The following is a 63,619-nucleotide window of genomic DNA, read 5'->3' as shown; positions in this document are numbered from 1 at the left end:
TTTGCCAACAATGCCCTGCGCGTTTTCGTAAAGCTTTCTCTGCATGCGTATTATGGGAATTAATATATTGTATCTACTTATTTATTTAAAAAAAGCCTGCATAAATAAGTTCTAACGTACCTGTTAATCCAATTTTTAAAAATATGTATAATAATAAATAAGATGTTAATTGGTATGATGATTATTTCATATTTTGATTAAGAGGTTTTGGAATTGAAAGGTGCAAACGAAAATTGTACCTTTTTATAAGTTATATATAATTAAGGTTATTTTAGAAAAAAGAAACTTTATTTTGGAATAGTAAAAATATTTGGGACAAATCATAGACTAATTTAAAATATAAATAGTATTTTGATACTAAATTTTAAAAGTTTTCAATAAATATTTGAAATCTGTTTGAAAATTGATGAATTTTCAAACTGATTTTACAAATGATGCTATTTTCGTCCCAAATTTGTGAGAAAAAATTTTGTCCACTTTGAAGGGTTAGTTATAGTAAAAGCACTTAAGACTAATTATAGACAAATTTGGGATAGAATTAATATTTTTCAAAATGCGTCCCAAATCCGTCTGAAGTTATTGAGCATATTCAGATGGAATACGGACGAATTATAGTTTTTGTCCCAAATGTGTTACTAATCTGTATGAAAATTTTGGTGCCATCTAAAAAAAATTTGGCGCCAAAATTTGGGACAAAATTTAGACAAATTTAGGACAGAATATATTATTCCAATATCTCCACTATAAATTGTTCAACATTTGTCTCAAATTTGTCCGAAATGAAAAAGTCATTCAGACGGAATAAATTTCGTTTGAAATTTTCGTCCGAAAAAACCCTATTTCTAGTTGTTCGATAGGTCGGGTACCGGACTGATCGGGTTAATATCCTGATCAACAAAAGGGGAGGTCGTCTGGTCGTACGTCTCCAGGTTGGAGTAGGCGAGGTCCCGAGCTCTTCAGATGTGAAAGGGGGGTGTCACCTGCAAAGACACTCCGACGCGCAAGTCAATGAAGTGTGCAGGCGAAAAAGGGGGTAGAGTCATGTAACGTACTTTGGGGGAAGGGTAAAAACCTTCCCCTTATATACTGTATCAGAGGTGGGCTCTGCAAGGACAGGCCCACTTTCTCTGAGGCGTTCTCCTCACAGCTGTAGGTGAGCTGTCGGGGACACGCGTTCGGGTCAGCTGTGGATCGCCTTACCCTCGACCGTTAGGGTCGAGTGGCGCTTGGGTCGGGCCAACCCGTAGAGGGTTTGGGCCAGGCCGCAACAGTGCCCCCCACGCGCCAGTAATAGTCGTGAGAGCTATCAGTGGCGTGTTATTTCCTGTTCCATGCGTCGTCGTCAGGTCGGCCACCCGTGGGAAAGACGTGCCCCCTACGCGCGTGTCTCTTGGTTGTTGGGGCAATCGTTCATCGCTTCGTTCATCGTGCTGAGCATTAAATGCTCATAATGGGTTGCAAAACCCTGTACGCAAAGACTATTTTGCCCCCAAGTCTTTCGCGCCTCCTGAGTGGCAATTTTAAACAGTTTGTTTCAATTTTTCCTTTTTCCACTCTCGCTCCTGCCATCTCATTCTTCCTCACCCAGAAAATCCCAGAGCATCCCAGAGCTTCATCCTAGCATCTCCGTGCATTTTTCCTTCTTCCCTCTCCATTTTCACAACCGTTTCAGGTAACCTTTGGTCCTCTCTCTTTTCTGCTTCGTTGTTGTACGCTTATTGTTTGTATTTGCTTTGCGTTCTTGCTGTCTTGTTTGATTTTTGTTGCTAGATGACTTTTTAGTGCTAAGTAGATGTGTTAGGGGAGGGGTACCATTCCATGGTAGGTTTTTAGATGGCTTGCGTGATAGGTATAGCTTTAGCCATGCTTGATCTTAACTGTTGAATAGGATGGACATAGTTTCTGGGTTTTTCCCGGACTCCCGACCTCATAGACTAATGGAGTGGTACCCCACTGTAGGTATGCCTCGCGTCGTCTCCCGGGCTTCTGTTTCCGCCGCGAACTATGACCCCTATGCTTGGGTGACCTCAGATGTGAAGGACTCGCCGAATCAGATGGATCTGGAGGAGTTGATGGAGTTTCGGCAAGCCAGGTATCTGTGCGGGGGGACAGACGAGGAGGCCAATTACGAGACCTTCATTCCTGCCCCTAATGAGCGGTTGTATGAGATTAATTTTCGCTCTCCCCGGGTTGCCGACTGGATTTGGTTTTACAAAGTCATGTTTACCCAGGTTGGCGTTCGCATACCGTTTTCCGATTTTCAGATGTCGCTTCTTAATCGAATATCCGTGTCGCCGTCGCAGCTCCATCCGAACAGTTGGGCTTCTATCCGCTGTTTCGAGATGGTTTGTGAATATCTCGAGCTGCCGGTGTCGGTGGATGCCTTCCTCTTCTTCTTCAACCTTACCAACCCCTCCAGACAAGGGAAGGCAAGGAAATGGTTCTTGTCCTTCCGGTCTGCCCAAGGTAGGAGGGTATTCGGCCTGTTCGAGGACTCCTATCATGGGTTCAAAGACAAATTCTTCAAAGTTCGCCCCGTTAAAGGTCGCCATCCCTTTTGGTTGTCGTTAGAGGGGGAACGCCTCATCCCGACGTATTGGAGCTTCGGAGCGGGGTCTAATTCTTTCATTAAGGTGACCTACAAGGGAATGTCCCCTGTAAATAAGAGGATTGCCGATGTGTTATTTGCTCTTTTTGGAAAGAACCCCGTGAAACCCCACCTCCTTATGGGTGAACGGGAGTCCGCCAGGAGTTATATTTGTGAGCTTTTTTGTCTTGTACTTTTGCATTGTTTGTTATTTAGTTTGCTCTTCCCGACTTCACGGCTAACGTATTTGTTTCTCTTGTAATGGAGATGTCTGCTTCGGTAACCGGGCTCGAAAATTTAGTCAAGACCTTCTTGGAGGATAGTGATGAGGAGAAGGCTGACGAGAAGGATACCGGGAAGCCGGAAGGCCCTTCCAGGGAGAAGGAGAATCAAGCTGTACCTTCCCCCCGGGACGTTGAGATGTCTAACAAGAATTCTGCCGGGAAGCAGGCTTCTCCCGTTCCCGATGAGACGGCCGGTATTGGGCAGTTGTCCTCTACTCATCGGGAGTATGACGATTTTAAGCTTGTCCCTACTCCCAAGAGACAAAGGGCATCCTCCAGCCCGGAAGGAGCTCTCACCGTGATGGAGAGGAACTTCGATGCTGGGGCCTTTATTGATAGTCAGCTGATTCCCGGTACGGAGGATCACTTCCTTAGTACCAAGCTCGCGGGGCAGGCAAGGTGGATGTACCGCACCCTTCTCCGCGGAGCGGTGATAGCCCGGAAGGCTGAGTTTGAGTTGTCGGGCATGCAGGCGTTGTGAAGGAAGCTCGATACTGCTGCCCAGGCCAATAACGAATTCAAGGTCCAGGTTGAAAAGCTTCAGGAACAACTGGCCATGGCGGAGAGGGGGCGCAAGGATGCCGAGGAGAAGGCTGCGTCCTTTGAGGAAAAAATGAATGCCTCCGACGCCACCGTCTCCCGTCTAACCGAGCGGGAGATGACTCTAGAGAGCTAGCTTAACGCCGCGCAAGGTCGGGTGGTCGCTGTGGAGAAGGAGCGTGACGCGGCCGTCTCGTCGGCTGAGGCTGCGCGAGCCGAGGCGGAAGAGTTGAAAAGGAAATATAAGGCGGTCATGGAGCAGAGAAAGAACGCGATCTTTATGACCGAAGAGGCTCTCAAGGCCCAGGTGAAGATCGTGGTCCCAGAATTCGATACGTCGGCTATTGGAGTCTTCAAAACAATCCAGGATGGCAAAATTGTCGACATGCCTCGGAAGTGAACTCTTGTAACTTGCGCTTTTTATGTTTCCTTGTAGAATACTTGTTGAAACGTTAACTTTTGTACTTTAGTGGTCGCCTGGTCAGCTTTATGATTATCGCCTTTATCTTGTTTGGTAGCATTTTATTTCGTTACCATTTTTTCGGCGTGGACTTATCGCTTGTGTCCGTTTTGCCGTTTGTGTTGGTAACTTGGTTGAAACCGTCTTGGTCTTATTATCGCGGCCGTTTGTTATGGCTATGATTCGGTTGGCTCCCGGGGTGATCAGTCCCGGGTTGCTGTTGAAGAACGCGATGGTGTGGGATACATATTGGAGAATAATAGATAGGAGAATTTAGACAAGTAAAAAGTAGTCATTAGCTAGACAGTTCTATGAACACGGTAGGCATTTAATGAAAGTAAATCATTGAAAATTAACATTTGGTAAAATTAAACACCTATTTATCTCGCTGGGCCGTTTTGGCTAGTGTGCCCAAGCTACGAGTAGAATCTTCTTAGGTTACCTGCATTCCATGTTCTCGGGATTTCTTTGCCGTCGAGTCTTTCCAGCTTGTAGGTGCCTTTGCCAAGCACTTCTTTGACTCTGTAGGGGCCTTCTCAGTTTGCTGCCAGCTTTCCTTCTCCCGGGGACGGTGGTCCGATGTCGTTTTGTCGCAGGACGAGGTCTATTTCCTCAAATTCCCTTCTGAGGACATTGGTGTTGTATCGTAGGGCTATCCTCTGTTTCAGCGCTACCTCTGACAAGTGGGCCATCTCTCTGATCTCGTCTACCAGGTCTTTGTCCACTGCTTCTTCTACTCCTGCAAGGAGTAGCCGCGGACTTGGCTCTCTGATCTCCACGGGTATCATTGCTTCGACCCCGTATGTTAAGCGGAAGGGGGTTTCCCCAGTGGAGCTTTGCTCGGTTGTTCGATAGGACCAGAGAACCGAGGCAAGCTCGTCGGCCCACGCGCTTTTTTTGCTATCTAAACGCTTTTTAAGACCCAGTAAGATGATCTTATTTGCAGATTCTACTTGCCCGTTTGTTTGGGGGTGTTCAACTGAGGAGAACTTCTGTTTTATCCCCAAGCCGGTGAGAAACTCTGCAAACTTCTTGTCAGTGAATTGCGTCCCGTTATCCGAGATGACGATCTCCGGGATGCCGAAATGGGTTATCACCTGCCTCCACATGTACTTCCTACAATTGGATGAGGATATGCTGGCGAGCGATTCAGCCTCTATCCATTTGGTGTAGTAGTCGATGGCTACTATGAGATATTTGACCTGCCCCAGGCCAACTGGGAAGGGTCCCAAGAGGTCAACTCCCCACTGTGCGAAAGGTCGAGTGGGCGTTAGTAAACTCAGCTCGGAGGCTGGCAGTCTGTGGAAGTTGGCGTTTTGTTGACACTTTGCACATTTCCTTACAAACTCCTTGGAGTCATTCATCATTGTCGGCCAGTAGTATCCAGCTCGGATGAGTTTCCTTGCTAGGGCCTTACCCCCGATATAGTGGCCGCAGCACCCCTCATGGACTTCTCTGAGAACGTAGTCTGTCTGGTCGGGGTGTAGACACTTCAGCAAAGGTTGGCTGAGTCCCTTTTTGAATAGCTGATCCTGTATGATCGTATATTTGGCGGCCTCCCTTCTTACCGCTTTGGCTTCCTTTTCGTCCTGGGGGGGTTTGCCGTTTCGCAAGAAGTCAGCGATGGAGTCCATCCAAGAAGGGGCTAATTTGGTCAGGTGGAGGGCAACTGCTGGCTCTTTCGTGATGCCTTGGATGAGGGAGCGATTGCCGGTTCCGGGTTTTGTGCTCGCCAGCTTGGATAGGAGGTCTGCCCGTGTGTTCCTCTCCCTTGGAACGTGTTGGACCGTGACCTCTTCAAATTGTTTGATTGTTTGCTCAACTCTTTGACCCTCTCTAAGTATTTCTGTAGTAATGAGTCTCTGGCTTGGTAGCTTCCATTCACTTGCGAAGTACGACTTGCGAGTCACTGCATACTTCCAATCTCTTGGCCCTGACTTCCTGAGCTAGAACCAAACCCCCTAGGAGGGCTTCGTATTCTGCTTGGTTGTTCGATACGGGAATCTCAAACTTAACTGATTGTTCATAGATGACTCCGGCCGGACTTTCTAAAATGATCCCGGCGCCCCCCAGACGTCTGGTTGGAGGCTCCGTCTACATGGAGCTTCCACCGTGTGTCCGTGTCCTCGGTTGGATTCCCAGTTACTTCCACCAGGAAGTCTGCCATTGCTTGCGCCTTAATCGCGTGTCGGGGCTTGTAGCCTAGGTCGTATTGGGATAGTTCGATGGCCCAGGTCATCATTCTTCCCGCTAGATCGGGCTTTTGGAGCACCTGACAAATCCCCTGGTCCATTCTCACGCCACCTGGTGACTCTGGAAGTATTGTCGCAATCGGCGGGAGGAGACCAGAAGTGCCAGTGCCAGCTTCTCCAACTTGCTGTATCTGAGTTCTGCCCCTTGCAGTGCTCTACTCACAAAGTAGATCGGTTGCTGGGCCTTCCCTTATTCCCGTACCAACACCCCTGCGAGCGCCCTCTCTGTGATGGCTAGGTATAGATAGAGTGGCTCTCCGGCTTTCGGCTTCCCGAGCACTGGGGGTGCTGCTAGAATCTCTTTGAAGTGGTTGAAGGCTTCTTCGCACGCGGAGGTCCACTCAAATGCTACTCCCTTCTTCATCAAAGCGAAAAAGGGTAGGGCCTTTGCTGCCGACCACCGAGGAATCGGGACAACGCTGTGAGCCTTCCCGTCAGTCACTGAACGTCTTTGATGCAGCCCGGACTCCTCATCTGGAGTATTGCTTGGCACTTTTCAGGGTTGGCCTCCACTCCCCTCTGGGTTATCATGAATCCCAGGAACTTTTCGGCCTCCATGGCAAAGGCGCACTTAAGCGGGTTGAGCCTCATGCCATGTTGTCGGAGGGACGCGAACACGTTCTCCAGGTCGCTTATGAGATCATCAGGGTGGGTGGTTTTTGCGAGGATATCATCCACGTAAACTTCCACCGTCTTACCGATGAGGTTGCTGAATATTTTGTTCATCAGTCTCTGGTACGTTGCCCCCGTGTTCTTTAGGCCAAACGGCATCACTCTGTAGCAGTAGGTCCCCCTGGCGTTATGAACGCCGTTTTATCCTCGTCTGGCCGGTGCATTGGTATCTGATTGTAGCCGGAGTAGGCATCCATGAAACTTAGATACCGGTATCCCGCAGCCGCGTCGACGAGTGCGTCGATATTGGGAAGGGGGTAGCAGTCCTTAGGGCATGCTTTATTGAGATCGGAGTAGTCCACACACATTCTCCATTTCCCATTGTGCTTTTTTACCAGGACCACGTTTGATAGCCAGGTCGAATAGTCCAGCTCCCGGATGAATCCCACTTCGAGGAGGCCGGCCGTCTGTCTGGCCACTTCCTCTGCTCTTTCCTGAGACATTTTTCTCCTTCTTTGGGCCACTGGTTTGGCTTCCGGTCTGACGGCTAGGTGGTGCGACATGAGACTGGAGTTTATGCCCGGCATGTCGGCGGGTGTCCAGGCAAACAAATTGCCATTAGCTCTGATGATTTCCATCAAAGGTTCTTCTTTTAACTCATGGGGGAGGTTCCTATTCACGAACGTGAATTTTTCCTCAGAGTTCCCGACCCTAAACTTCTCCAGGTCCCCTTCGGGTTCGGGTCTCGGTTTGTCGTCGACTCTGGCGTCCAGGTCGGCGAGAAATATTCCCGATGCTTCTTTAGACTTTTTCCTTAACGAGAGACTGGCGTTGTCGCAAGCGACTGCCGTTTCCAGGTCTCCTCTCACAGATCCTACTGACCCTTCTTCAGTTATGAACTTCATTACTAACATCCTCGTGTTGATGACTCCTCCTAGGTCGTTGATTGTCTTTCTCCCCAGGATGATGTTGTAGGCCGTGGAGTCCCGTAGGATCACAAATTCGGCCATTACCGTTCTCCTCCATTGTCCTTGTTCCAGTGAGATCGGCAGGGTGATTATGCCATCTGGCTTGATGAAATGGTCGCCAAGCCCTACGACACCGTGCTGGTGCGTCTGTAGGTCGGCGTCCCTTAGGCCCAATGCATTGAACACATTGTGGAACATGATGTTCGAATCCGCCCCCGTATCTACAAGGATTCGCTTGACGAGACCGGTTCCTACTCTGGCCGTTATGACCATGGGAGGACTCTCTCCGATCTCGTCGAACCACTGATCTTCCGAGCCAAACGAAATTGGTGGGAGCTTCCTAGTGCTTCGCGTAGAGGGTGTGGAGACCGCCAGGACTTTGGCGTCTTTCTTGTGTGCCGACTTTGACCTAGGTGCTACATTCCTAGCTGTTACCACATTCACTATGGTAAGGCCCTGGTCGTCGTCCTCCGGTTCTTGGCGTCGCTTCGGTGCCCGAGTCCTATCCTCACCGTCGTGGTCGCGATTCCGTCGCCTCGGCTCCCTTATGAGGTGGGAAAATGCGGCTAGCTTTCCATCCCTGATGGCCTGCTCCAGTACGTCCTTTAGATCGAAACAGTCTTGGGTTTTATGCCCATAGCCCTTGTGATAGTCACAGTAGAGGCTTCGGTTTCCCCCTGTTCGTTCCTTCAGTGGTCGGGGCTTCGACAAGATCCCCTTTTCGGCAATTTGTTGATAAACTTCCATGATCGGCGCGGTGAGGGGGGTGTAGTTGGTGAACTTCCCGACACGAGGAAAAGGTCTGGGAGCCTTGCTCGGGCCGCCGTCTCTGGCGTGTTCCTTTTGTCCTTCTCCGCTTCCGCGGTGCCGGTCTTGGTTGTGAGAGGGCTGCCGTTTGTTGGCAGCCACGACTCGGCTCACTTCTTCGTCGTTGATGTACTCCTTGGCCACACATTGGATTTCCTGCATACTCCACAGTCCACACTGGTTTCGTGGTAAGGTGCTTTCTGAAGTCCTCGTTCAAGAGTCCGTTCGTCAGGCACAAACTCGCGACTGAGTCCGTCAGCCCGTCGATTTCCAGGCACTCATCGTTGAATCTGTCTAAGTATTTCCTAGTCGACTCGTCGGGTCGCTGGGTCACCCCGAGCAGGTTGATTGGGTGCTTCGCCTTTGCAATCCTGGTCGTGAATTGGGCTAAGAAGGCGTGGCTGATGTCTGTGAAGCCGATCACCGAGCCCTGCGGGAGGTTATTGAACCACCGTATTGCAGGCCCCGCCAGGGTGACCGGGAAGGCGCGGCACCTTACCTCGTCTCCCACTCCCTCAAGGTTCATTCTGGCCTCAAAGGCCGTGAGGTGTTCCAGCGGGTCTTGCGTTCCGTCGTACCTCATGTCCGTTGGCTTGTCAAAGTGTTTTGGCAGCTGGACCTCGAGTATGGAACGATGAAATGGGGTCGCCCCCATTATCACGGGTCCCCGTGTTCTCCTCGTTCTTCCTTCGTCGTCCTCCTGGCGAGCGTCTTCGGTTCCCCGACCTGTAGTGTGCCGCCCTTCTTGTCTGGCATAGATGACAGGGTCATGGCGTCTTCTAGCGCGTCCTCTTTCCCCAGCGCTCTCTGATTCGGCCTGGGGGCTGGGAGTGCGTCTGGAGTGGCTCCTAGAGTGAGAACGGGAGTGGCTTTGCTCTGGGTTGTGCTGGTCGTGTTCCCTGTCTGCCAGCCGGCGTTCTAGGTCTTGCATCCTGTGGCGCAGTTCTTGCATTATTCTGGCGTGGTTGTCGCCAGTTCCCCCGAAGGGGCGTCCTTCGCGAGATTGTGTTAGGTGTCTTGGAGGAGATCTTGTGCGCTGCTGGGAAGTAGTCGCGGTAGCGTCCCCTCCGGGCTCGGCCTCGCGGCCTGTTCCACTTTGGACCAGTACGAAGTCCATGGACCGTCCCCACAGACGGCGCCAATGTTCGATAGGTCGGGTACCGGATTGATCGGGTTAATATTCTGATCAACAAAAGGGGAGGTCATCTGGTCGTATGTCTCCGGGTTGGAGTAGGCAAGGTCCCAAGCTCTTCAGATGTGAAAGGGGGGGTGTCACCTGCAAAGACACTCCGACGCGCAAGTCAATGAAGTGTGCAGGCGAAAAAGGGGGTAGAGTCATGTAACGTACCTTGGGGGAAGGGTAAAAACCTTCCCCTTATATACTGTGTCAGAGGTGGTCCCTGCAAGGACAGTCCCACTTTCTCTGAGGCGTTCTCCTCACAGCTGTAGGTGAGCTGTCGGGGACACGCGTCCGGGTCGGCTGTGGAGCGCCTTACCCTCGACCGTTAGGGTCGGGTGGCGCTTGGGTCGGGCCAACCCGTAGAGGGTTTGGGCCAGGCCGCAACACTAGTAGTATATAATTATCGTTAACAAATATTAGGGTTATTATTGTCAGTGTTTTACAAATTTGGGGGCATAATTGGTAATTTACTCGTAAGTATACATGAATATTGTCATTTGTCATGTATATTTTACTCTCTTTTTTTTTATCTTCAAATATTTAAATTGCATTTTTACCTAAATGTGTGTAGGTGAGTTAAAACTCATTTTGACTTCTGAAATTTTAACTCAACCTCAATTATTGAATTACTCACATTTGTCTCGAAGTGATCTCTGTTAACAGAATGGCATATTAAGTTGACAAAGTATATTTCTACGTGGGTTTTAAATTGTTATAGAAGATACATGATGTGGCCAAATTTCAGATAATCCAAATGAACCTCCGAAAAAGAGAGTTAAAATCCTAAATTACAGTATCATTTTCGACCTTGTTAAAAAGATGATGGATTCACGCAGCCAAGTTTCAGGAACCTCTGCGAGCGTATTCCCTGTAAAAAAAACTGATGAACTTGATAAAATTACAACAACTCGCTGTACAAAAAAAATAACATATAAGAATTATTTGTGCAGAGAACTAACCAAGAAAGAAATAGAAACTGATTTTTCTTATGTAAACATAGAAGGAAGAAAGTGTAAGACACAAGTTTATGAGAGACAAGAGTATTTTTTGCTATATAAACAGAGACATTTATACTGCAATGATGCAGCTGTTCAACTAATACATAACTAACACATTAATAGAAATTTTAACTTTGACGGGTCATAATTTGACTTCCAAACTCCTAAATCTTGTGAAACTTGTTTTGAACAAAAATTGGATCCGTCGAGTTTGCAACGTTCAAAAAACAATTTTTAACGAAAGCGTTATGCGCATTTGAAGTTTGGGTTTAAAAATAGAATTTTGCAGAAAACCATAAATTCTGGTATGTGAGCCCACGCACACTATCGTATGCACGCACAGGCCAGAGTATGTGGTCAAACTCGTAAATACGCATGAGGGTGTGTGTACGCACTCTCTGGAAGTTTTGCAAGTTGTGTGTACGCACACTAATGTGCGTACTAGGTGCGTACGCACACGCTGAGAAAGTTGTCTGGTGCGTGTGTATGCACAGTATGATGCGTATGCACGATACCCTCTTTTGCACTAAAACTCTATTTTTAATTGTTTGACTTTTCCAACAAGTTTGTAAACCTTCGTAACCACTGTTTTATTGAAAAATCACAATTTTTGAATTATTGACTATTCCTCTGGCTTTCCAAACCCCTATAACACCTGTTTAAGGAACGATAGCTAGTGTTTAGACTTTGGGACAAGTGAGAGTGTACTAGTAAAATAAAAAAGGTAGTTTTGTTTTGTATTTAGAGACGGTGACTTAGGATTATAGAGTACTGTGGGTAGATTAACTAGAGTGATTCTGTGGAGTGTACTGAGTAAATTAAAGAAAACATGTTGGAGTATAGTGGAGATAAGTTTGAAGAACTATATTCTATTATAAATACAATGTTGGGTGCGATTTCATTATAAATGTGATTATTTTATCTCTAGAACTATTTTTCGAAAGTGTAACCCCAGAGAGATGGCGGAAGGTGAGGATCCCCTTCCTTGTTCCTCCTGCTATTGTAAAATTGCTTCTAGCGAGATGGTGGGAGGTTAGGATCCCCTCATTTGTTCCTCCTGGACATATGAGAACGTACCTCCTAGGTACACGCAAGGGTGTGGTTCACCCCACTTGCTCCAACTTGGTTAGTTAAGGCTCTCCGAGTAGATGCAAGAGTGTGGTTCGCCCCACTTGCTCCAGGTTGAGATGGTTTGAGCTTCTTGAGCAAATGCAAGGGTATGGTTTGTCCCACTTGCTCCAAGTTAAGATGATTTTAAGCTTCTTGGATAGATACAGTGGTTGCCCCATTTGCTCCAAGTTAGTATTTATGATTGATCTTAGTCTCTCTAAACAAACACGGTGACTCACCCCACTAGTTTCAGGTTGAGATTTGAGATTCCCTTTGACCCAGATGTGCGATGGATGATTGAATATTTATATACATGCATATGCTTTGAGCTTCACGCCGCTAGGACTGTCCAAGGTTTGCTACTGGACATGTCGGATTTGGCTAGATAACCGGCAGATGATATCATCGGCCATAGGACAGACATGCATCATGTGCATTTGTATGATTTGTTTGAGTATGCATACTTTGTTTTGCCTAATTGTTTATATATGTCTATATGTTACATGACTTAAATGTTGTTTTTGTTTCTTTAATTGTGTATTCTTTGTATGTGTTTGACCTTGAGAGATCCCTCAAATAGTGGAGGTGTGATGAGGGTTGTTCCACATGATGATTTGGAGGCTTGAAGGAGACAGAAGGTGAAGCCTTAGATTAGAATTAGAATTCTCTTAGATAGATTACCGATATTTCTGGATTAGAATAATTTTTAAGATTAATCTGAGTGTCGGAGTTCTAAGAATGTCTCTTACTTTTTCGGGACCTTATATATTATCTATGTGGGCACCTTTACCATGCTGAGAACCTCTGATTCTCATTCTATACATATTCTACTATTTTTCAGATGTAGGTCAAGAGCACCTCACTGAGCATTCTGTAGACCTTCTGGAAGCGAAGAACTATACTCTTAGTGCTTAGTATTTTGTTTCTAGTTGTATATATGTATATTTAGTCTCCGCCCTGTATAATTGTGTAAGTCCCTCCTAGAGATTGACAATGGAAAAACAAGTATTTATATTGTAGTTTGGGTTATACTTTTGGTGTGTGTGTGTGTGTGTTTATACTTTGGCCAGCCTTAGCTTCGCAAGTCGAGTCTGGAATTTGATATTTGTATATTTTGGAAGTCTGATATTTATATATAGTTTATCCTTCTTTTCGGTCCTGTTTATCTGTTTTATGTTTACCCGGACGAGTGTGATGCGATTTTCTATTACACTTTTGTTTAGTTTCTTCTTCAAGGCTCCTAGTCATAATTTTATTCAACTATATTTATATACGTCTTTTTCTTTAGAGGTCGTAATACCTCTCTACCTCTGTTATACAACTTAAACATAAAGCTCTGTGTGGTACACTACAAAAAAAAAGAGTTTAAAATGGAATTTATATTATGACAGCTTTAAAGAACTGCCATAATATTCAGATATTATGGCATTTTATGATGTTGTCATAATTAATTTTTCTAAAATGGTATTTTTTGGTGATTTTGGCGGTTTTCAACCGCCATTATCAAAGCTAGTATTTAAAAAAAAAAGGCCAAAAGCCCAAAACCAAGAAAAACCCTAACACTTATCTTATCTGGTGTGGTGAAAGTGAAACTCGAAAAAGTGAAGCTGCTCCAGCCATCTTCTCAACGGCACTCTCCAGCGACTGCTCCAACGACTGCTTCGATGACGATCTTCTTAGCGGCATTCTCCGACGATCTTCTCAGCAACATTCTCCAAAACGAAGGTATGACTTCTTGTGTTCTTCGATGATCTCCTCCGATGACATCTCCTCCAGCGGCGATCTCTTTCTGCATTCGCCTCCTGTGACGATCTTCTCCGCGACATCTCCTCCAGCGACGATCTTCTCCGGCAACACCTCCTCCAGCGGCAATCTCCTTCGGCAACATCTCTTCCAGTCGCGATCTTTTCCGGCGATGCCTCCTCCAGCTTCCTCCTTGCCATCTTCTATGTCTTCTCCACTAAAATCCTCAGTGCCTCCCTTTCGTCCTAGATCGGCAGGTCAATTTTCTATCTTTTTATATTCTAGGGTTCAAAAGTGCGATTCTCTGCTTTTTGATACTATGATGAGTCTCTTCTTTAATACGAATATAGTTAAATTGAACAAGAAGTACATTATTTAGATTTTCTTTATTTAAGAAAAATAAATGTATTCTCGTTGCGTGTGAATGAATACTTATGTTGTGTTTGATAAATGTGATGTAAATTTTGATAATGACAGTGTTTGATGATGGAAACCAAGCGCAGAAGAATAGCTTCATATATGTGAGTGCTATTTCTTCTTTTTCCAGCTTCAGTTTGTAAATTATAGCTTAAATCTTTCAAATTACTGCATGATTAGTTATACTCTGCTTTTGCTTTTGCTCGATAGGTAGGAATTTTGTTTTTCTTTTATTTCAAAATTAATTCAGTATCATTTTAAAAATTGATTACGTATTTTAAACAATAATTCAAAAGATAAGGTAAAATCACATGAGTATTGAGTGTTTGATCCTAATATATCGAATTTGACTTGCTTTTCTATGGTTGATTCTGATTTTGGGTGATTTTTTTCTTTTTGGTTATTATTATTATTATTATTATTATTATTATTATTATTATTATTATTATTATTATTATTATTATTAGAAGCTTGATTGCCACACTGTTAATCTGCTCCCATTGAAGCTGCAGTTTTAAATTTTTGTAGATATTGTTAAAATTAGACATTAAATTTCATGTTTTAAAAGTTTGATAAATAGGAGTAGTTTTGTTGGAGATAAAAATGAGAGGGATAGTTACTATACTGAATGTATTTATGGACTTGAGAAAAGATTTAATACAATTAATAGATACCAAAAGATAGTTATTGAACCCAATTCTCTTTCTTATATGTAATATCTTTAGAGAACTTAATTCCAAATATTGTAATTATAAGTTATTGTATGTAACACCAGAAAAGATTGCCAAGTGAGTGCCATTATGCTCTCCCACCCTCTTAAATTTATTTATTTTTTCTTGATAAGCAAATATTGCTTTTTAATTGAAAGTATGAATCCTTACTCATTTTGAATGTTGCAGGTATTCTGTCCTTCCCAAGACCAAAAAGTGTTTGGAAGATGTTGACAAATTCATTAGGGAAAACCATTTTGATGAGTGTGGCATTATATATTACCTTTCTCGAATGGACTGTGAAAAGGTTGCTGAAAAGTTGCAGGTTGGTCATCTGACTGCACCTGTATTGTTGCTTCTCTTCCATTTTTCTTCTGTCATGCTTATTGTTTGTTTATTATTCTTTCTGGATGATGATGGTATGGCTACATGATAAACCATAATTGGACTCTTGTTTTATATTTTCTATAAACAAAGTAAAACTAGAAGTCAACATCTAGTTGAATTGTTTGCAAATACACTATCTAGTTATGTTCATTGTCCAGGAGTTTGGACATAAGTCTGCATTTTATCATGGTAACATGGATCCTGCTCAACGTGCCTTTGTTCAAAAGCAGTGGAGTAAAGATGAGATCAATATAATTTGTGCTACTGTGGCATTTGGAATGGGTAAATGTATGCTTTTCAGATACTATTTATTGCATTGATTTGCTTGAGTAGAATCATAATTTAAATTTAAAATTCCAGGTATTAACAAGCCTGATGTTCGCTTCTTAATCCATCATTCCCTTCCAAAATCTATTGAAGGTTATCATCAGGTATAGCAGATAGCGCAGACAACTAAAATATTATTTTGGCATAGTTTCTGAACTTCTGTTTCTGTTTACTAACATGTTCAATTAAAATATTATTTTGGCATAGTTTCTGAACATTTGTTTCTGTTTGCTAACATGTCTTCTTACTTTTCATTATCTTTCAAGGAATGTGGACGAGCTGGTAGAGATGGTCTACGTTCTTCCTGTATATTATATTACAGCTACAGTGATTATGTTAGTATCAGATAATTGAATAGTAAATTGTATGGAATTGGAAGATCATTCAAAATTTATATTAGTGGCAAGTTATTTGAAATAAGTAATAATTGATATCCAGATCTCCCCATTTTGTTGGTGTTTTCACTGCTGATATCTAGCTGTATATAATTTTTTATAGATTCAAGTTAAGCATATGATAAGTCAAGGAGCAATAGAGCAAAGTTCAATGACATATGGATACAGTCACTCAAATATGACAAATTCAGGATGGATATTGGAAACAAACACTGAAAACCTTTTGCGAATGGTAATTCTTTCTTAAATGGGATAACAAAGGGCTGGTTGAAGTTTCTATATTGGCTGTTGCTATATTGTCACCCTTTTTATTGTTGATTTTACAATATGTTTTCCTTCAACTGTCTCAGGTCAGTTATTGTGAAAATGACGTTGATTGTAGGCGTCTTCTGCAGCTTGCTCATTTTGGGGAGAAGTTTGATTCTTCAACATGTCAGAAAACATGTGATAATTGTTTGAAGAACACAAGTTTTATTGAGAAAGATGTCACTGAGATTGCAAAGCAATTGGTTTGAAAGCATCTTCTTTCTATAAAATTTACTGTTTTCATCCTTCCAGTTTAAGGAATTATGTTAGTTTCAAACTTCCAATATTTGAGATAGAGACTTTAGTTCACTATTTCTCAGTTCGTTTGATTGCCTCTTTTTAGGTTGAACTGGTTAAGCTAACTGGGTAGAAGGTCTCATCATCACATATATTAGAAGTCTATCGTGGATCCTTAAGACAGTTGGTATGCCACTGAGATAACTTGTTTTATTTCTCCTCTCTTCACTGTTACAAATATTTTCTTGCCCTATTTAGCCATTAAATATGTCCTCTAGTTATGTACTTTTAATGTTAAAATCAGGTCAAGAAACACCGTCATGATACTTTGAGCCTTCATGGTGCTGGGAAGCATCTAGCTAAGGGTGAGGCTTCTTCCCGAGTATTGTATCATCTTGTTGTAGAGGATTTTCTTGTGGAGGAGGTTAAAAAAAGTGATTTTATGGATCAGTATCATCAATATTGAAGGTATTGAAAGAAATAGTCTATGTTTGAATCCTGCAATTTATTTTCAAAAGTTTCTTATGTGCTTGTTGTGCTTCTATAGCTGTTGTTGCAACCTTCATAGTTAGACTTTAAATAATAGTAAGCTGTCTAACGGGTTGAATTGTTTTGCAGGTAAATGACCCCAAGGTCCGCAACCTGTTGCTGGGGGGCCAGAGGATTAAACTGAGGTTTGTCGATCTCATGAAGCTATTTCTTGATTGAATCTGTCAGTCAGAATTTTAGGGGTCCAATTCTGTTAGCGCTCAGATATTGTTAGATTGATACGTCAAAGTTACTTTGAATTCTTGTCTCAACCTTCTCTAGCCTCATTTTTAACATCTACAACACACTCTTTCTCAGTATTATATTCCTACTTAATAGCAGCCTGAAATGTTGTAGGTTCCCATCGTCCATAAAAGCATCAAAATTAGCGAAGTACGAGTTCATTCCAGCTAAAGGATCTTTGACATCTGAAAAACAAAATAGTCATCAAATTGATACTCCTGCTCAGCCCCAAACTCAAGTTGACATGGTATATAATGGGTTTCTTTACGGTTCTTTTTGTTCAATTTTCTAATATGTCTTGAATTGTCTTTGATAGAACTTTATTTCAGAATCTTTCAGCAAAGTTATACTCAGCACTGCGGTTGCTGCGGGCAACTATTCTTGGTGAATCTGGAGACAATGTCTTGGCTCACCACGTATTCTGGTTAGTTACACAAGTTCTCTGTATAGAGCTCATTTAATCTTGTGCAGTAATGGATTATGAATAGTTTAATTCAATTGAAATTGTCTTTGAATGCTAAGCATCTGATGAGCTGCTGTTTCTGTTATATAGTAATTCTCTGTTGCAGCTGATGAGCAAGAAAGTACCAAGAACAAAGGAAGAACTCATTGAACTCAATGGTGTGAGCAAATAAGTTCATTCTACGAATTAATCAAATGTACTGGAAACCATTGAAAATACTATTAACACAGATGTTTCTGTTTAGCACAGGGCCAAGGTAAGCAATTATAGTGATCAGATACTGGAAACTATTGAAAATACTATTAATGAGTATTACAAGTTGAATAAAAACAACAATGGCAGTGTTGATTCTGCAAAAAAGGAGACGAGATGCAAATGGAGGCCTAGATAGAAATCTTGAGGATGATGATGAGTTGACTAAAAAAATCAAAATGTGCATACAAGAATAATTTTCTTACCTTTAGAATATATATATATATAATGAATAAATTTTTTAATATCTAGTCCCTCTTGTGAGACTGTTGGTTTAGTTTTTAATTCTTTAAAATGCTGGTAGTTTGCTATTTATTTGAGCAACTATTTATTTCAACGTTCAATTTTCTTTTGCAGGTAATATTTATTTACACGGACATGAACAATGAAAATGTTGGAATGATCTGTAGCAAATTTGTTGAGCATCTCTAGGAAAACTCCCAATGTAATAGAACTAACAATATTTCTTAGTTTGATACTTTGTATAGGAGTTATTATTTTTTATTTGTAATACTAAAAAATCATATATTATGTTTAATACTTTGAGTTATATAATATTTTGTCTATGGATTATGATTTTGTTATTGTGAAATTTTAATAAAAAAAATCATTTATTTAGCAAGATAAAAATAATAGTAAAAACTGTATTTTTAAAAGATAAAAAAATCATTTTTATCCGGTAAAAACGGCAGTTAAAAAATGCCATTTTAAACGAAAAGGATGCCATTAAACCCTGGTAAAAATGGCGTTTAGAAATGGCATTTTAAACGAAAAGGATGCCATTAAATACAGGTAAAAACGGCGGTTATAAACGCCATTTTTAACGAGAAGGATGCCATTAAACCCAGGTAAAAACGACAGTTACAAACCGCCATTTTAAACAAGGAGGATGCCATTAAACCCAGGTAAAAATGGCGGTTACAAACCGCCATTTTAAACAACAACAAAATCGCCGTTTTATTTGGTTAAAATAGCGGTTAAAAATCGCAATTTTAACCGCCAAAAAACCGCCGTAATAACCAGAATGGCACCCAGAATTCCGGCGTTTCTTGGAAGCGCCATTTTCGACAATAATGGCAGTTATAACCGCTGTAATTACCTTAAAAAACTGCCATTTTAACCTTTTTTTTTGTAGTGGTAGAGTGTTACAGATTGAACGAAAATGAGTTTTATTGAAATGATATGAATTAAAGAGTTACGATTTAAGGATTTTAATGAATTTTAAAGAAATGAGAATTGGTTGTCGCTCCCTTAAATTTTAGAGACTCTGCCGTAGAATTTAATTTAATAAATCTTGATTTAAGGTAATTTAATCTAATTTAATAACTTATTTTGGCTTGGATTGATTTTAAGAAAAGAATTATGTTTTCGGACCTTGGGGAAAGGCTTTGAAAGTTTTTAGTAATTTTCAAAAGCAATTGAATTCAAATGTTTAAGCTTGAGATAGATTATTGAAGTTAATTTGAGACTTTTGATTTGGCGAAAAATATGAATTTTTGAAAGAGATATACAGGGTACTCAACCCTGTGAGGTGTATATGGCACTCACCCGCGAGTATACAGGCAATTTTGCCTGCGAGGTGCACAGGGCACTCAACCCTGCGAGATGCACAGGGCGCTCAATCCTGCGAAGGTCTCTCTGATGACGAGGTGTACAAGGCACTCACCCTGCGAGTATACGGGAAGTTCTGCCTGCGAGGCATACAAGACACTCACCCGCGAGACATATAGTGTATATATATGTGAGAAACCTCAGAGGAAAAATGTCCGGGTTAGTTACCGAATGTGTCTGGTTCTGGCAATGTAACTAACGCGTGAGCTCACGACCAATAGGACAGGCATGCATCATACTGCATTTGTTTGCTATTGTTTGGGTGTGTTTAAATATTTTAGTTTGCTTATCTGATGAATCCTATTTAACTGTTAATTATGGTACTTGTTGTAACTATTTTCTGATTGTGTTTGTCTTGTATTGTTTGTTCCTATGACTGATTCTGTTTTGAGATCGAGTGGAGATTTATTTGTATGTTGGGCCAAAGGTCGAAATTTATCCATATGTTGGGTCGGAGGTTGAGAGTCGTTTATAAGTTGGGCCGGAGGCCGTAACTTGATTATGTATTGGGATATTATTTGAGCTTTGAAATCCTTATATTAAAGAAGAGAACTTTGAATTTTGGATAATTAATTGTTGTGGTTTTGAAAAGGTTCATAAGATGAATGATGATATTTGCTTTTGAAATTCATTCTTCTTTTATACGTATCCTCTTATGACAATTCTTAAACCCTCTACTGAGAACCTACGAGAACGATGTTCTCACCCCTTTACAGACTTCTCTTTTCAGGACGGACGAGGAAATTGATGACGTTTTTGCTAAGTCCTTAGCCGTGTTGTTTTTATTTGTATATATATTAGTCAAAATTTTTCTCTCACATTTGTCATTATAATTGTGTAAGAGGGATATGAGTTGTATGTTTTGTATGTATATAATATTTATATGTTATTTGTATAAGAATTTTTACAAGAATTTTTGTATATATATATGTTTGTTTTCAAGTAAAAAGAATTTTCGGTTTCTCAAAGAAAACAACGATCCGGTATTCAAGTTAAAAACTCTTATTAAGTATATAAAAGTCGTCGTCCTTACTATTAGAGTGGTGCATGCAAAAGTGTGACATTCTAATAGTAAAGATGTTACGTAGTGCAATGATAATATTAACTTAAGGCCACATGATTTATTGAATTTGATAGGTTAGGGCAAATTTGAAAAATTTTAGTTAACAGTATATTTAAAAAATATTATATTTTAAACATTCCAACAATCATAGAATATTCATCGACACGTATATCCGACAACATTTTGCAATAAAACATAGAAGAAAAAATAAAAAGAAAGAGTAAAGTAATATTTTTTTGTGGATTTTTTATTTTGATATTGAAGAATGAATAAAATTTTACGTTAATGTTACAAAAATGGGATTTTACAATGTTCTGAGGACGCTATTCTGTGTAAGCACAATACGCAGAATACGTATTGCATTGACAATACGCAGTCTGTGTATTATAATTTAATATTAAAATAATACAATATGCCGTTTATATATTATAATTTAATATTAAAATAATACAATACACAGTTTGTGTATTGTCTTTATAAATTAAAAAAAAATTCATTTGACAATCCGCATTTTACGAATTCTACAGCTCTTAGAATTTTTGTAAAACACTGTAGCTTCTAATATTAAAAGATTACACCAATTTTTATCCAATATCTAAAAAGATAAACTTTTTTTTGTCTCTCTATCTCTTTTTTCTTTATGTTAAAGTTTAGAGTAAAAGATAGTAATCGAGAAAAGATAATAAGTTTGGTAAGAGTCTTCAAGTAGTTTTATTATTCTTTTTAATTAGCAGATAAACAAAATTAAAAGCTAAAATAATTATATTTTTAAATCATTTAGTTGTTCATCTCTTTATACATTAAGTACGCTCTCATACATCCTTGTTAAATTAGTGTTAAGACACTGCAAGAAAATCAACAAAATGCTTGTGCACCTTCAAGAAATACTTTTAATCATAATTGTTGTTTTATTTCCATTTTTATGTTTTGGGAGAACATAGATAAAATAATTATTTTTTAAAAAAAAATATTCAAACTATTATATTTTAGTGATGAATTAAATTTTAATATTTCTTTTATTAAAAATAATAGAATAGATGTGTTGTTTAATTTTTTTTAGTTATGAGTATTACAAGGATTTTTTAAGCAAATAACAATATATTATTTCATAAGTTTTAAAATAAAATAGGAATTTCAGCAACAAATATCCTTTTAGGAAAAATTATTCTAAAGGACTGTTAGAAAGATTTAATTATTAAAAAGGACCTTAAATACCAAAATTATTAAGAAGGACTAAATTTTTTTATAATATTTAAGAAGAAGAACTAAATCTTTTTATAAAGAGATAAATATATCTTTAACTATTTTTTATAATCTTTAATATATATTGTTTGATTCTCAAAGTTATATAGATGTGTATGAATATTCACTTGGAATTAATTAGTTAATTAATTTAAAAAAATTACTCTAAAAGATCGTTAGGGAGATTTAATTATTAAAATATTAATTTTTAACTATTTATTTATTTATTTTTTATAATTTTTATATTAATAATTTTTATTTTTTCTAAAATTTTAGTAATTTTTATTATTTATTTATTTTTTATTTTTATGATCTTTTGTCTTTTTTTTCGTTAGCTAAAGATCACAAAAATAAAAATAAATTAATAATTAATAAAATTACTAAAATTTTAAGAAAAATAAAATTTATCAACATAAAAATTATAAAAAATAAATTAAAAAATTAAAAATATATTTATCTCTTTATAAAAAGATTTAGTTCGTTTTTTTAAATATTATAAAAAAACTTGGTCATTCTTAATAATTTTAGTATTAAAAGTCATTTTTAATAATTAAATCTTCCTAACGATCTTTTAGAATAATTTTTCCTATCTTTTATTTGATCGTTGTACATATCTTTTGTTAATATAGTATAAATTAGAGAATAACAATATTTATTCTTTAACATTAAACTTTTAAGAAATTTATTCATTTTACATTAAAGATAATAAATTTAAATCATCTAAAACAAAAAATTAATAAAATAATAAAATAAAAAATTAATTATAACTAAATTTATAATTTTTTAAATATATATCCTACTATTTTAATTTAAAAATAATTAATTTATCATTTTACTACTTTATCCTTTTTTTTCCCGTTAAAGAATAGAGAATCACCTAATCACGTTGAAAAAAGTTAGTATCTTATTTTAATTTTTAAATTAAAGAATCAACGTTTTTTTTAAAAAAAAATAAAAGATAGATTGCCTTATCTTTTTTATCTTGGTGCCCAGGAATAAAAGAAACCGACCTCACCTATGGAGTTAGCCGCCTTGAAGGAGTTATATAAAGGGCAGCAGCTGCATCACAGTTCCTCCAACGCAAACTCAATTACCGAGCAAGAGAGAAAAGAGGGAAAAGCTACCAATCCTAGGGTTTTAAATTACCGCAGAATTTTTTAGCAAGCTTCAAATAGACAAAGAACCCGATTGATTGAAACCTAATCTGCAACTGTAAGAGAGGGAAAGAAAGAAGAAGAAGAAGAAGATGCCGAAGAACAAGGGAAAGGGAGGGAAGAACAGGAAGAGGGGGAAGAACGAAGCGGACGACGATAAGAGAGAGCTGGTTTTCAAGGAGGACGGACAGGAATACGCGCAGGTCCTCCGTATGCTCGGTAACGGCCGCTGTGAAGCAATGTGCATCGACGGCATCAAGAGGCTCTGTCATATCAGAGGCAAGATGCACAAAAAGGTGTGGATCGCCACCGGTGACATCATCCTCGTCGGCCTCCGCGACTTCCAGAACGACAAGGCTGACGTTATCCTCAAGTACATGGCTGACGAGGCCAGACTTCTCAAGGCCTATGGCGAGCTCCCTGACACCACACGCCTCAACGAGACCGTCGGTGGTGGCCTCGAGGACGACGATGACCAGATTGGCGACGACTACGTCGAGTTCGAGGATGAGGATATCGATAAAATCTAATTCCTAGTTATCTTTTTGTCAGTCTTGTATTTTCGGTTTCATTGTTTTTCCAAGAGAGTTATTAACATTTTTCTGATGACGAGTTTACGGTGCTTACTGGATTGAGATGTTTATTTTTTTCGTCTTTCTATGGTTTCATCTTTTAAAGGATTTTAAGATATGGTCATCTATCCTTGTTATCTAGCTTGTGTATTTGTTAAATATAGATGCTAAACATAGGTTAACATAATTTGGTGATATAATTTCATAAATGACAATAAGCTAAGTAAAACTAGAGCACCTTTGAAAGAATGATGGTTTTACATTGAAAAAGAAGGCACTATGGAATGGTAATTACCCTTGAGGCATTGGAGGTTATGTATTTGGCATGTTTTCAATGGCATCTTGTGTGTCGCTTCCTTTTGAAATTGTCATCCAAAAGTAGTCATCATGTCGTCGTCTTTTAAGACATCAATTGGCACCGAAACTTGATTAGTGAAACCTGTTGCTTGCTGTCTGTTACAAACTAGACAAAGAAACCTAGTTGTTATGACGTTAATTAAATCAATTAGTTCGCCTAAGTAGATTATGGTTAGCTGATAAATCAACGTACCTAATGCATAGATACACGAAGCTAATGGTTCGGTGGCGCTCCCTTCACTCCAATACCAAAAAGATTAAAGGCAATTGACCTTATCACCAAATTCATGCAAACCTCTGACTTCTCTTGTGCATGGCACCCCAACAGAAGGAGGCAGAGGTATCCATGAAGTAGCCGCTAAGGTCTGTTATCACCTCCTTTCGGACTTGGAGCGAAGAGAGCTCCAACACAAACACCACAACTACCCAGTGGCTATTCTCAATGGAACTGCGGTTATGGGCTTCTCACTTGGAGCTTGACTTTATATAATAAATTAAGAATTGTCAAACGTTGAATCCATTTTCAACATTATTGCCGGCTTTGATCCTTTCCTTTTAACATATCCGATGCAGATAGACTCAATTGCGAATATTATATTTTATTTAGTGACGTGTGCTTGTGCGTACGGTGCAAGCATCTCCGTTTAATTGGCAGATTTAATTAATAATTAACAATTAAATCCACACAATGTTGACAAATTTGGAGTCAACTTTGCACCGGAAAGCAAAGTTGGCATTGCTGATCAATTGCTCAAATGAGTATATCATATTGTCGAATTGTTTTAATTCTAGAAAGAAGGTTATGATTTATAACAAATACTCTGTACATTCCTAAAAGCTTTAAAATCTATTGTTTTCTGAAAAAGCATTGTATGTAAAGTTCACATTGAAGGTTTGTGGGGCTGTAATCTTGCTTCAAGCAGTTTTGCCATCAGCGAGTTCTCATTAACTCCCTTTGGCAATTTGGAAGAAGAACAAGACTCAGACATGTCACTCAGCTTAGGCCTACAATTCCCTGTAACCACTGAACCCTCCCCGAAAATGTTCTCTGTCTCTGGATAAACCTTATCACCTTCTGATGATATAGAACTGCTCCCAACATGCTTTTCAATCGTTTCCTTTTGAGCTTGTGTTGCCAATTCACATTCTTCTGACTGAACCTGTTTCCTCATTGCTGCATTATCCAGTGAATGCAGGCATGGGTGAATCTCTTTTGGGGTGTGGCTACTGCATCTGCCTGAATCAACCGACCTTTTCGCTTGAAGAAATGTTTCAATATCAACACCTAACTTGTCAACAACAGAATCTCTTCCTCCTGATTGGACTTGCTTCGTTTGCCTGCGCTCATCAAGCCAAGCCTCTGAAATATGAAGCATTAGCCTATCAAGGTTATTTTCACCTTTAACCTGACCCGTCTCAGCGCCATTATTCTGTGTTAGAGAACGTGCTTCTCGTTCATAGTCTCTTATTCCTTTGGCAAAGTCGTCACACAGATTCTCCAATAGGATCCGACCTTTTTGCTCTCTTTCAAGATCTCTGAGACAACTTGACAGTGAAGACTTCATCTCCGAAAGCTCCCTTGTGAGCTTTCGACAAACGCTTTCCGAATGCTGTCTCAACCTCCTTTCTTCTTCTATCTCTTCATTCATTGATTGAACTGTAGCTTTAACTTTTTCATGTTCATTGTTCTTCCTCACAAGCTTGTCCTCTTCTATTTGCCTCATTAGGATCTCCATTTCCTGCTTACTCATTCGCTTTTCTTGTAGTAACTCTCTGACCTGTACCTGAGAAAGATCTAGCTCCATTTTCAAGGCTTTTATCACTGACATACTCGATGCATTCTGTTCTTCAAGGCTCGAGATGCGGCTCAGTACTTTGAGTAACTCTCTTGATGTTTTAGGGTCGCCACATTTACCCCTTAACTCCGCAGAACTTGTTGGATTTACTGAAAGATTGTACGGTGCCACCTATTTTAAGCAAACAAAAAAAATTCAAACTTAATATATACCATAATGATAATGGCTTATAAATTGAGGATTGAAGTTAGCTCAAATCAACAAAGTCAGTTATAAATCTATTTCTCTTTTTAACATATAATGTTCCCTATAACTCAAGTAAACCACTAATGAGATACCACTGATATAAAAGAGAACAGAACATGTAGAATATAAAGGAAAAATTAAACACAGATATATAATACTTACTTCCAATGTAAAATTAAACATAGATAATAATACTTACTTTCACGGAGTTACAGTAACTTGCAGGGGACACTGGCTGAGGAGCACAACCCTTACTTTCAACTGATCTACGGTGCTTGAGAGGTGATGCTTGGACATGTCTTTTCGAATTACGTTCTAATTTGGGCTTCATTGAGGAACATAAGAATAATACAATTACTTGTCTAAAAATGCATCAACAAATTCCACTAAAGCTGATTGAATTATAAATTTACGAATTCAGTTCACCCAGTCAATTGTTATAAATAACCAAAACTAAGTTTCCAATTTCAAAAGTGAAACTAAAATTTCCAATTATAGTTATAAGAAAAGAATGACACAAAAGGATGCGAAGAAACTAGCATACTCACTAAGCAGCAAATCATGCACCAAGAGTAGAAAAAGAAACTAGCAAACTCCCTAAGAATCAAAACATGCACAAGACTAGAAAAAGAAACTCGCGTAGTCGGGATTATACCTGGTGATAGGGGCTATCAGGAGGGTCAGCAAAGTGTTTAGGAAGCTTAAGAAGTGTGTTGCCCTTGCGGCGGCAGCGGGGAAGTAGTGCCATGTGGTAGGGCTGAGTCTCCCAGAGTTGTGCACAGAGCTCTCTGGCAGAGAGTGACGATGATGTGGGGCAGTTGAGGAATTCTTGAATGTTGATTCTGGAGTGGTGAGATGGAAGCTGAAGCCTCCATAAGGGTGGAGGAGTAGAAGAACCACCCCTTTTGTCCACAAACACCATTATTCCTTCTTCCCTTTTCTCCTCTCTACCTCTTTCCATCTCTCTCTTTCTCTCTCTCTCTCTCTCTCAACTAATTTTGTTTTGGCTTTTGGTGTGTACTTGTTTTGAAATACTTCACAGTGCACCAAGAAAGCAGCATGAACAAGTTAAGTAAGCTTGAGTGAGGGAGTAAGTTACAAAGGCAGCTTCTATTGTTTGAGTGCAGGCAGCCACCTCAGCACGTGCCCTCAATGTTGGGGCCGGCCCCCCATCCCAACACCTTAATTTTGTCTCCCTTTTGTCTTGTTTCCTCCTGCCTAAAATAATTGTTTCTCACTTTCATTTGTAATTGACAATTTGTAGACTAAATTCCCACGGTGGATTTTTAGATTCACTAATTTTTCAGATTTAAAATTTACTGTACAGCTCCTCGAAATCTAATTCTATGCATTATATTGATTTCTAAATGTTTTTCAACTTTAAATCAACCAATAAAATAGTAAATTAGTTCTGACTTATCACGTTAAACACATAATTAAATAACATCTTTTTATTTTAGTCCTTAAATAAGATAAAAGAAGGTAGTTTTAGAGAATAAAAAAAAATATAATGATTTGTATATCATATAATTTTTTTTTTTGTTTTTGTCTTATTTAAATGTCAAAACGAAACGACGCTGTTTAGCCATATGTCCAGCATGATAAGTTAGAGTGAATTCAACACTTAGTTCGCTAATTTTGTATTAGAAAGGGTCTAGAGACTAATATGGTGTCCAAAAAAAATCTCAAAGACCAGTATAAATAATTTTAAATTTGAGGGACTAAAATGATAAAAATTATGAATATGAGAAACTACTTTAAAAATTTAGTCACAACTTATAATTCTCTGCTATTATATATATAATGGTATATAATGGTGGGTTCTGTTATGATTATGGATGTAATACCTATGGTGGCCACATAATCAAAAGTTAGCCTGTAGTCTAGATTTGTTTGTAGTTAGCGAATATTGAATTTAGTTTTAAAATAATCTAAGGTAAATGATTCATGAATAGTGTAGGATTATGTTAATAATTTTTATTGTAATTCATGACTAAAAAAGATGAATTTTAAAATTGGGAATGACAGACATAGACAGTGTCATGGTTGATTTTTTTATGTGTTTAGCTACAGTGATGGCAGAAATAAATGTGATTCGATATGTAGTTCTTTACGTTGGTTTTTTATGAGGAGGTATATTTCGGTTCTATTTTTTTCGTTGTGGAACCTAAAGTAATTTGCGTGGTACTATCTTAAAGTGGTATCATTTTGTTTGTCAATTTCAATCCTAACAGATATAATGTAAAGTCGGTCTAATTATGATTCGTAACATTTTGTATTGAATATTTAGATGCAACAATAATAGCGTACCAACTAAATACAGTTTTGGCCCACCGCAGACCACACATAGTTTAGGACGACACAACTTCTTCAACTCCAAAATAAAACCCTCTCCCTTCCTCAACAAGCTTTTTTCAATAGGAGTTTTCGTGAAAAAAAAAATTAAAAGATTCTGTCTTTATTGAATATAATTTCTATCAATCACATACATATGTAATGCTATCCCTGATAATTAGCTATAAGACATTCTATTATTAGACTTGGTAATACAAGATATTTACATAAAGTTCATCAAATCACTTAATAATTTCAAGGAATTTATTTTCTAATATGCAGCCATGACAAATAGAATTTGATCTCCAATAGATTTGATTTATATTAGATATCATTAATGGATAAGCACACAATTTTATTTTTTTTTTAGAAAGGGTAAAATATTATTCTGGTCCCAACGTTTGGACCATATTTTAATTTGATTCCTAATGTTTTAAATGTTTTATTTTAGTTCCGAAAAGTTTCAAATGGGTTCAATGTTGTCTCGCAGTTAAATTTGACATGAACAATTAGCATATTTAAGAGCTAATATAACGTTCGATTTCGTATTTAAATAAAATCCACCTACCAATGATCACTAATGTAAAAAAATTTTCGTCAATTATTCGAGTCAAATTTAACGATAGGACAATATTGAATCTATTTAAAACTTTTTAGGACTAAAAGAAGACGTTTGAAACATTATGGACTAAATTATGATTTAGCTTAAATGTTAAGGATCAAAATAATACTTTACTATTTCAGAAATAATTTCAATGTACAATTATAATAATAATCTTGAATTAATTAAAAGGACTTAAACTATTAAACCCTTTGCGTCTTAAAAGTAGCTCATTAATAAAACTAAACATGTCTTTTACACGACCAAACTTTGATAGAAAGCATCATGTGTCAGCTCTCTCTCTCTCTCTCTCTCTCTCTCTCTCTATTAGGACATAAAAGTATATTTTTTCTAAGACTAAAATTGTAAAAAAAATAAGACAAATCATTTTCAAATCTCAAATCATTTTCCAAACTTAAATTATTTCCAATGTCAACTTAGTTTTAATATCCAATCATTTTCAATATTAAACCATTTTCGAATATCAATTCACTTCCAATATCAAATTAACTCCAAAAATCAAGAAAACTAATTCAACAAAGTCAACGAACAAATCAGAATACCTAACCTTCTCAAATAGTCAATAAATCAACCAGGCAAATAATTACATTCATCTAAAGCAACTCAATTCAATTTATAAAACTTGCACAAATCACAAAAATATATTTTTCGTATCCAGTTATAATAATTATTGTAAATAAACTGAGTTTAAGAAAAAATTCTACCTCGAATAATCGAAATTTGAAAACTATAAAACGCGTCAAAAACTCTTTTTCTACCGGCCCACCATAGCTACAATTTTCCGCTATTACATCTATAATAATTTGCAGAACCAAATGTTATAGTGTAACATTTCATATATATATATATATAGCAAAGGTTCTGCTATGGTTATGGATGTGATGCCTATGGTGGCCACATGGTTAAAAGTTAGACTGTGGTCTAAATTTGCTTATAGTTAAGGTTCTGCTATGGTTATGGATGTGATGCCTTTGGTGGCCACATGGTCAAAAGTTAGATTGTGGTCTAAATTTGCTTATAGTTAATGAATATTAAGCTTAGTTTTAAAATAATCTAAGGTAAATGATTTATGAATAGTACAGGGTTATATTGATAATTTTCATTATAATTCATGACTAGAAGAGATGAATATTAAAATTAGAGATGACAAACATAGGCGGTGTCATGGATAATTTTTTTGATGTGTTTGACTATGATGATGGTTAGGGGTGTGCAAAAAAACTGGTTTCACTAAACTGAATTGAAACTGAACTGAAACTGTTTTAAATAAACCAATTTTTTTAAATAAAAAACTAAACTGAAACCATAGTTTTTATGAAAAATCAGTTTATTAAAAACCAGTTTTTATGGTTCAGTTTAGTTTTAAACCAAATTAAAACTGGTTTTATTTAAACTCTAAAATTAATTTTACATACTCTTTCTTTCTCTTTCTTCCTTCTCTCTCTCTCCCCTTTCTCTCTCTCTCTCTCTCTCTCTCTCTCTCTCCTCTCCCTCTCTCTCTCTCACCCCCTTCCTTTTTCTCCCTCTCCCTCTTTTTCCTCTCTCTCTCCCCCCTCTACCTCTCCTTCCCCCTTCCTTCTTCTCTCTCCTCCCCCTCTCCCCCCTTTTTTTCTCTCTCTCCCTCCCCTCTTTCTTCCTCTCTCTCTTCTTCTCCTCTTTCTCCCCCTCATCTCTCCCTTCTCTCTCTCTCTCTCTCTCTCTCTCTTCCCCTTTCTTCCTTCTCTCCCTTCTCTATCTCTCTCTCTCTTTCTCTCTCTCCCCCTCCTCTTTGTCTCCCTCTTTTTCTCTCTCCTCTTCTCCTTCTCTCTCTCTCTCTCTCTCTCCTTTTTCTCCTCTCCCTCTCCCTTCCTTTCCCTCTCTCTTCCTCTCTTCTCTTCCTCCTCTCTCCCCTCCCCTCTTTCTTCTCTCTCTCTCTTTCCCCCTCCTCTTTCTCCCTCTCCCTCCATTCCCCCTCTCTCTCCCCCTCTTATCTCTTTCTCTCTCTCCCCCTCTCCCTCCCCCTTCCTTCTTCTCTCTCTTCCTCTCTCTCTCTCTCTCCCTTTTTTTCTCTCCCTCCTCTCCCTCCTCTCTCTTTCTCTCTCCTCCTCCCCTCTTTCTTCCTCTCTCTCTCTCTCCTTCTCCTCTTTCTCCCCCTCCTCTCTCTCTCTCTCTCTCTCTCTCTCTCCCTCCCTTCCCCTTCTCTCTCTCTCTTTCTCTTTTCCCTCTTTCCCTTTTGTTTCTCTCCTCTCCGCCCTCTCTCCACCTCCCCTCTCTCTTCCTCTTTCTCTCTCTCTCTCATTTTTTCTCTTTTTTCTTTCTCTCTCCTATTCTTCTCTCTCTCCTTTCCTTCTTTCTTTCTCCTTTTCTCTCTCTTTTTTCTCATTTATCTCTCTCTTTATTCTCTTTCTCTCCTTCCTTTTTCTCTTTTCTATTTCTCTCTCATCCTTTTTTCACTCTATATCCCTCTTCTCTTTCTCTTCCTCTTTTCTCCAAAATAAGAGAGAGAAGGAGGAGAGAGAGAGAGAAGAGGAGAGAGAGGAGGAGGAGGAGAGAGAGGAAGAGAGGGGAAAAAAGAGCGCAAGAAAAGAGAGAAGGAGGAAGAGAGAGAGGGAGAAAAATTGAGAGAGACAGAGAGAAAGAGAGAGGGAGAAAGAGAGAGAGAGAGAGAGAGAAATGGGAGAGAGAGGGAGTGAGAGACAGAGAGAGAGGGATATGGGAGAGAGAGAAATGAGAGAAAGGGATAGAGAGGGAGAAAAGGAGAGAGAAAGAAAGGGAAGGGGAAGAAAGAAGGGCAGGGGAGAGAGAGAGAGAGAGAGAGAGAGAGAGAGAGAGAGAAGGGAGAGAGAGATGGAGATGGAGATAGGGAGAGAGAGGGGAAGAGAGAGAAAAGAAAAGGTGGAGAGAGAGGGGAAGACAAAGAAAGGGAGGGGGAGAAAGAAGGGGAGTTAGAGAGAAGAGGAAGAGAGTGGAGGGAGAGAGAGAGAGAGAGAGAGGAGGGAGAGAAGGAGAGAGGGAGAAAAGGGAGAGAGAAAGAGAGAGGGAGAGAGAAGAGGGAGAGATGGAGAGAGAGAGAGAGAGGAAGACAAAGAGAGGGGAGGGGAGAAAGAGGGGAAGGAGGAGAGAGAGGGAAAAGGAAAATAGAGAGGAGGGAGAGAGAGAAAGGAGGAGAGAGAGGGAGAGAAAGAAAGAGAGAAAGGAGAGAGAAGGAGAGAAGAAGAGAGAGAAAAAAGAGAGAAAGGAGAGAGAGGGAGGGAAGAAGAGAGAGAGAGAGAGAGCGAAAGAGGGAAATGAGAGAGAGAGAGAGAGAAAGAGAGAGGAAGAGAGAGGGGGAGGGAGGGAGAGAGAGGAAGAGAGAGAGAGAGGGGGAGGAGGGAGGGGGAGAGAGAGGGAGAGAGAGAGGGAGAGGAGAGAGAGTGAGAGGGGAGAGAGAGAGTGGGGAGAGAGAGAGAAAGAAAGATGGAGAGTGTGAAAACTAGTTTTAGCCTATAAACCAGTTTAAACTGGTTTTTTTAATTAAAACCAGTTTTATTTTTATGAACTGGTTTAAACTGGTGCACTGTATTATAAACTGGTTTAGAACTAGTTTCATATGTGACAAAGCAGTTTGGTTTAGTTTCTAAACCATTTAAAATGGTTTAGTGCAGTTTCAGTTCAGTTTATAGAAAAACTGAACCATGCACACCCCTAATGATGGTGGAGGTAAATGTGATTCGATATGTAGTTCTTCACATTGGCTTTTGATGGGGAGGTATATTTCGGCCCTATTTTTTTCGATGTAAAATCCTAAGTAATTTGCGTGGCACTATCTCAAAATGGTATCGTCTTTCTTGTCAATTTCAATCTCAACAAATACAATGTAAGGTTAGTCTTATTATGATTCGTGGCATTTTGTGTTGGATATTTAAGTGCAGTAATAATAGCATACCAATTAAATAAAGGTTTGGCCCATCGCAGACCACACATAGCTTACGACGACACAACTTCTTCAACTTTGAAATAAAACCTGCCCTCTTCCTCAACAAGCTTTTTCCAATGGAAACTTTCGTGAAAAAAGATTTTAAAATGTTCCATCTTTATTGAATATAATTTCTATCAATCACATACATGATGCTATCCCTGATAATTAGCTATAGAATTTTTTATTATTGGACTTGATAATACAAGATATTGACATAAAGTTCATCAAATCACTTAATAATTTCGAGGAATTTATTTCTTAATATGTAGCCATGACAGATAGAATTTGATCTGCAATAGATTTGATTTATATCAGATCTCATTAATGGATAAGCACACAATTTTATTTTTTAAAAATAATTTTGATGTACAATTACAATAATAACCTCGAATTAATTATAAGGACTTAAGCTATTAAACTCTTTGCGTCTTAAAAGTTGCTCATTAATAAAACTAAACATGTCTTTCACACAGTCAAACTTTGATAAAAAATATCACGCCTTTTCTACATACTTCAATAATATAGACATCCATAGCCATGACTCTCAAAATCACGGCAGACGTCACCTCTCTCTCTCTTCTCTCTTCTCTCTTCTCTCTCTTAATTAGGACATAAAAGTATATCTTTTCTAAGATTAACATTATAAAAAAATAATAAGACAAAAAAAACCCTAAATTTAAGAAATAAAAATTTAAATTTGTCGTTTTACTTCACATCATTGCGGGCTGTTTTTTATTTAAATAAATATCAAAAAACGATTTATTTCCATAATACGACACAGCTAATTTTTTTTTATTTGCACAACTCTATTTCACAATCCCATCAACAAAATAAATTTGCGCTACATCTCAAGACAGATGCCTACAAAATGGTCATTTCAGGTCTAGCACACGCGAAGGGGGCATATCTAAGAAGCCAAACGCAAAATGGCACGCTTTTTATTTTTAATATGGAGGAGAGGTTGGTGTGTTGAAACGTTATGGAGAGCACAGGAGCTTTACCTGCATGTGGTGTTAGGGGAGCACAACTCGGACCGAGGGAGTTGGAGACAAGAACACGGACAGTCCGATTAGAGGGAGCAACTCGGACCGTCTGATTTGTGATAGGCCAGACACGTGGCGCGCATTCGTTGCTCCCCAGGACGGTGCCCCTTATACCAACATGCTTCCTCACACCTAACTCACTCCATCCGATCTCTTTCATACAACCCCACCAGCAATCCCTTTTCTCTCTTCTTCTTCTTCTTCAGCTTCCATAACTCCATTTTTCTTCATGCAAGCTTGAAGCAAAAATTTACAATGCCTAAGAAACAAAAATATAAAGATGTTGATCGTTCTAAACTTCATATTATATATTATCTCAGCCATCCTGATTATGTAAGTTTAGTTTTTAATTTTTTTTTTATATTTCAGATTTATTATTATTGTTAAAAATTTAGGAATATATATTTAAATGAAATAAATATTATATGTTATAGAGTTAATATTATTTTTGTTAGGAAGTGAATTTAGGAACATATAGGTTAAAATTGTGATTATCATTAGAACTTAGGAATTTATAGTTGAGTCTATATATGTGTATATGAATAGTTGTAGTTGATTAGTGAACTTTTTAATTAATAATAATATTTAAATTGATGTAATCTCATAAATTAGTAAAAATAATATATGTTTAAAATTTTTTGTAATAATTTTAGAAATTATAATTAATTATTATGTTTAAGTTGGATAACTTTTGAAAATGGTTTGAGAAATTTTGAGTAAATTAGGCAGAATTTTTTTAATAAATTTTTATTTGTTGTTATATTTTTAATTGAAATAAATATGTTAGTGTAGTTGAGGGCATTGTTATTAAAACCGGATCGGATCGGACCGGCCGGTTCAAGAAAAGAACCGGTGAATCATACCAAAAATTGATCCGATCCGATGATGTCACTGCATTAGTCAATGAAGCGGTCAAAGTCGATAAGACCGGTTCGACCGAACCGTCTGAGTTTCAAAATTTTTTCAAAATGTGGAAGATGGGGTTCGAACCCCCCTTTTCAAGGAGAAAAATGATATATATATATATATATATATATATATATATATATATATATATATATATATATATATCAGCAAATAACTTACTTTTTAAGAAAAAACTACCATTTGTACCCATGAATTTTGCGAACGTTGACAAAAGTACCCATCAAACAAGAAAGTTAACGTTGTACCCATGAAAGATGGGTTTCGTGTGACAATAGTACCCAAACCGTGATTTTTTGTTGACTTTTTAATAAAATTATCAAATTACCCCTTCTATCTTCTTCCCCAAATTCCAAATTTCACAACCTTCATCATTCGTCTTCCTCCTCTGCTGCTGCCAGCCACCTTGTGGAACAACTACTATCCAACCTGAAAGGGGCAACCTGCAACAACGGCCGCATCTTGAGGCCCTCCCGCAACAACCTCTCTCTCAGAGGAACCATCTCTCCCTTCCTCTCCAACTGCACCTACCTCCAATCACTCGACCTCTCCTCCAACGCCCTCACCGGACCCATCCCTCCCGACATCCAGTCCCTCGTCAACCTCGCCGTCCTCAACCTCTCTTCTAACCAACTCCAGGGCCAGATCCCGCCACAGCTCACAATGTGCGCCTACCTCAACGTCATTGACCTCCATGATAACCTCCTCACTGGTCCCATTCCCCAGCAATTGGGCCTCCTCGTCAGGCTCTCCACCTTCGATGTATCTAATAACAGGCTTTCCGAACCCATACCGCCTTCTTTGTCCAACCGGACCGGCACTCTTCCCCGCTTCAACGCTACCTCCTTCTTGGGGAACAAGGATCTCTACAGCTACCCTCTTCCGCCCATCAAGACTAGGGGCTTGTCTGTTTTGGCCATTGTTGGGATCGGGCTCGGGAGTGGCCTTGCCAGCCTCGTCCTTAGGTTCACTGGGGTTTGCATATGGTTGAAAGTCACGGAGCACAAGATGGCTCTGGATGAAGGCAAAATCAGTCAGTTCATGCCTGGTGGCTGGCAGCAGCAGAGGAGGAAGACGAAGGATGAGGGTTGTGAAATTTGGAATTTGGGGAAGAAGATAGAAGGGGTAATTTGGAAATTTTATTAAAAAGTCAACGAAAAATCACGGTTTGGGTACTATTGTTACACGGAACCCATCTTTCATGGGTACAACGTTAGTTTTCTTGTTTGATGGGTACTTTTGTCAGCGTTTGCAAAATTCATGGGTACCAATGGTAGTTTTTCCTTATTTAATTTAGTTAAGTTTTTGTTATAAACCCATTCATTCTTAAATTAATTATGTTTTTAGTTAACAATAATTATAGAGTCACTTATTTCTTTTAGAGTAAGGTATCGTTTTTATCCTTAACATTTGTGGTAAGTCCTATTTGTGTCCCTAACGTTTAAATCGTCCTATTTGTATCCTTAACGTTTATAAAAGTGACTCAATATTATCCTACTATCAATTATATTAACAAATCAGATTATATTTTTCAATTATTCTCACTTGGATGTATTCATTCTCAATTAGGTCTCACTTGGATGTGTTCGATTTTAATATTATACCCACTATTTGTGTTTAGATTCAATTATATCCTTAGAAAAGTGAATTATGTAAATGTTGTAGGAATTAGTTTCAATATTTGATGAGCTATTTTTCAGAGTAAATCATCGATTCTATCCCAGACATTTGTATTCTAACTTCAAGAAGAGATTTTTAAAACTCAAACTAAAGCGCTCATGATGTGTAATTGATGGCAGGATAACATTGAATCACTTTTACAAACGTTAGAGATACAAATAGGACGATTTAAACGTTAGGGACACAAATAGGATTTACCCCAAACGTTGGGACAAAAATAATACTTTACTCTTTTTTTATAATTATATAGTGTCTGTGAATATTATTTTTTAATAAATATTTTTTTTGTTTGAATGGGATTTAGTAAAATTATATATCATAGCTTTGCGATTTGAATTATTATGTCTTGTTTAGATAATTGTGGAAATTATTTAAATTATATATCATAGATAGTTATTATCATTTAGTAGTAAATTAGTCATTGTTAATGATTTGACTAATAATCTGCTATATTTTTGTAGAGTTTACTGTATCTGACATGTGATCACCCACTCCCTCTGGATCGATACAATGATAGGGTTGAGGAGCATTTACAGTTTACTGGTTTCTTTCATATTTCTCAAATTAGAGTAGTTCAAGGTCAAAAAGCACTGGTAAATGCACTAGTCAAAAGGTGGCACCCAGACACATATACCTTTCACCTTCTTGTTGGTGAATGTGCTGTGACACTGGAAGATGTTGCTGTTATCCTTGGTCTTCCAACAGACGGTCTTCCAGTCACAGGGATGACTATGAGTAGTTTTGAAGCCTTAGAGGCGGAGTGTTTGCAGCAATTTGGGATTGCACCAAGGAAGTCGGACCGTAGAGCAAGCTGCATAAAAATAATCTGACTTCGAGATCTAAAAGAAAGATTATAGTTGGTTGACAAAACCAGCATGCAGAGGTATGTGAAGTGCCACATTATGTTATTATTTGGTATAGTCTTGTTTGGTGACAAGTCTAGGACATCTGTGCACTGGAAGTTCTTGCCTTTGCTTCGTGATTTTGGTAGTATCGGACAGTACAGTTGGGGATTTGCATGCTTGGAACACCTGTACAGGTCATTATGCAGGGCATCTCGTTTCGACTGCAAGGAAATCGATGGTCCGCTAACACTTCTGCTAACCTGGGCTTGGATCTGTCTCCCATATCTAGCTCCGGTTCCTCGGGAACCCCGGAGTTTTTCGCTTGCAAATAGGTATCATTATGTTACAGTTAAAATCCTATATTCAACTGTAGAAAGGAATTGTGTTAATGAATTAAGTCATATTAGGTGGCATAATTGGGAGTGTGGAGACCGACACTTTAGGTATCTTACACTTGAGCAGTTTAGGAAAGCCTTGGATGATCTCCAGGAAGGCCAGGTGTGTAGTTATTAAAGAAGTATTTGATGGTTGATTTAGTGTTATTGTTATCTGGGTTGTAATAATGCGTTTTCGTTATTTTCCGCAGTTTGTGTGGCTTGCTTATGCTGTTGATCACATTGAACTAGATATAATTCCTCCAGATATCTACATGCACTTGGTTGTGTGGAGCGCTACGGTGCCATTAGTGTCTTTTGAAATCATTGAGTGGCATGCAATCGATAGGTTTAGGAGACAGTTTGGTTTCGTGCAGGGAGTCCCTCATCAGGAACGGAATCTTGATAAGGCACACGGAATGGTCCTGACTGGTCCTAAGAATATTGACTGGACCACGGCCACGACTCAATCATTTTGGGTGATACAGTGGACAAACAGGTATAACCACATTCAAACTGAGCTTCCCATGCCTCCACAGCATCCCTTGGATATTTACATGTACAGGTACCGTGCAAGATATGGCAACCACTTGAACCTGTCGGATCGTGTGGGTCAAGAGAATGTTGAGGGTAATCAAGTCATGGATGATGACAATGAAGAACAGGAGCAACAGTCACCGCCACCTCCACCTCCACCTCCACCTCCACCTCCACCTACACAAGAACAACCGCAATTTTCAAACCCATATGTACCACAAACACAGTTTACTACATCATATCCAATACATCAGCAATATTGAGGTACTCCACAGCTTGACTCAGGAGATGTAGCATCTTTTAGCCAGTTACATGGATTCATGGCTGCAGAAGCAGGCCAATCACAGTATGGCCAGCAGCGTGATATCATGGCTGGTAGGTATTCCTTGGACGCTTTGCATCCATACCGCACTTCCTCGGTTAGTACTGGAGGGTTGGTATCTGGGGACTCTAGTAGGAGTGACGGTGGTAGATGAATTCTTAATAGTCAAAATCCTCGTCGTGTTTCAATGGGTCTAATTGAAGAAAATGCTAGGACAGCTGAGCTAGAGACGGATGAGTATCTAGTTGATACCCCGGATGACGATGAGGATGAGGATGAAGATGAAGACATGGACGAAGATGAAGAATTTGATAATGATGCTTCTGGTGAGCATGATGGTGCATGTCCTATTACTGCTTTAATCTTTAGCCAATTTATTATATTATATTCATATATGGTTCATTTGCTTATATTATATACTTGCTGGGTCATTTGATTATATTATATTCATATTTGGTTGATTTGCTTATATTACATACTTGCTGGGTCATATCATTTGTGTTGATTTGATTATATTAGAAACTGGTTCAGTCAACTAAATAAGTTGTACACAGGTGAGGCACGAACTCCAGCTGAAATAAGGAAAGGCTACAATCTCTGGGTTGATCTGCCACGTCGTAGCGCTAATCGATACACTCCATCCGTGTTCAAAAGGATCTCCAAGAAATGCAAGGATCTTGTGGACGACATGAAGTGTGCAAGGAGAAAGTAGTTTTTGTGTAGTTAGTATTATTACTGTGTAGTTCATCGAACATTTTTCCATGTATCGTTTAAATGTTCTATGTATTGTCACAATTCATATCATGGAGTAGTTTTCTATCGAACATGGCATATGGTGGTTCAAATAACATACTTTATAGTAGTTTGATATTAGTTACAATGCTTCAAATAAAATAGAGTACATAGAATTAACACGAAATACATAAATCTACTGAGCATTATTGCCGGCACTTGCACCACCTGCCTAACGACATCTACTATGGCTGTGTCCCTCAGCCCCACATTGCCTACATATCCTAGGACGACGTAACATTCGCGTGTCCATCTCGTTCAAGAAGCACGTCATCCTTGGACGACCTTTGGTTACTCGTCTCAGGTACGGATTCGGAACGAATCGAGGCCCGTTGTAAGCAGGCCATGTAGTAGGATTCTCCAGTGGCCTAAACCTGGCTCGGTAAACCCGTCGAACTTGGTCAATCTTATACACCTCATGAACATAAACTTGCCAATCTAGTCGTTGATTTGCACAACACGCAAACACATGTCTACAAGAAATTCGGTCCACCTGGAACTCACCGCAGTCACATCGTTGTCGACGGAGGTCGACGGCAAACTCCACTCCACTTGCCATCTCACGCACTTCAAAGACCTCATTCTGCCTGTCGAAGCAATTCACCTGGATGTTTCCTGAAGCAAGTTGATTTGCATGCAACCTGGAGGTCACAAGCTCAAAAAAAACATGGCCAGCAGTAATCCGAGCCTCCGCCTCAGCTCTTTTTCGAGTGAACAACTCGTTGAGCCTGTAGAAAGTTGCTTTCACAAGTGGGGAGATTGCGTGCACCCTTCAAGACTGAGTTGATGCATTCCACGAGGTTCGTAGTCATGTGACCCCATCGGTAACCACCGTCGAATGCCAATGCCTACTGTTCGCGGGGGATTCGGTTTAGCCAGGTTGTGTAAGCCTCGCCCCGTTCTCGTAAAGGTTGGTAACACAATTCGTACTCGCGGACCGTCCTCGAATATCCTGTGCAATAAGAAAGGACAAATTACAAAATAAACCATTAATAGTACCCTATTAATAATGAAACTCAAATTACAACAAGGTTACCTATATTGACGACAAGCTTCTGTAGGTATGGTGCCTTAAACTTTCTCAAAAAATTCGACTCTATATGCCTGATGCAAAACATGTGGAAAGCTCTGGGAGGCGACCAAGCTCCGTTACTGCGAGCCACAACTGCATTGATGGATTTGTGTTGGTCAGAGATCAGTCCCACACTATCCCGCATCACTACATGCTGTCGCAGGTTACTCAGAAAAAAGTGCCACGCATCAGAAATCTCTCCCTCCACAATAGCAAATGCAATTTGGACGATATCGTTGTTTCCATCCTGTGAAACTGCAACCAACAGACAACCCTTGTACTTTCTGTACAAGTGAGTCCCATCTACTTGGACAACTGGTTTACAATGTCTGAATGCTCTAATACAGGGGTAATAACTCCAGAAGACTCGATGTAACACCCGGATATCCGTAACCAAGTCATCGCCTTGATATGCAGGCATAGTCTCAAAATGGACAACTGCTGATGGCTCCTTATGACACATGGCCTCAAACCATATAGGCAAAGCTTCGTACGATACTTTCCAACCTCCAAATATTTTTTCAACTGACTTTTACTTAGCCAACCATGCTTTTCGATAGTTGACGGTGTAATTGAACTTCGACTGTACTTCCACAATAACTGATTTCACCTTTATCGAGGGATCAACCTCAACCAACTGCTTTATTGCTTCTGCAATTGTGTTCGAATCCAGCTTCGAATGATCCTGAGAAATGATTGCTCTGGTGCAAGTGTGACTACCATTATACCTCCTTATAACCCAACAGTACTTTCTGCTGATCATGCTAACCCTGATAAGCCAATCACAACCTGACCCATACTGCGTACACTTGGCATAAAATGTCAGCGGCTCCGACTCATACACCCGGTAGTCTACACCTCTTCGGATAGTATAATCTTTTATCTCCCTAATAACAGCTTCCCTAGAACTGAATTTCATACCTACGGAAAATTCACAATCTGCGACAACAGAAATTTCTGCCACGACGACAGTCGTAGCATAAATATTTAATACACAAATATTTAATAAGTGCAATTAAAATTAAATCAATCCACAATACAGCAATCTTAGTATAATTAATAAACACTAATTAAAAGCATAAGCACATAAATAAATACTAAATAGTAAATACTAATTATTATTTAACTTCATCAATAACTAACTGCAAATAATGTTATTAACTAAACAAACATACAATCAAATGCTAACTTGCGTATATTATCTCATATCACGTAACTATTTGTTCACATCGATCAATACAAATTATTATAAAATTCTAATCCTTCGTATATATCTATAGTCAAATACGTACCTGCATTCATATACTCCAAAAATTTCGGAGCGTGCATGGCTTCCAAGTCCAAAACTCGCACGAAAGACGGCTCCTCAAACGGGTGTTCGTTTGCGAGTGCATTTGCCACGTCAGCTACATTTAGTGCCACAGTGCCGTCACCTTGGTCTTCGTCTCCATCAGGACCAACAACTTCATAATTGCTTTCAAACTTTTTCTCACTATCGTTGTTGTAATCTTTCTGTTCAATATTTCGATCGACTTCAGACAGTTCGAATTCAACATACACCTCAATGAATGATATCTGACCGCGACTTTCAATATACATTGAAAACATCTCTTGCATGCTCGCTTCATCTGTTACATATTTCGTTTGAAATTGAACGAATCCACCAAATACAGGTATGGGATACCTGTATAAAATACATGATATTCTTCTAGACAACCCAGATTCTATCTTCTCACAAATCACACCTTTTAGTTCTTCGAATGAGATTGTGAATGGAATAACAATATCTAACGGATTTTCACAAATAAATTTCACTCCTTCAACAGTTTCTAACAAAATCTGACCGAAATAATATACTTTCAGTAAGAATCTATCATCCATTTTTCTCATTCATATGAATAAACTTCAAACTCTCATTATTTTTTTTCGTCTGAAAGAAGAGAAAGATAGACCGAGTTCCTGAAGGAAGAAGACGATGAATTGAAGGAGAAACACTCTTATCAGTACAATACGAGCTACCCACATTTATATAATAGTTAAAAAACATATTAAACTCAAATCGGGCCCACCGATTACGCTTCACATATTCAAAAAAATATTTTTTTATACCAACTCGGTGGGTCCATTTTCATTTTATAAAAAAATGAATTCTAATCGGAGGGTCCGTTTTCTTTTTACAAAAAAAAAAAAACTAATTGGACGGTCCGATTAGTTAACCGTAAAATTCAAATTTTCTCTCCCTCATAACTCGGACCATCCGATTTGGTAACCCAATTTTTTTTAACAGAATTTGGATGGTCCGATTTCTTGCACCATATTTTAGCCAAAAGCTGTCCCACATCCATGTATAGCACCCCCATCATCCATATCAATGCATAACACACACACGCATGACATATCTAAATTAATCAACCCAAAACGGTATCTTTGGTGCATTATTTACAACAATACTACTATTATTAAGGTCCAATTTGGGTAAATAGCTTAATTAAGTTTCTTTTAAAAAATAGTTTAAACAATAAATATTTATATTAAAAGTAATTTATAAATAAGTTATTTTATATTTGATTTTTTAGTTCTAAAAGTGATTATTTAAAAAAATATGATAAAAAAAATTTTATTATAAAAAAATTATTTTTTTAACTTTTTCATAAGTACTCTTTTTTTGTAACTTCTCTGTAAGCACTTAAATAACTTTTTAAAAAGTTACAATTTAATTTTAAAAATTATAACAGACATTAATATTATTACTTTTTATAAATCAAAAGTTTAAAAAAATAACTTTTGAAACTTCTGAAACGGACCCTAAATATAATACTACTGCTAGTCCTTTTTTTTGGGTTTTGGTGAAGACAAGATAATAATAATAATAATAATAATAATAATAATAATAATAATAATAATAATAATAATAATAATAATAATAATAATAACACGTTTATTAACAATACAAATAAGATGAATAATAATAATAATAATAATTTAATTAAATTTTAGATTTGTACATTTTAATTAAATTCCATTAAAAGATTATGGTATCAATTTTAAAGTTCGTAACTGTGTATCGCAACTATCTTAAACCACAATCTTATTTATTTATTAGCACCACAACCTCTCTTCTCTTCTCAAAACTTTTAAAATTTAAAATTTAAATTTTAAATAAAAAATAATAATTTCAGGATCTTATAATTTGACTATATTAAAAAATAAATTTAAATTAATACCATACAAATTATAATTATTTTATAATAAATTAAATAAAAAATCAAAATTAAAATAATACGATTCAAATTGTAACAAATTATTTCGATCAAAATCAAAATCAAAATCAAAATCATTTTTTGCTATTTATTTAAATAAAAAAGCCATTGTGGGCTAACCTAATTACCTAAGAGCTACGGGTTATAGAAGCTATAATAAGAGCATGAGACCGAAGCAGAGTATCCTTGAATTTGTTGAAGGACACACACACACATATATATGTTATGCACTTAATTATGACTAATTATCTGATTAAGTGAAAGGTTAAAGATTTGAAGGGGGATTAAGCATGCGAATTCATGGGATGGCGCATTGCAAATAGCACTGAGTAATTTTGCAATTGCATGGTAAAATCTAACACAAAAAAACAAAACAAAACAAAACAAAAGCAAAGGGTCCACAAATTGATACGAGGACTTTGCAGATACATAATGATATCATAAAAAAATCCAAGTGAACTTGTGGTCCATCTTTCTTTTCACCTCATCTAATACCTTGGATTGTACATACATTCCTTGGATTATTATTTTTCAGGACACACATTAGGTATTGCCTAGAAAATTCACTTCTTGGTATCAATTCTATGACATACTAGTCTAGAAGTGGTTCGTTTAAAAGTAAAAGCATATTCAACAATAAAAAACATGGTCAAAAATTATTATTTTGGGAAAATGTAAGTATGTAACTGTAACTATGACTGTGTGCGACTCCCTTTCACATACTTTAACATCTTCCAACATCATTAAGGGATGCTGTGACAAGTTCATAACATTCTTAATAGGGTATGCTAGCTAAATACATAGACTACATTTTTCATTGGGAGAGATTTTGCGCCCTTATGCGTAGACCTTGAACGAGGTTTCCTTTTTCTGTCTTCCAATAAAAAACACTGCCATGTGCTTCGATCCTTCCCTATGCTCACCATCACAACTTGCTTGGTTCATCAAGTATCACATAATCAATCACCAACCGTGTAAGTGTGTTATTTAAAGTTCACCTAGGAACACGTGAAATCAAAAAAGAGAACACATACTTATTCGTTATTGGACCAGCTTGTGTGTTTGCTTTACCCTAAAATTGAGCGTGGTCTAAAAGCCTTGTTTTTCAAGTCGGCAATTAATAAGGTGTGCGTTGCCCTATATTTTTTTTTTTTTGGCTATAAGTAATGGATAATTAAAGTTGTTATACAATTTGTTTCTCTTTGTTTTAGACTTTTAGCAAACCAAGTATTACTGAGTAACTAGGTTGCCAATGGGGAAAGTAAGGGATGTGAAATGTGAATTGAAGAATGCTTATGGCTACTGATAATAACATCTTTCAACTTGAAGAATGCTTATGGCTACTTCCTTTGATTAACCACGAATTAATGTAGTTACCGCCGCAGCATATGCTCTTTTGAAAGATGCTTATAAAAATTGACAACGGGCATTGAGTAACATCAGTGAAGTGCATTCGTTTTTTTCACATTTCTTCTGTTCCTTGCAAAGTTGACAATACTTCGTGCATGGATCTCGGTGGAAAAAAGCTATAAAAAAGCCATCTACATGAAACTTCCACTGTGTTCTGAGCAATGTCTAAGCGTTACTTCTGAAGATGGTTTTTAAATGGAGTAGCACATGCCATGGTTCACAATTACTCAGGTTTTCAGTTTACAACAATAGGGTAATGCAGATACAACCTTAAACTTCTGTCAAAAAAAGAAAAAAGATACAACCTTAAACTACTAAGTGTGTGTTTGGATTTACGTTGAGAAAACTGGAATTTGAATAGAAGTGATTTTGTAAAATTGATTTTAGGTAGAAGTGAGTTTGTGCTAACATGATTTATTAGTAAATATTGTTTGGATAATATTAGTTAAAATCACTTCTAAATAAATAATTAATTAACTACTAAAAAAATATAATATTAAATTATAATATTATTTTTTTAAGTATATTTAATTTTTTTATATTTTTTTAGTATTTTTTATATAATATTTTTTTATAGTACTCTATTTTAGTATATTATAATTTTTTATTATTATAATAAAAATTAATATTTATTTATAAAATTAAAAATAACATAAAAATTGACAACTTTTTAAATTTTTTTATAGTAAAATTAATATTTATTTATTAAATTAAAAATATTTAAAATAACATATTTTAGTACTCTCTCTTAATAATTTTATTTTTATTATTATTTTAGGTTCTAATTTCTTACAAGTTATATTTTTATTATTATTTATAATTAATTTTTTATTTAATTTATCATTTTTAATTAGAACAATAATACATATTATAAAAAATTAAAATAATAAACAGTGCACAAAAATTAGAATAATTGTTTTAATATTCTCAGTATTTATTTAGAAAAAATTATGGAAAAACCAATAATAACTAGCAACAAACTTAAACGTACGTTGAGTAAACGCAGAAGCTATAATTTCTTGCTTCTAGTGAACGAGCTTTTGGGATGCAGAATCACGTTGGTGTTCAAAGAAGAAAAATGGCCAAACATCAAAGAACAACGTTCAAAGCATTGAAACGCACTTTTATCCTCTTCAACGTGTTTCACAAACACACCCTAACTCAATACATAACCTAAGTTGACTACCTTAGACAATATGTAACATGAAAAAAACTATAACCAATACTGTTTAAAGTGATGCCCCAGTTGACATTGGTAATGAACCATCTCCTACATCTTGGATCAGTGCCATCACTGCACCACTCTCCACTGATAACAGAATATTAAATAAAAATGAAGAGTTTCATATATAATGTACCGTGCTAATAAATTACAAAGTCCTAATGTATAAACTTGAGCTTGAAGGCAATCAGACTCAGACCTGCAATCACAGAAGGAAAAATATATTTCAACTCTATTATTAGTTTTTCGGAGTTTCTTTAGCAGAAAACAAAACAGTAACAAGACAGATATAAAAAGCAAGCTACAGTTCAATCTCATTAGTTTCACTAAATTCAGTCGTAATTGCCACAATATTATCCCCATTGGTTTAACACTAACGTAGTTTAAATAATTTTCATCTTATTATTATGCAACAATTCAAGAGAAGGAAGTATTGCAGGACTCAACAAATTAACTCATCATTCATTCGTGTGCTAAAGTTTTCCACCTGAACTCAACTATGGACTAGATGAAACCATACAGTTTAACCTTTACACCCAGATGCTTAGTTGAGCACAGAATGATAAGACAATACCTGAAGAATAACAAATCAAATGCTTTTCTCTGCAAGACCATTCAATTTGGTAGAGCTTGCTTCTCGCCAGATTGCTTTCACTTCATCTGTTCGGAACCCCTGGGTGAACGTAGAGTCCTCTAGTGGTGTCGATGCACCATAAGCAAATTCAAGGAGACCAGTATAAGCTATCATTGCACCATTGTCGATGCAATATCTGTCATCGGTGGCAAACAGCCTCCCACCCCGTTCAGAGCACATTGTTCTCATCATCTCCTGCAAACGCTCCTTGCAGCCCACACCACCAACTATAAGGACATCTTTCGAGTCACAATGAGCCATAGCCCGCTCTGTTATCTCCACAAGCATAGCAAACAGAGTCACCTGCAATGTTAACATTCTTAGAAATCCAAACTCGCAAATTCATAATTTTATAAAGATAACAGCTTACCGAAGAGAAAGGGAGCAGCAAACAAATATACCTGCAGAGAGTAGCACAAGTCTGCAGGTGTGCACTTGTTATTCTTCAGCTTTTCAACTGCAGTCGCTTCGATGTAACTAAGTATTCCACTAAAGATACATCCATTCCTTTGACAACATAAGGAATGTCTATAAATTTCTCTCCTTTCTTAGTAAGCTAAAAGGCAAGAAAACCATATAAAGCAAGTTGAACAGATTGAACCATGAGAACACTAAACCCTAAATCCTAAATTCTAAACCATGAGATCACAATCCAGTTAAGCACAACTATAATACTACATTTGTACTCCTCTATGCATATTGTATACTTATCTGGATGAAAGATTGCTACATTAAAGTTCTTAAATGTGTGACTAATTGATTCATAAAATTTCCAATGTTTACATAAGCCTTTAAGTAAAAATTGCTACTTTCAACTAACAAAACGATTAAGGAAAATTGCCAACAATGAATTCATAAAAAACCTGCTCAATGTTGTAACCAGGACTGGGATCATTGGAAAGCGTCAAAACCCTAGCGAAGCGATCCAAGCAGTTACCAACAGCAATATCAATGGTCTCACCAAAGATTCTGTAACGACCCTCACTGTATGCAATGACCTGAGTGTTACCGCCACTAACATAAAGCACAACAGGGTCAACGGCACCGGTGACAACCCTACCCATCTCAATATGAGCGACACAGTGGTTGACAGCAACAATGGGCTTCTTCCAAAGCTGAGAGAGGACGCGAACGACGACAGCAGAGACCTGAAGGGGAGCACCCATTCCAGGGCCCTTGGTGTAGCAGATGCAGTCGATGTCATCGGGAGTGACGTTGGCGGTTTCCAAAGCGGATCTGACGAGTGGAAGAACGTGGTGAAGGTGGTGCTGAGCGGTTTCTCTTGGGAGAAAGCCTTGACCGGGAGGGGTTATGTATGTGTGGCGTGGGTTGGAGAGGATGATGCCGTCAAGTGTGACAACACCGACTCCGATTTTGTTGGCTGAACCCTTGAATCCCAACGCTATCATTCTCTTCTTTTCACTTCCTTGAGTTCCTTCCATTCCCATTTCCGCCGCCACCACTCAGCGAGGCAAGTAATCACTAGCCAGGATAACAAACTGCCCCACCTTCCCATGTTTCTGGAATTGAAATGTACTGGACGAATGGAGGCTTTCTTTTTTTCCTTTTTCTGTTTTCCGGTTTTTTTTTTTTTTTGTCGTTTGTTTTTGTTAGTAAGGTTTGACTTTTTGGATTTAGGACTCTTTTGGTGTAGTTAGGCTAGAGTTGAACCAAAAAAAAAAAAGAAAAAAACAAACAAAATACACATTTTCACCATTAAATATATATCTTCTGTATGTAATAACTTATTAGCCAACTGGAGCTCACAAACTGGAGCTCAGATCTATGATAAATTAGTCTTTAATCTGTCAAGTTATAAATTCCATAGAAAAAAAAATAATTCTATGAACCAACTTAATAGTTAATTTATTAGTCTGTTTAAACAAGTAGAGTTAAACCCCAAAGTGGTCCTTAAGATTCACGGTTTGCACCAATTTAGTCCCTGGCTTACCAATGGCACCATTTATGTCCCCGACTCTGTTAAAATTGCACCAAGGTCGTCCCTAGCCACATCTCCAGGCAAATAACTGCCGCTGCCAGTGACCTGGCGCTGAGAAGCCACGCTGGCGTGGATAACGGCAAGCTGAGGTGGCAATTGAAACTGTTTGACCTAATTTGGTCCCTATACCTAGTTTTATTCCTAATTTCTAGCATGGCATCGTTACCCCTCTTCATCTTCTTCTCTCTGCCCAGCAATGTTCTTCATTGTCTTCGTTGTTCCTACTCGTTGAACTGAAACGAAAACCATGATTGGGTGTGCGAGCCAGGGTCAAGGAAGCTCTACACGATCGACGACGAGAACGCGGAGTCGGACTAGACCGTCGCGGGTACCAGAGCGATGTGGGTGCGGCTACCGGCCGGTGCTTCGTTGGTCTGGAACAACTACCAACCCAGATAAGCCCTTCTTCGGTTGTCCAAATTACAATGTGAGTTTTTGGTAAGAAAAATTGATTAGTGATTTTCTGTTCTTTCCTTCTTATGATATCTCATATTCAGACTAGGGGCAAAACATTGTGTGGATTTTTTCTCTGGGCTGATGATGTAGAAGAAGAAGAGGAACATGAAGGAAGAGTGGATGCAACTGCAGTTGACAATGAGCAAGTGAGAGTGAATTCAGCTTGGAGGATTGGAAAATTGGAAGCTGAAATAAGGACCCAAAAATCTATGATACAATTCTTAGGCATAGTGGTGTTTTTCACTGTAGTTGCTGTATTGATTATGACTTTGAAGTTCTGACAATGTTGTATGTAATGTGTTCATGGATGAATGAAAGTAAGAGGTGGTTTTTTATCTTGAGATATATGCCCTATTTTTGATTGACTGGTTATCATAAAGAGAAATAATTACAGATCATCTGACATCATAATAGCATAATGCATAATGCATAATTACAAAAGTAGTAAAGATAAACATATTTGAGTAGCAAACATCAACCTGTTTGAGTTGCAAACATTAAAGGAATAAAAGAAGTGCCACAGCATAGTTAGCAAGGCTGGCAATACAAAAGTTATGACAATTGTCCTAAACAAAACAACTATCTATTAGCTGCCTTTAACAAAACAACAAAGTACTGTCTTAAACATCCTGATGTCAAAGTCATGAATTGTTCTTTTTCCTTGGTGCTTTGAAACCGGGAGTTGGAACGAACTTCATAAAATTGTGCAATCTGGAAGATGTAGCCACATTGGCTCCTTACATTGGATCCACACCAATGGATTGAGGTGGTGGTGAGCTCCTCCTTTTGGTGGGCAACTTCTGTGGCCTTGATGGTGCAGGTGCAACAGGTCCTGCTATGTCCTACAGCAGATAAACAATTCAACACATGAGCCCAGATAACAAAAAAATTATACTTTTGTTGTGTTGTAACGTGGATAAGTGTATTACCTGTGATCCTTCGTAGTTTGGTTGTGATATGTCAATCTTCATAGCAGGAGGTTTATCAGCTGGTGCAGCAGCAGTTTGAGGTTGAGGGCCAGCCTCAGAAGCAGAAGCAGCAGCATTTGATTTGGCTTTATCTGCAGCAGCCTTTGCAGCTGCAACAACAGCAGCTACTTCATCCAGTCTCTTCTTTGAGCACCCACTCTTAGTATGCCCTTTTACCCCACAATACCTACATGTGAATGGCTTCAAATGCCTTTTCAAACTTCCACTTGGTTTAGCTTTCTTATTACCACTGTTGCCCTCATCAGCATTTTTTCTCCTTTTCTTTGTCAAAGCTCCAGGCCTCCTCCTAATGTTAGGGGCCTGTGGTTGAGTGTACAAGGATTTCTCCCACAATGATTGACCAGGAAGAGGGTTAATGTGATGGACATAAGTCTTGTTGTATGCCTCCGTAGTACACAGTTGGTAACAAAAGTCTTCCGGCCTCTTGTTTACCCTTGCAAGGGCAGCACAGGCATGAACACATGGAATGCCTACAGTTAGTAACACAAATGCAGAGTAAGACAATCACAGTTTTTAATGTACACAAATGTTAATGATTAAGTTAAAGAGTTTGATAAAGGTCACCGGTCAGCATCCAGAATTGGCAAGTGCATAGTCTTTTTCCAAGATCCACCACCATGTTTGTTGGATGGCCATGAACCTCAAATTTTTCATAGTCTTCATCACCGGTCCAGATAGGCATCCAGTTCTTTGTTCTTTTCTGATTTTAACTAGGCGACTTTGAATTACAGGTGGGAGTATGCCAACATGATTTGCCAGTTTTACCTTATTCTTCACAATAGTTCTCATCACAAACATTCTCACCTCCTCAAGTAATGTGATGATGGGTTTGCTTCTAGCCTCTTTGATTCTTGCGTTGAAAACCTCACAGGCGTTGTTGCAAATGTTGTCCAGTTTTGGCCTATCGCTGAATTAGGACTTTGTCCATGACTCTCTAGGCCATTTGTTGAGATATGCCCAAGCCTCCTCGTTCACCCTCTTAATCTTGTTCAGATTATCGATGAAATCCTGGAATGTTGTTGATCTGGCACATTCCCAAAGTAGTCCCCTCAACTCAAGGTCCTTCCATTATTTGTTGAAGTTCTTCCAGAGGTGCCAAATGCAAAAACGGTGGTGAACTCTTGGCATCACCTCCTGGACAGCTTGAATTAAACCATGTAGGACATTGTTACACTACGTTTCAGAAACAAAAACTGATGTAAACACTTTTATCGTGCCACAGAACAGTCCCTGAGTTTACATTAATGACCCTAATATAGTCCCTGACTTTCGCATTTTAATACAATTTAGTCCCTTCAGTTAGGTGTAAAATGCACGATTTGTCCCTTGTGCTATTCGGATCTAACTAACAGTGCATATCAACAACCAACATCATGCATACAAAATCCAGAGGACATATATAACATACAAATTTAACAAACATTATTCCATCCAATTCATTTACATCCAGAGAATCAAAGATTATTAAAAGCACATGAAAGTTAGGATTACCTTCTGTATATCAGAAATAAAGCACCATCCGTTAGTTTTGTAGTCTCCAAGATCAGCATAAAGCAGCTCCAGGAACCATCTCCTAGTGTCTGTATTCTCTATTTCAATTATAGCCCATGCAATCACGTAAATGTGATGATTGGCATCTTGTGCCACAGCAGCTAAGATCTGACCTCCAAATTGTGTCTTCAGAAATGTCCCATCAAGCCCAATCAAGGGGTGACAACCTGCCTTGAATCCCATCTTGCAACCATACATACAAACATACATTTTATCAAATATGATGTCTCCATTTGGTTGAGGTTCGACACATATCTGCACCGTAGATCCAGGATTCGTCTTCAGTAAAGTTTCAGCATAGTCCCTTAGTTTCGCATATTGTGCCTTCTCATCCCTGTACACTACATTTCTTGCATCTGCCAGTGCCCTTGCAATGGAATTTCTATTCAGAATAAGGTCACACTTTGTCCTGAAGTACACAGCAGCCTCGCATTGCTAGAAATTGGGGTATTTTCTTACCTTTTTTACTAATTTACTAGCAACCCAAGTCCTATTAGCAGCCTTGTTGGTGTTCTCCCTCGCACAAGTATGATCGTCGTTGAAAGTCTTGATTTGCCAACATGAGTCATCACAGTCCCTTGAGGCATACACAACCCAGGCACACTCTTTCACCTTGCACACAGCCCTGCATATAATATTGTCATTTTTTTTAACTTAATTCTCCTCCCCTCTTGGATAGTATACTCTCTTACAGCTTCTCTGAACTCATACTTGGTGTTGAATTTCATACCCACTTGTAGATGTAGTTCACCGAATCTTGCCCCATTTCTAAATATTGGAAATTCATCTGACTCTTCATCAGATTGTAGCTCATCCTCAGAATTAGGAGGAGTCTTCATCTCCTCTGAGTGCCAAGAATTAGCACCATCAGATTCTGCACCTGGGTCAAGTGCTTCATACACATCAACAATCCCTGGAGTTCCCACAAACCCCAGGTCCACCTCTCCATCTGACACATCTTCAACCAATGCATCATCTGGTTGCATTATGTTCTCTTTTGTCTTAGCAGCAGCATATGTAGCTCTCTTGATGTCCTTTACTTTCTTATTTCTTGGTTTGGACATACTTGCATTATCTTCACTGCTAGAGCTATCTTCTTGAATTGGCTTAAAGGAACTATCCTCTGAACTATCATCATCACTGGAATCATCATTTACAGTTAAGTCAACATGAAGAGCTCCCTTGCCCTTATTAGCAGACCTTCTATATGTTCCAGCAGCCTGAGATCTTGTAATTCTCCTATGTAAAAACTGAGGTTTATACTTTATTTTTGATTTGCCTTTATCTTTGGCTGTGGAGCATGCCTTCGTAGTCTCTCTCAGCTTTGTTTTCAGGCTTGGGTTGGGCTTTTGATTGGGCTTTTTAGTCAATTTGGGCTTGGAGATGGATGTTGGGTTGGGCTTTGACTTAGGCTTGGGCTTTGTATTAGAATTGGGCTTCAGATTGGGTTTCTCATGAGCCCTAGCAGGCATTGGATTTGGGGTTGTGTTATCATCAATGGGGTTTGGAATAGTGACAGGGTTGGTTTCAGGGGGGTTGGAATAGGATTGTTTATGGGGCTTGGGTTTGCATTTGGGATAGGATTCGGTTTTGTAGTTGGGTTCGACGTGTTACCATTAGCTTCGGGACCCTCACTTGTGTTCTTCTTGCTCACTAAGTCTCCCTCACAAGTATCATCAAGCCATACTACAACCTCCTTCCCTACAATCACCTCTGGTGTGGACACCCCATGCTCAAAGTACACATCAACAACTCCATCATTATTCTGTGCAGCAAAACACATCTCTCTTAATTCACCATCAGATGTAAGAGCCATCAGTCCACCATCTAAGCTCCTCCCAGGAGGCAGCCACCAACACTGAAGTATGTTGTCATACCCAAGCTCCTTGTAAAAACAAACATTGAAATTCAACCACTTATAAAATACCAGAAACACCCATCAACCAACCCAACTAAGATTGCATTCAAAACAGAGCATAGAAAAAAATTTTCCACTACCCACAAAAACCCTAACAGATAATAAAAAACTTTCAACTTTCATCAACGAAAATCAAATTTTCAACAAACACAGACATTGATGCTATTCTTTTTGTTGAAAAGCATTATTTTTTCGAGTTCAAAAGTACCTTCGTGTGCTCGCGATGAACTGCTTCTCCTTCCTTCACCAACAACGACCGCACAACACTATCACAGTGGCAGCGAACTCCACGGAACCAAACGTTTTCAACCTTCAAATCCTATACCGTGGCCAGAACTCAGGATTTCATGGTGCATTGTTTTGGTTTTCAGAAGACGAAGAGGAAGATGAAGTGATCACAGAACTTGGGTTATTTGGGTTTTGTTTCAAAATATACATGAAACAACGCCGTTCCATCCATTCACATTTTTAGCGCCAAAACTGACACTCCAGCGTGGCACCCAGTGTGGCTTCTCAGTTCCAGGTCACTGCCGGCGGCAGTTAATTTGTCCGGAGATGTGGCTAGGGATAACCTTGGTGCAATTTTAACAAAGTCGGGGACATAAATGGTGCAATTGGTAAGTCAGGGACTAAATTGGTGCAAACCGTGAATCTCAGGGACCACTTTGGGGTTTAACTTTAAACAAGTATCCTGAAAAATAAAAAAATATATATACAATTCTATGTCTCATATTTTATAATAAACATTATTTTGATATAAATATTTTATTAACAATCAGCACAATTTTTTGTTGTTTTGTTATTACAAATAATTTAAATACATAATTATTGATAACAACTATATTTTTATAATAATATTAGAAATATTTGTTGCATGAATAATGATATTGTTAAATATAAGCCTAACATTTTAAAAAAGTAAAATATAAACAAAATAAAAATATGTGAGTTTTAAACTTTTAGTTATTCTTTAATTATCTTTTCAATTTTTGAATAAAATTTTAAATTTTTATCTATTTTAGGTTTTCAAAAAATAATATATTTTAAATTTTAAATTTTTATTAGTTTAAATATTAAAAGATAATTAAAAAATTGAATTAAAACTTTCCGTTGTTATTCTAAACAAAATAACACTGACATTTTGCAAATTAAAGTAACAAAATATGACTTCCTACTTCCTAACTTGTGTGGAGCATAGTGTCACAGTAAATTTTAGGATGTTACACTTAACGATATTTGTATAATATTCTAGAGTGTTTGAGAATATTCTGGATAGTTCTGGAATATTCTAGAATGTCTCAGAAGGTCTTGAAAATCCTAAAAAGTTCTAGAAGACTTTGAAAGGTCGTAGAGAATTCTAAAAGAGTGTAAAAATATGTAGAAGTATGAAGAGTGATTTAGAAGAATCTCAAAGAGTTTAGATAAATGTGATAGGATAGATATTTCTAATGAAAATCCTGGATACTTGATCTAGACTGCTGATTAGATTTAATCCTAACCGTCCAATTAGGAGGTGGATGACTATAAATAGAGGTTGGGTGTTTAATGTTGCGTGTGTAAATCATTTGTAACAAATACTGGAGTAGTGAAGTATTCTTTCCACCAAAGCTTTATTTCTCATGTGTTGTGTAAAAACCTATTTTTCAGTAAATAGACTTTTTAGACTATTTTAAAATTTATCTAGCAAAATTCCGAACCGCGACCCAATAAGAAATAGTGAGGCAGGCACAATAGTAAAAAAAATAAAAATTAAATAGAAAAAAAGAAATTAATGAAGTCAAATTTGATTTTATGAGGGTAATTAATCCCTCTAAGTCAAATTTGACTAGTAGATAGTAAATATTAGCTTACTATTAGTTTATTTTTCTCATTAGAGATTTTTTTAGCCGAAAAAATAATTTTAGTGATGATTTTGTGCTCACCGAAAAAGACTCTAATAACCGAAACCTCAGAATCTGTGGTAAAAATAATTTTTACCTAGTTAATTGTGTCTCAAGATTTATATTAGCATGATTTATTTCTTTAAGAATAAATCTTAGCCATTAATTATTTTACCACACGGTAAAAGTTACCCCGAACTAAATTTCTTACTAATATTCCTCAAACGACTCCTAGAGATCCTGAATCCTCTTACTTGCCATCTAAGTAACTCGTCCCTCCCTTTCAGCTTCTGAGCCGAGATTATCTCAGCCTCTCACCCCTCTCCACTGTGTTTTTTTTTAACCACGAGTAATTGACCGCGGTTAACTGTAGATAAACACGTCATTATGCTGCTGATTATTCTCCCTCAAACTCACACCCCTTCTCTCTCAATCCATCCTCTTTTCTTATGATTTTTCTTCAACCTTTTACCATCATAAATTCAACAAGACTCTGAACTTTTATTTAAAAGAAGGGTTAAGTACTGAAATCGTCCCTAAGGTCTGGGATGAAAATCAAAATCGTCCCCGACCTTTTTTTGTTATTAAAATCATCCTCAACGTTACAAAACGTTATAAAATCGTCCTTTTTTATTTTTTTGGACCAAATTACCCTTAACTATTAATAAAAATAATATTAAAAAAAATAAAACCCCACCCCACCCACATCCAGCATCTCTTCGTCTCTCCCTCCACCCCAAACCCCACCCCACCCACACCCAGCATCTCTTCGTCTCTCACTCGCCTCCTAGCATTCCTTCTCAAGCCACTAAGGCAGCCACGCGTGATAGCAAAAATTGTGGGTGGAATATTGATTGGTCCATCATCTCTAGGACGCAGCTCTGCCTTTCTGAACGCTGTGTTCCCATCCAAGAGCCTAACGGTCTTGGCACTTTGGCCAGCATTGGCTTACTTTTCTTCATGTTCTTGATAGGACTGGAACTCGACCCCAAGTCCCTCCTTAGCAAAACAGGAAAGAAAGCTCTTGCCATTGCCCTTGCCGGGATCACATTCCCCTTCGTCTTGGGAATCGGGACATCTTTTGCACTTCAAGCAACAATCTCGCAGGGAGTCGATAAAGCACATTTCTTTGTGTTCATGGGAGTCGCTCTCTCCATCACCGCCTTCCCCGTCCTGGCACGCATCTTGGCTGAGTTGAGGCTGCTTACCACTGAGGTTGGACGGATGGCCATGTCAGCAGCGGCTGTTAATGACGTGCGATTGCGCTCTCTGGCTCTGACTCTTCTCCACTTATCTCCGTTTGGGTCCTCTTGTCTGGATGCGGCTTTGTAATCTATTGCGCACTTGTTCTTCCTCCCATCTTCAGATGGATGTCTCGACGCTGCTCTGAAGGCGAAGCCATCAATGAGTCCTACGTCTGTGCCACGTTGGCAATGGTCTTGGCAGCTGGTTTTGTCACCGACACCATTGGAATCCATGCTCTGTTTGGGGCATTTGTTGTTGGAGTGGTTCTTTCCAAGGAAGGCCCTTTTGCGGCTGCTCTTGTTGAGAAGGTTGAGGATCTTGTCTCTGGGGGTGGGTTTGGAGTGGAGGGAGAGACGAAGAGATGCTGGGTGTGGGTGGGGTGGGGTTTTATTTTTTTAATATTATTTTTATTAATAATTAAGGGTAATTTGGTCCAAAAAAATAGAAAAGGACGATTTTATAACGTTTTGTAACGTTGAGGATGATTTTAATAACAAAAAAAGGTTGGAGACGATTTTGATTTTCACCCCAGACCTTAGGGACGATTTCAGTACTTAACCCTTAAAAGAACATTAGTCACAAATTTCACACACCCTTATGCATTTTTACCACCCTTTTTGACTGAATTATAAAGTGAGAGAGAGAGAGAGAGAGAGAGAGAAGAAGAAGAAGAAGAAGAAGAAGAAGAAGAAGAAGAAGAAGAAGAAAAAATGTTGCACCTTCTCTCTGCGTTTCAGCCTTGTTTTTAGTAGTTTTCCATTGTTCTTCATATGTTCTTCAAGAGTCCAAGGCATACAAGCACAATTTCTTGTCCGTTTTCACTAATTCTCATAATTTTACCAAAAATTTAGCAATGTGAGTTCTTGTTCCTTCTCTATTTTTTTTATTTTTTCAGGAATGATCATGGTGAATTCTTGCTCTCTTATGTGTCTAGAAAATCTCTTTTGAAGCCCATATAGAGAAGAAACTTTCGGCTAAAGAAAAAACTGCACCATACCTAAATGTGCTCCAGCCTTTGTGAGAGTATTTTTTGGTATTTGAGAGGTTTAGTGACTGAATTAAATGAGAGATACATGTTAAGAATAGTTAGAATATGTTTGTTTTTGATTCCGTATTCATATAAGCCACTTTATGCTGATTTTGTGCTTAATTTTGTGATCTGTGAATTCGGTGGTGCTTCTCTATTTTTGACTTTTTATTTAAGTGATATATGAAGCTTATTTATTTCTGAAAATTGTATGAAAATACTGAAATTATTTAAAGCACTTGGGATCTTTAAACGTCATTAAAAGTGGGTCAAAATGAAAAATTGCACCCTTGAAAATTCAGCCATCAAAAGTCCTGGAAAGTGACGTATTAGAGGGTTAGAAAGAAGATAGAAAACTAAATTTAATCCTGTGAAATAAGTGTATAAAAGTAAAAAGGGTGTTATGCAAGGGTTTAATAAGGGAGAGATAACATATTTGACTCTGTTACAAGAGAAGTCAAGATCCGAAGGAGAAGATGTTCCCCTGAAATCCAGAAAATCTTTAAAGAAAATAAAGATGCGATACTTCCTGAGTTGCTCAAACAACTACCACATAGGAGGAAAGTAGATCACAAGATTAAACTAGAGTTAGGAACAAAGCCACCAGCCTCAGCATCATACAAATGGACCGCCAAAACTTGAGGAATTGAAGAAGCAATTCAATTATCTAGTGGATATTGGATTCATCCGTCCATTAAAGGCACCCGATGGCCAATCTTGTTCTAAAAGAAGCATGATGGTTCGTTGAAACTATGCATCGAATATTAAGCACTTAACAAGGTAACCATCAAGAACAAATATTCTATTCCACTGATAGCTGATCTGTTTGATAAACTTGGTAGGGAAAGTGGTTCTCAAATTTGGATTTGCAATCAGGATATCACCAAGTGAGGATTGCTAATGGTGATGAGTCTAAGATCACGTGTGTCACAAGATATGGATCGTATGAGTAGTTGGTGATGTCTTTTGACTTAACTAATGCTCCTGTGATTTTTGTACCTTGATGAATGAGATCTTTTGCCAATACCTTGATCGGTTTGTAGTTATCTACTTGGATGATATTGTTGTCTATAGCAATACCTTGGAGGAACATGTAGAACACTTATGAATCATATTCAAAATCTTGCGAGGGAATAACCTATATGTGAAGAAAGAAAAATGTTCATTTGCAAAGGATGACGTCTACTTCTTGGGGCACATCATAAAAGATGGAACTCTTTGCATGAATAAAGGGAAGGTGAAGACTATCAAAGAGTGGGAGCCACCAAAAAAGGTATCTGAATTGTTGTCATTTCTTGAGTTGGCTAACTACTATCGGAAGTTTATCAAGGGATATTCAAAAGGCCTTTGATGAGTTAAAGGCTGTTATCACATAAAGACCAGTACTAGCATTGCCTGACTACTCAAAGGTGTTTAAAGTTCATACTGATACTTTTGACTATGCTTTTGGAGGGGTTTTGATACAAGAAGGACATCCTATTGCCTTTGAGAACCGCAAGTTGAATGATATAGAGAGGTGATACATTGTCCAAGAGAAGAAAATGACTGTGGTGGTGCATTGTTTGAGGACTTGTCGTTATTAGTTGCGTGGTTCACACTTCATCGTCAAGATAGATAATATGGCTACAAGCTATTTCTAAATTCAGAAGAAGTTAAGCCCCAAACAAGTTAGGTGGCAAGATTTCTTAGCTGAGTTTGATTTCGAGTTTGAGTACGAGCCAGAAAAAACTAATGTAGTAGTAAATGCACTAAGATGAAAGGCTGAATTGGCAGCCATTTTCATGGTCGAAGGAGATATTGTGTGTATCATCAAGAATGGATTGCATTATGACCCATTAGCAAAGAAATTAGTGGATTTGGCTAGAGAAGGTAAGACCAAAAGATTTTGGCTAAAGGATAACCTTTGATATACCAAAGGAAAAAGACTATACATCCTTAAGTAGGAAAATCTAGGGAGAAAGTTGGTAAGGAAATATCACGACACCAAGTGTGCTGGTCATCAAGGTTAACGAAGGACCTTGGAACTCATTAGTCTTCCTATTATTGGCCTCAGATGCGAGATGAAGTAGAGAGCTATTGAAGACTTGTCTTATATGTCAACAAGATAAGATTGAAAGCAAGGCACCAAGTGGGTTGTTGGAACCTCTACCTGCACTAGAGTGACCATGAAAAAATATCTCTCTAGATTTCATCTCTGCCTTATCAAATTCCTAAGGGTTTGGATATATTCTCGTAGTAGTGAATTGATTCTCAAAATATCCTACATTTATACCTTCTCTTACCGATTGCACTGCAGAGGAAGTAACACGATTATTCTTCAAGAATATGGTAAAGTACTGGGGATTATCTAAGAACATCATTAGTGACCGAGATCCACACTTCATAGGGCGATTATGGACAGAGCTATTCAAACTCCTTGGATCGGAGCTTCACTTCTTAATGAGTTCTCATCCTCAAACTGATGGCAGACTAAGAGTGAATGCCTTACTCGAGTGTTACTTAAGGCATTTTGTAAGCGCTAATAAAAAAGATCGGACAAAATTTCTGGACATTGCTCAATTCTCAAATAATCTGCAAAGGAGTGAGTCCATAGGGAGGGGTCCGTTCAAGATTGTGATTGGACAACAGCCACTTACACCACACTCCCTTTCTTTCTCTTACTTAGGAAAAATTCCTGGAGCTTATCACATGGTTAAACCTTGGAAAAAAACAAGAAGATGCCACTCGTTTCTATCTTGACAAAGCCACAAAGAGGATAAAAAAGTAGGCATACAAGAAAAGGAGAAGACATGCTAGTTATCAAATGGAAAATAAGGTAATGATTAAATTTCTTTCACAACAATTTAAAACCTTTTGCAAGGTTCATAAGTTCTTGATTTGCAAATACAAATAGCCATTTGAGATCATTGGACGTGTTGCGGAGGTTGCTTATAAAATACAACTCCCTCCCTCTATGAATATTCATCTAGTCTTCCATGTGAGTATGCTCAAATCATATCCTAGAGATTAAGAAGAACCGAGTAGAGATGACTCGAATCGAGCTTTATCTATGGTAATTAGATTGTTCGATAAGGAGATCCTAGCTAATCAAGTTGTGTGACAAAGAGAAGTACCACCAAGTATCCAATACTTGATTAAGTGGAAAGGTATCCCAATAACTGAGACTAGATGAGAAGCTCCTGAAAATTTGTGGCAATTTTTAGAACACCTAGAGTGCTATCATGAACAAAACGCAACGAGAACATCTACGCAATAGGTGAAAAAAATGTCACGATAAATTTTAGGATATTATATTTATTAGTATTTGTATAATATTCTAGAGTGTTTGAAAATATTTTGGATAGTTCCAGATTGTTCTAGAATGTCTCGGAAGGTCCTAGAAGATCCTAGAAAGTTCTAGAAAACTCTAAACGGTCATAGAGAATTCTAAAATAGTGTATACATATGTAAAAGTATGAACAACGATTTAGAAGACTATAGAAGAGTTTAGATAAATGTAATAAGTTAGATATTTGTAATGAAGGTTCTGAATACTTCATTTAGACTATTGATTAAATTTAATCCTAACCGTTCATTAAAGAGGTAGATGACTATAAATAGGAGTTAAGTATTTAGTGTTATGTGTGAGTTATTTTAACAAACACTTGAATAATGAAGTATTCTTTATTTCTTTCTATAAAAGCTTTATTTCTCTTGTATTATCTTGTGTTCTTAGCATTTCTGCTAAATATTAAGGGTTAGACTGACTTGGTCTTAACTCAAGAGATTGAGTCAGTTCAAGTGTCAACACAGTAGAGTGTGTCCAAAGTTGTGACAATAACCTCTTATATTAATTCACTTTTGGGTTAATACTCAAATTCGTCCCTGAAAGATCACTCATTCTTCAAATTAGTCCTCAAATAATTTTTTTTTAGTCATATTAGTCCCTGAAAGATAAAATGTAAGTCAAATTAATCCTTCCCTCAGTTGGATGATGACGTGTCATGTTAAGTGCCACGTGTCACAAGATGATTGGTTGACGTGTCAGGTGAGTGACATATGGCGTGCCACGTGTCACTTGACATGTAAAAAAGTTTTTTATAATCAAAATAGTCCTTAAAAGTCCAAACGTAAGTCATTTTCATCCCTAAAATTTTAAAAATTAATCAAACTAGTCCTTATATAATTTTTTTTATTTTTTTCATAATATTAAATTTGAAATATTTTTTTATACTACTAATTTTAATAGAAATGTAATTGACAAACAAAAAATTAGTAATTATATCTTTTCTTTTTAAAAATTTTTTCAATAAAATTATCTTTCTCCTTTAATTCTTCTCAAAATCTTTCTTATTCTTTTTTATTCTAAAATCTTTTTCTTACATTATTACATTTTGCTAGAATATATATATATACTCAAAATTGAAATGTATGTATTTGTTAACATAAACAAAGTTATATGCTTAAAATCAAAATTTATGTATGTTAACCTAAACAAAGTTATACCACTATTTTTTTTCTACTACATCTTTTTTTTTTCAATACCGTATTACTTACATATAGGATGTAATGGTAGTGATACTTAGAGTCAAAATTCAAGAAGATCCACAAATTTTGCTTCAATTTCAAACTTTACAAGAAGATCCATAATAATATATGCTAAACAAATTGCTTCTTAAAGGTAATATGTACAAAGATCATAATAAATTTTTGTATGTTTCATATGTTTGAGATAGATTATATAATTTTTCTTTTAATTTCACAAGTCAATGAGATAAAATGAAATAGGAAACATTATACCTATGCATAACACAGTCTACTCCGCACTAGTACATTATATAAATAGATATTTAAATAAAATATTAAAAAAATTATATTAGAATATTAAGATTCAAAAAGTGATTCTACAAATCAGTTTTTCAATTATTGAGTTTTACTATATAAATTAAACAATAATAAAATTATAATTTTAAAAAATTTAAAAGATTTAAACTTTAAAATAATTACTATATTTTTAGTAAAATTTAAAATACTAAATTTTTAAATATATAATTAACAATAATTTGATAAACTCATTTAAATAAAAAAATTCACATAAAAAAATTACAATTTGAAAATATAAAATTTTAAAATACAAATGACAAAATAACTTTATAAAAATTTAATTATTTTTATTATTTTATGTAAAGAGAATTTTGTTTATTAAGGTTTAAAAAATAATATTAAAATTAGTAGTATCCAAAAATATTTTAAATTTAATATTATAAAAAAATATATAAGGACTAGTTTGATTAATTTTTAAAATTTTAGGGATGAAAATGACTTACGTCTGGACTTTCAAGGACTATTTTGATGATAAAGAACTTTTTCCATGTCAAGTGACACGTGGCACACCACGTGTCACTAACCTAACACGTCAACCAATCATCTTGTGACACGTGGTACTTAACGTGACACGTCATCATCCAATTGACGGAAGGACTAATTTGACTTACATTTTATCTTTTAGGGACTAATATGACTAAAAAAATTATTTGAGGACTAATTTAAAGAATGAGTGATCTTTTAGGGACAAATTTGAGTATTAACCCATTCACTTTTATTGTAAAATGAATAAAAAGGTGAATTAATTTCTTTCCTATAGAAGAATGAAAGAAAGCTACTCCTAAATCTAGCAACTAGCAAGAACACAAGGCAGGACAAGAACCTAATTAGAGGTC

General features: G+C 37.7%; 6 protein-coding genes, 1 long non-coding RNA gene and 3 pseudogenes across 10 annotated transcripts; 2 read left to right on the top strand and 8 right to left on the bottom strand.

Moving 5' to 3' along the window:
- Nucleotides 1-4,407: 4,407 nt before the first annotated feature.
- LOC148554769 (uncharacterized) lies at nt 4,408-6,487 on the bottom strand. Its single transcript, XM_088490485.1, has 3 exons — nt 6,326-6,487; nt 5,947-6,278; nt 4,408-5,812 (listed from the first exon to the last, which is right to left on the bottom strand). Exons 1-3 carry the CDS (start codon nt 6,485-6,487, stop codon nt 4,408-4,410), a joined length of 1,899 nt encoding a protein of 632 aa, XP_088346611.1.
- A 3,863-nt stretch (nt 6,488-10,350) lies between these two features.
- On the bottom strand, nt 10,351-24,261 carry LOC148554768 (uncharacterized). 3 transcript variants are annotated; one of them, XR_015885670.1, is made up of 3 exons: nt 23,999-24,261; nt 23,744-23,911; nt 10,351-10,570 (listed from the first exon to the last, which is right to left on the bottom strand). It is a non-coding gene; the product is annotated as an uncharacterized LOC148554768 (long non-coding RNA). The 3 variants fall into 3 exon arrangements; XR_015885669.1 differs by having other exon boundaries at nt 10,351-10,558; XR_015885671.1 differs by having other exon boundaries at nt 10,351-10,558; nt 23,744-23,901.
- Nucleotides 13,714-18,248, top strand: LOC107646393 (ATP-dependent DNA helicase Q-like 4A; annotated as a pseudogene).
- Nucleotides 22,706-23,536, top strand: LOC107645726 (eukaryotic translation initiation factor 1A). The gene has a single exon (XM_016349811.3). It carries the CDS (start codon nt 22,969-22,971, stop codon nt 23,404-23,406), a length of 438 nt encoding a protein of 145 aa, XP_016205297.1. The 5' UTR covers nt 22,706-22,968; the 3' UTR covers nt 23,407-23,536.
- Nucleotides 24,262-24,545: 284 nt separating the features above from the next.
- On the bottom strand, nt 24,546-27,026 carry LOC107647978 (uncharacterized protein At5g41620-like). The gene is made up of 3 exons (XM_016352011.3): nt 26,503-27,026; nt 26,047-26,172; nt 24,546-25,772 (listed from the first exon to the last, which is right to left on the bottom strand). Exons 1-3 carry the CDS (start codon nt 26,806-26,808, stop codon nt 24,687-24,689), a joined length of 1,518 nt encoding a protein of 505 aa, XP_016207497.1. The 5' UTR covers nt 26,809-27,026; the 3' UTR covers nt 24,546-24,686.
- Nucleotides 27,027-39,429: 12,403 nt separating this feature from the next.
- Nucleotides 39,430-40,792, bottom strand: LOC107646394 (uncharacterized). The gene is made up of 3 exons (XM_016350580.2): nt 40,294-40,792; nt 40,110-40,209; nt 39,430-39,898 (listed from the first exon to the last, which is right to left on the bottom strand). Exons 1-3 carry the CDS (start codon nt 40,790-40,792, stop codon nt 39,430-39,432), a joined length of 1,068 nt encoding a protein of 355 aa, XP_016206066.2.
- Nucleotides 40,793-40,861: 69 nt separating this feature from the next.
- Nucleotides 40,862-42,210, bottom strand: LOC148554767 (uncharacterized). Its single transcript, XM_088490484.1, has 2 exons — nt 41,622-42,210; nt 40,862-41,268 (listed from the first exon to the last, which is right to left on the bottom strand). The coding sequence occupies exons 1-2, from the start codon at nt 42,208-42,210 to the stop codon at nt 40,862-40,864; spliced, it is 996 nt and encodes a 331-aa protein (XP_088346610.1).
- A 2,977-nt stretch (nt 42,211-45,187) lies between these two features.
- Nucleotides 45,188-47,158, bottom strand: LOC148554766 (uncharacterized; annotated as a pseudogene). The gene is made up of 3 exons (XR_015886098.1): nt 46,796-47,158; nt 46,155-46,420; nt 45,188-45,313 (listed from the first exon to the last, which is right to left on the bottom strand). The product of XR_015886098.1 is annotated as an uncharacterized LOC148554766 (transcript).
- Nucleotides 47,070-48,416, bottom strand: LOC107646395 (uncharacterized; annotated as a pseudogene).
- A 1,631-nt stretch (nt 48,417-50,047) lies between these two features.
- Nucleotides 50,048-52,914, bottom strand: LOC148554765 (uncharacterized). The gene is made up of 3 exons (XM_088489925.1): nt 52,682-52,914; nt 50,240-50,651; nt 50,048-50,152 (listed from the first exon to the last, which is right to left on the bottom strand). The coding sequence occupies exons 1-3, from the start codon at nt 52,912-52,914 to the stop codon at nt 50,048-50,050; spliced, it is 750 nt and encodes a 249-aa protein (XP_088346051.1).
- Nucleotides 52,915-63,619: the final 10,705 nt, after the last annotated feature.

Source organism: Arachis ipaensis, chromosome B6 (genome assembly GCF_059453495.1).
Source record: "Arachis ipaensis isolate K30076 ecotype BB chromosome B6, ASM5945349v1, whole genome shotgun sequence".
NCBI lineage: Eukaryota > Viridiplantae > Streptophyta > Magnoliopsida > Fabales > Fabaceae > Arachis > Arachis ipaensis.
The sequence above is the reverse complement of the archived record's forward strand: the minus strand, read 5'-3'. Positions and strand labels throughout refer to the sequence as shown.

Excerpts from the sequence above, each read along its gene's own strand:
- LOC148554767 (XM_088490484.1), bottom strand. The coding sequence starts at position 42,210 with ATGGATGATAGATTCTTACTGAAAGTATATTATTTCGGTCAGATTTTG. Across the intron at positions 41,269-41,621 it reads TTTGGAGTATATGAATGCAG|ATTGTGAATTTTCCGTAGGT; the intron begins GTACGTATTTGA and ends CTGTTGTCGCAG.
- LOC148554765 (XM_088489925.1), bottom strand. The coding sequence starts at position 52,914 with ATGTCCAAACCAAGAAATAAGAAAGTAAAGGACATCAAGAGAGCTACA. Across the intron at positions 50,652-52,681 it reads CACTCAGAGGAGATGAAGAC|CCCTCTTCCTGGTCAATCAT; the intron begins TCCTCCTAATTC and ends CCATCACATTAA. Across the intron at positions 50,153-50,239 it reads CAAACTACGAAGGATCACAG|GACATAGCAGGACCTGTTGC; the intron begins GTAATACACTTA and ends TATCTGCTGTAG.
- LOC148554769 (XM_088490485.1), bottom strand. The coding sequence starts at position 6,487 with ATGAAGAAGGGAGTAGCATTTGAGTGGACCTCCGCGTGCGAAGAAGCC. Across the intron at positions 6,279-6,325 it reads GGGCGCTCGCAGGGGTGTTG|AGCACTGCAAGGGGCAGAAC; the intron begins GTACGGGAATAA and ends CTTTGTGAGTAG. Across the intron at positions 5,813-5,946 it reads GACGGAGCCTCCAACCAGAC|GAAGTCAGGGCCAAGAGATT; the intron begins GTCTGGGGGGCG and ends GTTCTAGCTCAG.
- LOC107645726 (XM_016349811.3), top strand. The coding sequence starts at position 22,969 with ATGCCGAAGAACAAGGGAAAGGGAGGGAAGAACAGGAAGAGGGGGAAG.
- LOC107646394 (XM_016350580.2), bottom strand. The coding sequence starts at position 40,792 with ATGTGTCATAAGGAGCCATCAGCAGTTGTCCATTTTGAGACTATGCCT. Across the intron at positions 40,210-40,293 it reads GAAGCTTGTCGTCAATATAG|GATATTCGAGGACGGTCCGC; the intron begins GTAACCTTGTTG and ends CTTATTGCACAG. Across the intron at positions 39,899-40,109 it reads AACCGAATCCCCCGCGAACA|GTTGCATGCAAATCAACTTG; the intron begins GTAGGCATTGGC and ends TGTGACCTCCAG.
- LOC107647978 (XM_016352011.3), bottom strand. The coding sequence starts at position 26,808 with ATGGAAAGAGGTAGAGAGGAGAAAAGGGAAGAAGGAATAATGGTGTTT. Across the intron at positions 26,173-26,502 it reads CTGATAGCCCCTATCACCAG|CCCAAATTAGAACGTAATTC; the intron begins GTATAATCCCGA and ends TCCTCAATGAAG. Across the intron at positions 25,773-26,046 it reads GTTACTGTAACTCCGTGAAA|GTGGCACCGTACAATCTTTC; the intron begins GTAAGTATTATT and ends TGCTTAAAATAG.